The sequence below is a fragment of the Anolis sagrei genome, chromosome 9, assembly GCF_037176765.1.
Source record: "Anolis sagrei isolate rAnoSag1 chromosome 9, rAnoSag1.mat, whole genome shotgun sequence".
Classification (NCBI taxonomy): domain Eukaryota; kingdom Metazoa; phylum Chordata; class Lepidosauria; order Squamata; family Dactyloidae; genus Anolis; species Anolis sagrei.
Window position 1 is genome coordinate 1,589,980 of NC_090029.1, and position 60,948 is coordinate 1,650,927.

A 60,948-nucleotide genomic window follows, 5' to 3' on the forward strand; every position below is an offset into this window, starting at 1 on the left:
GGCTCTGGCGCACTGCAGAAGCACTGTGATAGGTCCAGACGCGCGGGGGACGGCCAAGCTTCCTCCCAGCTGTTTGCGCACCAGCCAATCATCTTCGAGCCAGGCGGGAAGCGGGAGATTTGAAACTCACAACTCTGTATTTTCTATAAAAATGGCTCTAGGTGAGCTCTCCTCTGCCTCTATGGGGAGGAAGGTGGGATAGAAATAAAGTCAATAAATAGTATAATATAATGATGAGGATGATGATGATGGATGTCTCCCCAGGTGAGCTCCCCTCCGTTCCTCTTCGAGGTCCTTCTCTGGGCTCCCATCGATGATGTGCGAAGCACCGCCAGGGTGGAGGAGGGCTGCGTCTCCTTCACTCTCTACAAACAGGAGCCCTGCCTTTGGGAGTCCCTTTTCATGGAGGGAGGTGAGATCCTGAGCCTTTCATTTCATTTATGCATTTGGCCCTAAAGGGCGTTCCAGAGATAGGGGGCCACCACTGAGAAGGCCCTCTCTCTCGTCCCCACCAACCGCACTTGAGACGGTAATGGGACCGAGAGGAGGGCCTCCCCGGAAGATCTTACAGCTCGTGCCAGTTCATAGAAGGAGATGCGATTGCGGAGATAGGCGGGGCTCGAACCTTTTCGGGCTTTATAGGTCATGACCTGCACCTTGAATTTGGCTCAGCAACTTATCGGCAGCCAATAAAGCTGTTTTAATAGGGGTGTTGTATGATCCCTATAGTTCAGCTGCCCCCTGTTGCAGCAGTTCAAACTTCCAGGCCATCTTCAAGGGCAGCCCCACGTAGAGTGCATTGCAGTAGTCCAGTTTGGATGTAACCAAGGCGTGGACCACCCTGGTCAAGTCAGACTTCACGAGGTATGGTCGCAGCTGGCGTACATGTTTGAAAGGCCCTCCCGGCCACCGCTGACACCTAGAATCCTAGAATCCTTGAGTTGGATGAGACCTCCTGGGCCATCATCCAGTCCAACCCCATTCTGCCAAGAATCAGGAATATTGCATTCAAATCACCCCTGACAGATGGCCACCCAGCCTCTGTTTCAAAGCTTCCCAAGAAGGAGCCTCCACCACACTCCAGGGCAGAGAGTTCCACTGCTAAACAGCTCTCACAGTCAGCAAGTTCTTCCTCATGTTCAGATGGAATCTCTTCTCTTGGAGTTTGAAGCCATTCCTCCATTGCGTCCTAGTCTCCAGGGAAGCAGAAAACAAGCTTGCTCCCTCCTCCTCCCTGTGGCTTCCTCTCACATATTTATCCATGGCTATCATACCTCCTCTCAGCCTTCTCTTCTTCAGGCTAAACATGCCCAGCTCCTTAAGCCGCTCCTCATAGGGCTTGTTCTCCAGACCCTGGATCATTTGAGTCGCCCTCCTCTGGACACATTCCAGCTTGTCAATATCTCTCTTGAATTGTGGTGCCCAGAATTGGACACTATATTCCAGGTAACGTGGTCTAACCAAGGCGGAATAGAGCATGGGGAGCAGGACTTCCCTGGATTCTAGACACTATAGAGGCCAAAATCCCATTGGCTTTTTTTGCCGCCACATCACAAAGTGACAGCGTTGAGTCCAGGAGGACTCCCAAGCTACGGGCTTGCACCCTCAGGGGGAGTGTAATGCCATCAATCACAGATTGCCACCCAATACCCCGGTCGGCCCCGCGATTGACCAGGAGGACCTCTGTCTTGTCTGGATTAAGCTTCAACCTGTTAGCCCTCATCCAGTCCATCACAGCCGTCAGATACTGGTTCAGGGTCTGGGAGGCTTCCTTGGATTCGGTGGAAATGAGTAGTAGAGTTGGGTGTCATCTGCGTACAGATGGCACCCAACTCCAAAACTCCGGATAACCTCACCCAGCAGATATTGAGATGAATGAGGTCTAGAATGGAAGCTTGCGGGACCCCATAGGTCAAAGGCTATGGGTCCGAGCAGGTATCCCCCAGCTTCACCAACTGGGAACGACCCTCCAGGAAGGAGCGGAGCCACTGCAGTGCAATGCCCCAAGACCCATGGTCAATGGTATCGAACGCCGCTGAGATATCCAGGAGAACCAACAGGGACGCACTCCCCCTGTCCAGCTCTCTTCGGAGGTCATCCACCAAGGCGACCAAAGCCGTCTCAGTACCATGGCCAGGTCTAAAACCAGACTGTGATGGATCTAGATAGTCGGTGTCATCCAGGAATCCCTGGAGTTGGGAGGCAACCACCCGCTCTAGAACCTTGCCCAAGAAAGGGAGGTTAGAAATATTGATGCTATTTATTTGTTGTATTGTCGAAGGCATTCATGGCTGGAATCACTGGGTTGTTGAAGTTTTTTTCGGGCTATATGGCCGTGGTCTAGAGGCATTCCCTCCTGACGTTTCGCCTGCATCTATGGCAAGCATCCTCAGAGGTAGTGAGGTCTCTTGGAACTAGGAAAAAGGGTTTATATATCTGCGGAATGACCAGGGTGGGACAAAGCTGCGCCCGTACCTTGGGAAGTCTGACTTGGCCACGGTAGTACACGCTCTGGTCACATTCCGCCTTGACTACTGCAACGCTCTCTACGTGGGGCTGCCCTTGAAGACGGCCCGGAAGCTCCAGCTAGTCCAGCGCGCGGCAGCCATGTTACTAACAGGAGCGGGACGCAGGGAGCATACAACGCCCTTGTTGTACCAGCTCCACTGGCTGCCGATCTGCTACCGGGCCCAATTCAAGGTGCTGGTGTTGGCTTACAAAGCCCTAAACGGTTCTGGCCCAAAATACCTGTCTGACCGCATCTCGGCCTATGAACCCTCGAGGACTTTGAGATCGTCCGGGGAGGCCCTTCTCTCGATCCCGCCTGCCTCACAGGCATGCCTGGCGGGGACTAGGGATAGGGCCTTCTTGGTGGTGGCCCCCCGGCTGTGGAACACCCTCCCTGTGGACATCAGACTAGCGCCCTCCCTTATGACATTCCGCAAGAGACTAAAGACGTGGTTGTTTGAGAAGGCATTTGACTAAGTGCTACAACAATTGGCAATGATGATTGGAACAGAACATGGATAACGAGATTGGATTGTGATTCAATGATGAGACGTCGCGAATGATTTAGTGTAATAGTATTATTGATAGTGATGTTGTTTATTGTTGTGTGATATTGCTTATGTTGTAAATTGTACCTGGTTTTATATGTTGTACACCGCCGTGAGTCGCCCTAGGGCTGAGAACGGCGGTCTACAAGTGCAGTAAATAAATAAATAAATAAGGACTCTTGTCTGCTGGAGCTAGGTGTGAATGTTTCAACTGACCACCTTGATTAGGACATCTAATCACCTCTCAACAAAAGTTTGCTCCAGGCACTGTCAGACCATTATATGCGAATCAAGGTGGTCAGTTGAAACATTCACCCCTAGCTCCAGCAGACAAGAGTCCTTTGTCCCACCCTGGTCATTCCACAGATATATCAACCCTTTTTCCTAGTTCCAAGAGACCTCACTACCTCTGTGGATGCTTGCCATGGATGCAGGCGAAACATCAGGAGAGAATGCCTCTAGAACATGGCCATATAGCCCAAAAAAACCTACAACAACCTATTTATTTGTTGTTTAGATTTATTTTGTTTTTTACTTTGGCATTGAATGTATGCAACTTTTCTTCTGGAAACCGCCTTGAGTCGCCCAGGGGAGATAGGGCGGGTTATAAATAATAATTATTATAATTATTATGATTATTCCTTGCTCCTTCCCAGGGGACAAAGCGGAGCGGCAGAGGGTCCGGGAAGCAGCGGTGCGCAAGGCCCAGGAAGAGGCTGCGACCGAGGCCGAAGCCAAAGCGACACGGAAGAGGGAGCGGGGCCACTTCACCCTGGATGCCACGATGAAGGTGAGCCAAGCTCCAGTGTAGATGCACCCTCTTCTTCTTCTGTCACTGATCCCCTTCCATCCATCTCCACGCAGTCTCTGATCCCCCTTCGCAGAGACCTTTTGTCATTGGGCAGCTTATCTGAATATTACTCTATGGGACAACATTTGAGAAACGTCTTGTTCCTGGTTTGAAAGTGTCATTTTCTGTTTGATCGTGCGGTCCTGACTTTGAACGTTTTGGAAAATGCCATTCATAACCTTTTGGGGGAAAACGCCTTTTGGAGGTCATAATTTTTAGTAAAGCAGGACCTTTCAGAGAAGAGCCAAAAACCCTTTAATAATAATAATAATAATAATAATAATAATAATAATAATCTATATAAATAAAAATGTCATGTTTGTTTGTGGGATTAACAGATCTCAAAAACCACTGGACGAACTGACACCAGATTTGGACACAAGAACTTCTCAGGCCAATGAGTGACCATCACTCATAAAAACACTGAAAAACACAGCAGAAGGGACTTTAAAAGCCAAAAAAAACAAAAAATACAAAAAACAAAAAATACATGCACAAAACCATATATATATACACACACATACACACCACATACATATGCATATACACACACAAAACATACACAGAAAGGAGGAAGGAAGAAGGAAGGAAAGAAGGAGAGAAGGAAAGAAAGAAAGAAAGAAAGAAAGAAAGAAAGAAAGAAAGGTATAGATGGAAGGAAGGAAGGAGAGAAGAAGGGAAAGAAGGAAGGAAGGAGAGAAGGAAGGAAAAAACAAGGGTAGAGAAGGAAGGAAGGAGAGAAGGAGGGAGAGAAAGGGGGAAGGAGAGAAGGAAAGAAAGAAGGATAGAGAAAGAAGGAGGGAAGGAGAGAAGGAAGGAAAGAAAGAAAGAAGTGTAGAGAAGGAAGGAGGGAAGGCAAGAAGGAAGGAAAAAACAAGGGTAGAGAAGGAGGGAGAGAAAGAGGGAAGGAGAGAAGGAAAGAAAGAAGGATAGAGAAAGAAGGAGGGAAGGAGAGAAAGAAGGAAAAAGAAAGAAGGGTAGAGAAGGAAGGAGGGAAGGCGAGAAGGAAGGAAAAAACAAGGGTAGAGAAGGAGGGAGAGAAAGAGGGAAGGAGAGAAGGAAAGAAAGAAGGGTAGAGAAAGAAGGAGAGAAGGAAGGAAAGAAAGAAAGAAAGAAGGGTAGAGAAGGAAGGAGGGAAGGAAAGAAGGAAGGAAAAAAACAAGGGTAGAGAAGGAAGGAAGGAGAGAAGGAGGGAGAGAAAGAGGGAAGGAGAGAAGGAAAGAAAGAAGGGTAGAGAAAGGAGGGAAGGAGATAAAGAAGGAAAGAAAGGAGGGTAGAGAAGTAAGGAGAGAAGGAAGGAAAGAAAGAAGGGTAGAGAAGGAAGGAAGGAGATAAAGAAGGAAAAAAAGAAGGGTAGAGAAGGAAGGAAAGAGGGGGAGAAAGCGGGAAAGAGAGAAGGAAAGAAAGAAAGGTAGAGAAGGAGGGAAAGGAAAAGAGGGAAGGAAAGAAAGAGGAAGGAGAGAAAGAAAGGAGAGAAAGAAGGAGGGAAGGTTGGCCACAGCAACACGTGGTGGGTACAGCTAGTAGTAATAATATAATAATAATAATAATAATAATAATAATAATAATAATAAGCTTTATTTATATCCCTCGCCCTTTTCCCGAAGGGACTTGAGGCGGCTTACAGCAAAAACAACCAAATACATGATATAACAAATAAATGGTATAACACAGACAATAATCACATATCAATTAATAGTACAAAATAGCACAATATTGTAAACACAAATAAACAGTTTAAATACTATTTAGCCCTCTAAAAACTCTCTCTCTGTGTATGTGTGTGTGTGTGTGTATATATGCCGTGTACAAAAGCCAAGGGGGGCGCGGCAGTCACTTGAAGGGTAGCATCCGCATATGCTGCCAGGCTGTCTGTCTTCTTCATGAAGAAACTAAAATAAACCTTGTGTTTTGATCTTTTTTTGGGACTGTCTCCTTCCTTACGTGCTCCCGTGACATAGACCTAAGAAGACCCAATTTAGGGTCTCTAACAGTTTGATGTGTTCATTTTGTGTAACTTTTTCAAGCTTGTGATCCCATCAATTCTTTGTCACAGGCATATGGTATTTGTGGCACAAGTTGTTGTTGTTGTTGTTGTTGTTATGTGTTTCTGTGAGTCAGTTCATCACCAAAATATACATGGATGGTGATGATGACGATGATGACAACGATAGGCTGGTGAGGTGAGGGAGAGAGACTATTTCCTCTTTTAAAAAAACCTCTTTGCTGCCTTACACTGATTCAGTTTCTTCTTTTATATTGGCTGGGACTTTCTGTGTGCTGTTAAACCTTTGTACTTTATATCGCAGGCAATGAAACACTCTTGTGTATAACAAAGTAACACAGTTTATTTATAACTTCTGGCTCCAACGCTTGTGGTTACATTTGTGTTTTGTTGCAATCTTGAGGCTTACAGTCAGTATCATTAACTTTTCTGAATAAACTATCTGTTGGGGTTCAGCCTTTGTGGGAGCCTGACCCTCAGCCTCCATGTGAACCTGAACCTAATTCTTTGATTGTATTTCCTGATGCAACTGAACAGACTACTGAACATGTATTTTCCCCTGATGGTTTGGAAACTGTTGATTCTGAGGGCAGTGGCTGGGAAAGTGAAACTACACATCCTGATGAGAATGTTTCAGAATCAAGCGGTGATAATTCTCCAGAGGAGCTAACACCTGCCTTTTTTAATGACGATAGAAGAGTTTGGAAAAACAGGAGTGAATCACAGAGCCTGCGAAGGTCAAGTAGAAAAGGAAAAGGAGGCTTCCAAGCCTGGAGGCATGTCTTGAAACAGTTTCTTTAGTTTTAAGTGTCTCTCCCCAGGCTGTCTCGTTAGATCAAGCATCGTTTAGACTGAGGCATTACCTTGGCAGATTTCCCGGTTCCCATGGCCTGCATTCCCAGAGGCTTCTAGTTTCCAAGTACGGTTTAGTGCTAACAGGTTCCAGGTTTTTATAGTGTTACTTTTGGAATTTTGATCTAGTTCAGAGATATTCCTGACTGCTGAGTTTTACTGTGGCATTTTGACTTTGCATTTTCCTCTATTTTGTAACCATTTTTCATCAATAAAAAAGGATTATCAAGTGTGGTGGATTTAATCTCATGGTCTCGTTTCCTGATCTGGGTTGCAACACTATCAATGTTTCAAATTCACAAACATGTTACTTGCTTCACACACTCTTGGCTGAATTATATTCTGAACTAAGGCAACACTAGCCTTCTTTATGTTCCTTAAAACTCGAGCTCTATTTAACTAACTCTCTCTATATCAGAAGTCTTTAACACATCTTCATAACTGCTCTGCTCTCCCCAACTGTCATTTTGGCCTAGCAGCCTTTTCAGATCCTGGGCCTACACTAATCTGCATATGACCAATCGGCTTCACATATTCAAATGAATCCCATCTCTGCTGTTGCTACCCTGTCTGTACCTATTCTTCCCTATCTACCATATGTAAACATAGAGCTATACATCAAAACTTTAACATAGAGTAGCAATTTCACTACAGCTGGTAATAAATATATAATCCTTGTCTTTCCAAACAGCTGGAAGAAGCAGAGAGGAAAAGAATAGAAGATTGCAAAGAAGAGGAGCGAAGGAAAGCCAATGCGGAGATCGAGAGGTGGAAGAGGCAGAAGGAGAGGCCAAAGGAGGCAAAAGAAGAGCAGAAGGCGCATCATGAAAAGAGAAAGAATCCAGAGACAGGGAAATCCAACTCTTCCAATAGGAACAAAACAGACAGAGGTAGAAATGGCTTCTCACTCCATGACTGTAACCAAAATGGGCTTTCTCTTTTCCTTTTAAAAAAAAGCTTCCTATTAAGATATATATTTTGGTTATGAACTGACTAACAGAAAAACCAAGTAATAATGATAATAATAATAAAAATAATTGAGGGCAAAATAGACAAAGAAAAAACATGGCTGTGGCTCACAAATGGAACTCTGAAAAAGGAGACAAAGGAGGGCCTGATTCTGGCAGCCCAAGAACAAGCCATTCGAACCAAGGCCATCCGAGCCAGGATTGAAAAGTCGGCGACAGATCCCAAGTGTAGACTCTGCAAGGAAACAAATGAAACAATAGATCCCATCCTGAGCTGCTGCAAGAAGATTGCACAGACAGACTACAAGCAGAGGCACAACACAGTTGCTCAGATGATTCATTGGAACCTATGCCACAAAGACCATCTGCCTGCGACAAAGAACTGGTGGGACCTCAAGCCAGAGAAAGTTATGGAAAACGGACACGTCAAGCTACTCCAGGACTTCCAAATTCAGACTGACAATAGTTTTGGAGCACAAGACTCCTGACCTCACGATTGTAGGGAAAAACAAAGTATGGATTGTGGATGTTTCAATCCCAGGCGACAGCAGGATTGAAGAGAAATAACTGGAAAAGCTGACATGATATGAGGATTTAAAGATCAAACTGCAAAGTCTCTGGCACAAGCCAGTCAAGGGGGTCCCAGTGTTGATTGGCACACTGGTGCAGTGCCTCAAGACCTTGGCCTGCACTTAAAAACAATTGGCACTGACAAGATTGCCACCTGCCAGGTGCAAAAGGCCACCCTACTGGGATCTGCACGCATTATTCGCTGACACATCACGGAGTCCTAGACACTTGGGAAGTGTCCGACGTGTGATCCAATACAACAGCCAGCAGAGTGATCTTGTTTGCTGTGGACACATCTTGTTGTGTTTCAAGTAATAATAATAATAATAATAATAATAATAATAATAATAGTAATAATGATGATGATGATTGGCACACTGGGTGCAGTGCCTAAAGACCTTGGCCTGCACTTGAAAACAATTGGCGCTGACAAAATTGCCAGCTGCAAAAGGCCACCCTGCTCGGATCTGCACGCATTATTTGCCCATACATCACATGGTCCTAGACACTTGGGACGTGTCCGACGTGTGATCCAATACAACAGCCAGCAGAGTGATCTTGTTTGCTGTGGACTCATCTTGTTGTGTTTCAAATAATAATAATAATAATAATAATATAATAATAATAATAATAATAGTAATGATGATAATGATTATAATTGGCACACTGGGTGCAGTGCCTAATGACCTTGGCCTGCACTTAAAAACAATTGCGCTGACAAAATTGCCACCTGTCAGTTGCAAAAGGTTACCTGCTCGGATCTGCACGCATTATTTGCCCATACATCACATGGTCCTAGACACTTGGGACGTGTCCGACGTGTGATCCAATACAACAGCCAGCAGAGTGATCTTGTTTGCTGTGGACTCATCTTGTTGTGTTTCAAATAATAATAATAATAATAATAATAATAATAATAATAATAATATAATAATAATAATAATAGTAATGATGATAATGATTATAATTGGCACACTGGGTGCAGTGCCTAATGACCTTGGCCTGCACTTAAAAACAATTGCGCTGACAAAATTGCCACCTGTCAGTTGCAAAAGGTTACCTGCTCGGATCTGCACGCATTATTTGCCCATACATCACATGGTCCTAGACACTTGGGACGTGTCCGACGTGTGATCCAATACAACAGCCAGCAGAGTGATCTTGTTTGCTGTGGACTCATCTTGTTGTGTTTCAAATAATAATAATAATAATAATAATATAATAATAATAATAATAATAGTAATGATGATAATGATTATAATTGGCACACTGGGTGCAGTGCCTAATGACCTTGGCCTGCACTTAAAAACAATTGCGCTGACAAAATTGCCACCTGTCAGTTGCAAAAGGTTACCTGCTCGGATCTGCACGCATTATTTGCCCATACATCACATGGTCCTAGACACTTGGGACGTGTCCGACGTGTGATCCAATACAACAGCCAGCAGAGTGATCTTGTTTGCTGTGGACTCATCTTGTTGTGTTTCAAATAATAATAATAATAATAATAATAATAATAATAATAATAATAATATAATAATAATAATAATAGTAATGATGATAATGATTATAATTGGCACACTGGGTGCAGTGCCTAATGACCTTGGCCTGCACTTAAAAACAATTGCGCTGACAAAATTGCCACCTGTCAGTTGCAAAAGGTTACCTGCTCGGATCTGCACGCATTATTTGCCCATACATCACATGGTCCTAGACACTTGGGACGTGTCCGACGTGTGATCCAATACAACAGCCAGCAGAGTGATCTTGTTTGCTGTGGACTCATCTTGTTGTGTTTCAAATAATAATAATAATAATAATAATATAATAATAATAATAATAATAGTAATGATGATAATGATTATAATTGGCACACTGGGTGCAGTGCCTAATGACCTTGGCCTGCACTTAAAAACAATTGCGCTGACAAAATTGCCACCTGTCAGTTGCAAAAGGTTACCTGCTCGGATCTGCACGCATTATTTGCCCATACATCACATGGTCCTAGACACTTGGGACGTGTCCGACGTGTGATCCAATACAACAGCCAGCAGAGTGATCTTGTTTGCTGTGGACTCATCTTGTTGTGTTTCAAATAATAATAATAATAATAATAATATAATAATAATAATAATAATAGTAATGATGATAATGATTATAATTGGCACACTGGGTGCAGTGCCTAATGACCTTGGCCTGCACTTAAAAACAATTGCGCTGACAAAATTGCCACCTGTCAGTTGCAAAAGGTTACCTGCTCGGATCTGCACGCATTATTTGCCCATACATCACATGGTCCTAGACACTTGGGACGTGTCCGACGTGTGATCCAATACAACAGCCAGCAGAGTGATCTTGTTTGCTGTGGACTCATCTTGTTGTGTTTCAAATAATAATAATAATAATAATAATAATAATAATAATAATAATAATATAATAATAATAATAATAGTAATGATGATAATGATTATAATTGGCACACTGGGTGCAGTGCCTAATGACCTTGGCCTGCACTTAAAAACAATTGCGCTGACAAAATTGCCACCTGTCAGTTGCAAAAGGTTACCTGCTCGGATCTGCACGCATTATTTGCCCATACATCACATGGTCCTAGACACTTGGGACGTGTCCGACGTGTGATCCAATACAACAGCCAGCAGAGTGATCTTGTTTGCTGTGGACTCATCTTGTTGTGTTTCAAATAATAATAATAATAATAATATAATAATAATAATAATAGTAATGATGATAATGATTATAATTGGCACACTGGGTGCAGTGCCTAATGACCTTGGCCTGCACTTAAAAACAATTGCGCTGACAAAATTGCCACCTGTCAGTTGCAAAAGGTTACCTGCTCGGATCTGCACGCATTATTTGCCCATACATCACATGGTCCTAGACACTTGGGACGTGTCCGACGTGTGATCCAATACAACAGCCAGCAGAGTGATCTTGTTTGCTGTGGACTCATCTTGTTGTGTTTCAAATAATAATAATAATAATAATAATATAATAATAATAATAATAATAGTAATGATGATAATGATTATAATTGGCACACTGGGTGCAGTGCCTAATGACCTTGGCCTGCACTTAAAAACAATTGCGCTGACAAAATTGCCACCTGTCAGTTGCAAAAGGTTACCTGCTCGGATCTGCACGCATTATTTGCCCATACATCACATGGTCCTAGACACTTGGGACGTGTCCGACGTGTGATCCAATACAACAGCCAGCAGAGTGATCTTGTTTGCTGTGGACTCATCTTGTTGTGTTTCAAATAATAATAATAATAATAATAATAATAATAATAATAATAATAATATAATAATAATAATAATAGTAATGATGATAATGATTATAATTGGCACACTGGGTGCAGTGCCTAATGACCTTGGCCTGCACTTAAAAACAATTGCGCTGACAAAATTGCCACCTGTCAGTTGCAAAAGGTTACCTGCTCGGATCTGCACGCATTATTTGCCCATACATCACATGGTCCTAGACACTTGGGACGTGTCCGACGTGTGATCCAATACAACAGCCAGCAGAGTGATCTTGTTTGCTGTGGACTCATCTTGTTGTGTTTCCAATAATCATAATCATAATCATAATACTTACCCGCCTCTCCTCATGGCTCTCTTTTCCACCTCTTTTCCCCGCAGGAAGGAACTCAGTAAACATGTTTTTGGACAAGCTAAAGGCAGAGGACCTGCCTGCCCCGCGTCCAGCCGGGAGCATTGAGGTCGCCTTCACCCCTCGGGCCTTCCCCACAGCCAGCAGGGAGTCCCGGGCCCCCGAAGAGGAGGAGGTCAGCAGGCAGGGGACAGGGCGATTCCAGGGATGCATGTAGGACAAGCACAATCAAAGCAACCCCACAGGTGGCCATCCGGCTTCAACAATAATAATAATTGTAGGTTTTACCGGGCTATATGGCCATGATCTAGAAGCATTCTCTCCTGACGTTTCGCCTGCATCTATGGCAAGCATCCTCAGAGGTAGTGAGGTCTATTGGAACTAGGAAAATTGGGTTTATATATCTGTGGAATGACCAGGGTGGGACAAAGGACTCTTGTCTGCTGAAGCGAGGTGTGAATGTTTCAACTGATCACCTTGATTAGCATTTGATGGCCTGGCAGTGCCTGGGGCAATCTTTTGTTGAGAGGTGATTAGATGTCCTTCTTTGTTTCCTCTCTGTTGTTGTGCTGTTGTAATTTTAGAGTTTTTTTTAATACTGGTAGCCAGATTGTGTTCATTTTCATGGTTTCCTCCTTTCTGTTGAAATTGCCCACATGCTTCTTGTGTATTTCAATGGCTTCTCTGTGTAGCCTGACATGATGGTTGTGAGAGTGGTCCAGCATTTCTGTGTTCTCAAATCAAATGCTGTGTCCAGGTTGGTTCATCAGGTGCTCTGCTATGGCTGACTTCTCTGGTTGAAGGAGTCTGCAGAGCCTGAGTCTAGACCATAGCCATATAGCCTGAAAAAAACCTACAACCACCCAGTGATTCTGGCCATGAAAGCCTTCGACAATACGATAATAATAATAATGATGATGATAATAATAATAATCGAGTTGGAAGAGACCACATGGCCCGTCTATTCCAACACCCTTCTGCCTTCATGCAGGAAAAGCACAATCAAAGCATCCCTGGCAGATGGCCATCCAGTTTCAATAATAATAATAATAATAATTATTATTATTATTAATTAATTAATTAACTTCATCTATTCCAACCCCTTTTGCCATGCAGGAAAAGTATGATCAAAACAACCCGGACAGATGGCCATCCAGCCATAATAATAATAATAATAATTTTTTCTCGTGTCAGGAGTGACTCCTAGTGTGAGAGAATTGGCCGTTTGCAAGGACGTTGCCCAGGGGACGCCTGGATGATTTGATGTTTTTATCATCCTTTTGGGAGGCTTCTCTCATGTCCCCGCATGAAGAGCTGGAGCTGATAGAGGGAGCTCATCTGCCTCTCCCCGGATTCGAACCTGCGACCTGTCGGTCTTCAGTCCTGCTGGCACAGGGGTTCAACCCACTGCGTCACTGGGGGCTCCTAATAATAATAATAATAATAATAATAATAATAATAATAATAATAGAGTAGGAAGAGACTGCATCGGCCATGTACTCCAACCCCCTTTTGCCATGCAAGAAAAAGCGCAATCAAAGCATCCCCGACAGAGTGCCTTCCAGCCTGTCATAGAATCATAGATTTGGAAGGGATCCTCAAAGGCCATCCAGTCCAACCCCCTTCTGCCAGGAAGGACAACATCAAAGTCCTCCCAGCAGATGGCCACCCAGCCTGTCATCGAGCCATAGACTCCTATAGTAGGGCCATCTATTCCAGCCACCTTTTACCATGCAAGAAAAAGCACAATCAAATGACCGAAATGACCATTGCATCTCCCTCTCGTTTGTTCATTTATTTCCAGTGGCTGCGCAAACAAGCAGAGGCCCGCCGCATGATTGACGCCGCCGCTGCAGAGATTGAGGATTTACGAGAAGAGGAGAAGGACCCCGACTGGCTGAAAGACAAGGGAAAGTGAGTTCCTACGTCTCAGGTGGGAATGGCCTTGCTTTGGTTCGGAGGCAATAATAACTATGGGCCGCTCTATGTGCTTTGGCTGGCGGCCGAGCCTTCTGTTTACGCAGCTTTTCTGTGTTTAGCAAAATGTTTGCAACAGGAAACTACCTGGCGGCGGTCAATGCCTACAACCTGGCGATTCGCATCAACAGCCGGATCCCGGCCTTGTACCTGAACAGAGCTGCCTGCCACCTGAGGCTGAGGAACCTGCACAAGGCCATCGAAGACGCCTCCAAGGTACGGGCTATTGATGTCTTCTCTAACAGATATTTTAAAGCAGGCGTGGGCCAACTTCAGCCCTCTCTCCAGGGCTGAGAGCCGTTCAGCAGTGGAACTCTCTGCCCCAGAGTGTGGTGGAGGCTCCTTCTTTGGAAGCTTTGAAACAGAGGCTGGTTGGCCATCTGTCAGGGGTGATTTGAAAGCAATATTCCTGCTTCTTGGCAGAATGGGGTTGGACTGGATGGCCCACAAGGTCTCTTCCCACTCTAGGATTCTATGATTCTATGATTCTATGATTTTGGACTTCAATTCCCACAATTCCTAACAGCCAGTAAGCTGTTAGGAATTGTGTGAATTGAAGTCCAAAATATCTGGAGGGAGGGGCGAAGTTTGTTTGTTCGTTTGTTTATATCCTGCTTTATCTCTCAATTAAAAACATTACAACTTAAAATACACAAATATACAATAATAAAATAGTATATCATTATATATTATTATATATATAATGTAGCTTCAAACTACAAGAGAGGAGATTCCATCTGAACATGGGGAAGAACTTCCTGACTGTGAGAGCCGTTCAGCAGTGGAACTCTCTGCCACGGAGTGTGGTAGAGGCTCCTTCTTTGGAAGCTTTGAAACAGAGGCTGGATGGCCATCTGTCAGGGGTGATTTGAATGCAATATTCCTGCTTCTTGGCAGAATGGGGTTGGACTGGATGGCCCATGAGGTCTCTTCCCACTCTAGGATTCTGTGCTTTTATTCTATGATTCTAAGAACTTCCTGACTGTGAGAGCCGTTCAGCAGTGGAACTCTCTGCCCCGGAGTGTGGTGGAGGCTCCTTCTTTGGAAGCTTTTAAACAGAGGCTGGATGGCCATCTGTCGGGGGTGCTTTGAATGCAATATTCCTGCTTCTTGGCAGAGTGGGATTGGACTGGATGGCCCACGAGGTCTCTTCCAACTCTAGGATTCTATATTATCAGTAGTACCATATTTAATATATTCGTATTATTATATTACAATCTATATCTATAAAAATGCTCTGTGCGTCATGAGTACCTTAAAAACAAAAGAACCAATGAACGAAATCACACCAAATTTGGCAACAAAACGTCTCACAACACAAGGAGTGACTATCACTCAAAAAATTACGATTTTGTATTTGGGAGTTGTAGTTGCTGGGATTTATAGTTCACCTACAATCAAAGAGCATTCTGAACTCCATCAACGATGGAATTGAACCAAACTTGGCACACAGAACTCCCATGAACAACAGAAAATACTGGGAGGGTTTGGTGGGCATTGACCTTGAGTTTGGGAGTTGTAGTTCACTTACATCCAGAGAGCATGATGGACTGAAACAATTATGAATATGGACCAAACTTGGCTCAATATGCCCAAATGTGAACATGGTGGAGTTTGCGGAAAATAGACCTTGTAGTTGCTGGGATTCACAGTTCACCTACAATCAAAGAGTATTCTGAACTCCACCAACAATAGAATTGGGCCAAACTTGGCACACAGAACCCCCATGACCAACAGAAAATACTGTGTTTTCTGATGTCTTTGGTAACCCCTTTGAACCCCCTTGCGACCCTTCCAGGGGTCGCGACCCCCAGGTTGAGAAACGCTGCCCTATCGCCTCCTTGTTTTTCCTTTTTCTACTGACATAAGAAAATAAACCCTTTTGTTGTTTTTAATGTCCCTGGCAAGCCTGGGCTTGTTTTATGCTTTAGCCTTGTGGACCTTTTCCCTAAGAAACTTGCAGTTTCTTAAGTCACTCCTGACACGACAAAAACATTATATATATTAGCATTATTGCATTACAATGTTATAATTTCTATATATTATTATATTGTATATATTGAGGGGCTCCCAAGTGATGTTGAAGTTGGCCCATGCCTGTTCTAAAGCCTTGAGGCACAAGAACAAGCAGGAAATTATTATTATTATTATTATTATTATTATTATTCCCAAGGCTTTGGATTTATTGACTCCTCCCGTCCCTGACAACGCAAAGGCCAGGGCAAAGGCTCATGTCCGGCGTGGGACGGCCTTCTGCGAACTGGAATTGTATGCTGAAGGTAAGGGGAATGTTACATTTCTCTTATGATTTTTTAAAAAATTATTTATTTATTTCCATCCTGCTTTTCTCCAGCGTCGGGACTCAAAGCGGCGAAAAACATACACAAAAGGAAAGACATTGTGTATTATTTATTTATTTCAAGCATTTGTACTCCGTCCTTCTCACCCCCGAGGGGGAACTCAGGGTGGCTTTACAATAGGCAATCGTTAGATGCCGAACATCAAATTAACAATCATAATTAAACAACAGTTAAAACAGTTATAAACAAGGGACACGTCTTTACCCGGCCATGAAAGCCTTCGACAATACATATTTCTTTTGTTTTCCATGCTTTCGCTAGCGTCATCCTTGCGGCTGCTATTAGATAAAAAAAGTATCTTATCCTTATCCTGTGTAGTTTTATCTTTTTTTTTGATCCATATAACAATTACAGTCCCCTCCAAATATTACATTTTGTTGGTGATAGTTCTCTATTTGATCTAGCACGTCTTCATAAAATTCTTGCTGTTTTACATTTGGTGCGTATACATTTACTAATACCTATTTATCGGAAGTTACGTACGGAAGTTTGAGACTGCTCAAACTTCCGTACAGTGGCCCTTATTTCTCATCATGCCAGGAAGGTAATGCTCAAGATCCTGCAAGGAAGACTCCAGCCAGACATGGAGCGAGAGTTGCCAGATGTTCAAGCTGGGTTTAGAAAAGGCAGAGGAACCAGAGACCAGATTGCCAATATCCGGATGCTGGAGAATGGAGAAAGGCAGGGAGTTCCAGAAAAACATCTATTTCTGCTTCATTGACTATTGGAAAGCCTTTGACTGTGTGGATCATAACAAATTGTGGCAAGTCCTTGGTGGGATGGGCATCCCAAGCCACCTTGTCTCTCTCCTGAGGAATCTATACGAGAACCAGGGAGCAACAGTCAGAACTGACCACGGAACAACAGACTGGTTCAAGATTGGGAAAGGCGTCTGGCAAGGCTGCATACTCTCACCCAACCTCTTTAGCGTGTATGCAGAACACATCATGCGAAGACATGCGGGGCTGGATGAGTGCAAAGCTGGGGTGAAAATGGCTGGAAGAAACATTAACAACCTCAGATATGCAGATGACACCACTCTGGTGGCCGAAAGCGAGGAGGAGCTGAGGAGCCTTCTAATCAAGGTGAAAGAAGAAAGCGCAAAAGCCGGGTTGCAGCTAAACGTCAAAAAAACCAAGATGATGGCCACAAGAATGATTGACAACTGGGAAATAGAGGGAGAAAATGTGGAGGCCGTGACAGACTTTGTATTTCTAGGTGCAAAGATTAATGCAGATGCAGACTGTGGCCAGGAAATCAGAAGACGCTTCCTTCTTGGGAGGAGAGCAATGTCCAATCTCGATAAAATAGTAAAGAGTAGAGACATCAGACTGGCAACCAAGATCCATTGCCTAGTCCAAGCCATGGTCTTCCCTGTAGTCACCTACGGAGGTGAGAGCTGGACCTGAGGGAAGGCTGAGCGAAGGAAGATCGAGGCTTTTGAGCTGTAGTGTTGGAGGAAAGTTCTGAGAGTGCCTTGGACTGCGAGAAGATCCAACCAGTCCATCCTCCAGGAAATAAAGCCTGGATGCTCATTGGAGGGAAGGAGACGAGAGACAAAGTTGAAGAACTTTGGCTACATCATGAGGAGACAGCAAAGCCTAGAGAAGACAATTATGCTGGGGAAAGTAGAAGGTAAAAGGAAGAGGGGCCGACCAAGGGCAAGGTGGATGGATGGCATCCTTGAAGTGACTGGACTGACCTTGAAGGAGCTGGGGGTGGTGACGGCCGACAGGGAGCTCTGGCGTGGGCTGGTCCGTGAGGTCACGAAGAGTCGGAGGCGACTGAACGAATGAACAACAAATTTATCCTCCCCTATTTCACCATACATTATTATATATCAACCTTCCTCATCTTTCAATACCTTGTTTATGACAAAATTACATTTCTTTGCAATTATTATAGCTACACCTCTTGATTTTGATGACCCAAAGGATTTTTCATAGCTCCTTATCCAACTTGATTTTAATTCATTCAAACCCGGTTTATTCTGGTGTGTTTCCTGTAAGAAGATAACATCCGTTGTGTCCTTCTTCAGTAGGGCTTCAATCCGCCTTGTCTTAGTTACCTTTCCTAGACCTATAGTGTTAAGTGTTGAAATTCTTAATTTATTGGACATCATTTCCACTTCCATTTCAAAACTTTTTTGTGGCTTGATCCATTGTGAACACTAGTCCCTTGTAAAACTATTGCAAAATGTGCTGCAGGATGTCCCTCTTGCAAAGACAAACATTTCCCATATTTTTGTGATCGAACCAATTAGGAATTGACATTTATAACGCAGGAACAAAATAATAGTGTTACAAAGTGTTATTGTTAGTGTTTCGTAGTGTTGTTGTTAGTGTTACATACTGTTGTTGTTGTTCTTAGTCTTATTCTGTGGTGTTATCATGCCAAATCTTCCTACAGTGTGTAACCACCACCTAGGGCAGTGATGGGCAACTTTTTGAGCTTGGTGTGTCAAAATTTGCCAAAAACCTGAGCATAACTTGGGTGGGGTGTCAACTTTGAGAAAAAAAAACACACATATTTTTGCAATATTTATAGTTTAAATAAGAAAAATGTCTATTCCATGCTGAGTTATGGAGTGAACAATGCTCAAAGGTGCATATGTTAAATGTGTAGAGCCTTTTACAAATTTAAGGATGGAATTAGATTGGCTCTTGTAAGGTGTACTTCTCTGTATGCGGCCGCATGTGGCCACGTGTCATCAAAAATAGCCATGTGTGTCAGTGCTGAAACACGTGTCATAGGTTCACCATCACGGACCTTTCCCCTCCTTTTATTATTGTGCCAAGAAGAGTGTAGCCATTTCTGGTCTTCCTTTAGGATTCCCGCTTGGAAAATCAGTAGCATTGGGCACATTGTACAAAGTAAAGATGCTTAGAAGTCAATGCCCATTCTGCTTTCACAATAAAGTAGAATGTGCCGTATCATTACAATAGGTGTGTGCTGCCTTTCCCCTAGGCCTCCAAGATTATATTGCTGCACTCAAAATCGAACCTTCCAATAAAAATCTGGAAGAAGATGCTGAAAGGATTCGACACATAATTCAAGGGCAGGAGTGATTCTGGGGAAGAGCCATGCTGACTTAGGGCCCTTCGCCCCGTTATCAGTGGTCCCTCTGGCACTCCGGAGGAGAGGAAGAGCTGTGCCTGAGTTCCAGAAAGCTTTCTCTGTAGAAAATAATTCCATTTTTTTAAATGTAATACTTTTTCTCAATAAACAAAGTAAAGGAAATTCTCAGGAAGAGCTTGCATTTGTTTAAAAACTCTCAGCGGTATTGCATCTCTTCAATTGGACATCTCTGTCGGTCTGTCTCTCTGTATCTATTTATCTGTCTCCCTACAAAAGCTACAAAACAGGAGCTTCTTTGTTGAGTTCCAGGGCCAGAGAAGTAGATGGCGGAGACAGAAGAACGGCCTGCCTCAGGGGAGCGTGCTTGCTCCATCCATGTCCAACATCTACACAAATGACCAGCCACTACCAGAAGGGACAGAGATCATCTATGCTGATGATCGTGCCATCACTGCTCAAGCAGGAAGCTTCGAGATGGTAGAACAGAAGCATTCCGAAGCTCTAGGTGCTCTTGCTGCCTATTACAGGGAAAACCAACTGATTCCTAATCATATATCATATATATATAATCTCACAAAGGACGACCACCTCACCCGCCTCATAGGAAACCTGCTACAAAACAGGAGCTTTTTTGTTGAGTTCCAGGGCCAGAGAAGCAGATGGCGGAAACAGAAGAACGGCCTGCCTCAGGGGAGCGTGCTTGCTCCATCCATGTCCAACATCTACACAAATGACCAGCCACTGCCAGAAGGGACAGAGAGCTTCATCTATGCTGATGATCGTGCCATCACCGCTCAAGCAGGGAGCTTTGAGACGGTGTAACAGAAGCTCTCCGAAGCTCTAGGTGCTCTTACTGCCTATTACAGGGAAAGGCAGCTGATCCCCAACCCATCTAAAACACAGACATGTGCCTTTCATCTCAAGAACAGACAAGCATCCCGAGCTCTGAGGATGATTACCTGGGAAGGAATCTCACGGGAGCATTGCAGCACACCCGAATCCCTGGGAGGAGTCACTCTGGACCGTGCTCTGACCTACAAGAAGCACTGCCTGAACATCAAGCAAAAAGTGGGTGCTAGAAACAATATCATACAAAAGCTGACTGGCACAACCTGGAGATCGCAATCAGACACAGTGAAGACATCTGACCTTGCACTATGCAGCTTATGATACTGTGAACCACTGCCTCCTCCTGAGAAAAATGTCTAATCTCACAAAGGAAGACCACCTCACCCGCCTCATAGGAAAACTGCTACAAAACAGGAGCTTTTTTGTTGAGTTCCAGGGCCAGAGAAGCAGATGGCGGAAACAGAAGAACGGCCTGCCTCAGGGGAGCGTGCTTGCGCCATCCATGTTCAACATCTACACAAATGACCAGCCACTGCCAGAAGGGACAGAGAGCTTCATCTATGCTGATGATCGTGCCATCACCGCTCAAGCAGGGAGCTTTGAGATGGTTGAACAGAAGCTCTCTGAAGCTCTAGGTGCCCTTACTGCCTATTACAGGGAAAACCAGCTGATCCCCAACCCATCTAAAACACAGACATGTGCCTTTCATCTCAAGAACAGACAAGCATCCTGAGCTCTGAGGATTATTACCTGGGAAGGAAGGAATCCCACTGGAGCATTGCAGCGCACAAGTACCTGGGAGGAGTCACTCTGGACCGTGCTCTGACTTACAAGAAGCTCTGCCTGAATATCAAGCAAAAAGTGGGTGCTAGAAACAATATTATACGAAAGCTGACTGGCACAACCTGGGGATCACAACCAGACACAGTGAAGGCATGTGCCCTTGCGCTGTGCTACTCTGCTGCTGAGTATGCATGCCCAGTGTGGAACACATCTCACCACGCTAAAACAGTGAATGTGGCTCTTAATGAGACATGCTGCATTATCACGGGGTGTCTGCGCCCTACACCACAGGAGAAATTACACTGCTTAGCCGGTATTGCACCACCTGACATCCGCCGGGAAGTGGCAGCCAATAGTGAAAGGACCAAGGCAGAGACATCTCCAGCTCATCCCTACTTTGGGTATCAGCCAGCATGTCAACGATAGTTTTCTAAGATCTACAGAGACACTAGCTGGAACACCTCAGCAAGCAAGAGTCCAAAAGTGGCAGGCTCAAACCCAGAACTGATACCAGATGAGAGACTCCCCCCTGGGCACACAGAAGAAGACGGGGCGACTTGGAAGGCGCTGAACAGACTGCGCTCTGGCACCACGAGATGCAGAGCCAACCTCAAGAAATGGGGCCACAGAGTGGAATCCTGGACATGCGAGTGCGGAGAAGACCCAACCACTGACCCCCTGCTGCAATGCACCCTGAGCCCTGCCACATGATGCACAAGGGAGGACCTCCTTGCGGCAACACCAGAAGCACTCCAAGGGGACAGAGACTGGTCAAAGGACATTTAATCTACTACCAAGCTTGCGAATTTTGTATTTTGTCTGTTTGTTTTGTTCTGTTAGAAATGTAATACAATTCACTGGTTGCCCTGACACAACAAATAAATAAATCAACCGTAAGATGCCATTGATCTTAAGGCGCACCGTAATTTCCGTACCGCGACCAACAACACATGATGCACCTTTGAAGGTATTTTATTGGGCCAAGGGGGACCCCTGGGACTCTTAGGTCACATGGTGTTGACGAGGTCTTTGTGGTCGATGACCCTGCTCTTATCGACCCCGGTGTTGATGCCGTTGAGCTGGCTGCGCCCGCAGGCCGACTGGTAGACGGTGAAGGAGTTGTCGCGGGGCCAGAAGCGGCAGGGCGCCATCGGGGAGGTGGGGGGCACCGCCCCGTAGTCTCCGGAGGTCGTCTGGTAGAGCAGGAGGCGGGGCTTCCCCAGCAAGGGGGGGGCCCCGGTAGTCAGGCCCTTGGGGTCCAGGCCACAGGTGACCACCGGGTTCCCAGGATTGGCGCACAGGAACGACCCTGCTGCGGGGGTCTCTTCCGAAGACATGCCCAGTCCCTGCCGGAAAGGAAGGAAGACAGACAGAATTATCTATATATATAAGATCCTTAAGGTCATAATTAGGCGGTCAAAAACGGCTAAACCACCGGACGAAATCGCACCACATTTGGCCTGCTAATACCTCTTCCCCCAAGTTATGACCAACAACCCTGAGAAAGCCCACCAGACCGATGTAAGCACTCACGCTTGGGGAGGGCATGGGAGTGCGGGGGTTGCCGAGGGCAACTAAAACAACACGAAACGGGAGGGAGAGAAAGAGGGAAAGAAGGAGGGAAGGAGAGAAAAAAGGAAAGAAAGAAAGATAGAGAAGAAAGGAGGGAGATAAAGAGGGAAAGAAGGAGGGAAGGAAAGAAAGAAAGCAGGGTAGAGAAGGAAGGAAGGGGAGAGGAGGGAAAGAAGGAGAGAAGGAAAGAAAGAAAGGTAGAAAAGAAAGGAGGGAGAGAAAGAGGGAAAGAAGGAGGGAAGGAGAGAAAAAAGGAAAGAAAGAAAGATAGAGAAGAAAGGAGGGAGATAAAGAGGGAAAGAAGGAGGGAAGGAAAGAAAGAAAGCAGGGTAGAGAAGGAAGGAAGGGGAGAGGAGGGAAAGAAGGAGAGAAGGAAAGAAAGAAAGGTAGAAAAGAAAGGAGGGAGAGAAAGGGAAAGAAGGAGGGAAGGAAAGAAAGAAAGCAGGGTAGAGAAGGAAGGAAGGGGAGAGGAGGGAAAGAAGGAGAGAAGGAAAAAAGGAAGAGAGAGGAGGAGGGAAAGAAGGCGAGAAGGAAAGAAAGAAAGGTAGAGAAGAAAGGAGGGAGAGAAAGGGAAAGAAGGAGGGAAGGAAAGAAAGAAAGCAGGGTAGAGAAGGAAGGAAGGGGAGAGGAGGGAAAGAAGGAGAGAAGGAAAGAAAGGAAAGAAGATAGAGAAGGAAGGAAAGAGGAGGGAAAGAAGGAGAGAAGGAAAGAAAGAAAGGTATAGAAAGGAGGGAGAGAAAGAGGGAAAGAAGGAGAGAAGGAAAGAAAGAAAGCAGGGTAGAGAAGGAAGGAAGGGGAGAGGAGGGAGAGAAGGAAAGAAAGAAAGATAGAGAAGGAAGGAAAGAGAGGAGGAGGGAAAGAAGGAGAGAAGGAAAGAAAGAAAGGTAGAGAAGAAAGGAGGGAGAGAAAGAGGGAAAGGAGGGAAGGAAAGAAAGAAAAGGTAGAGAAGGAAGGAAGGGGAGAGGAGGGAAAGAAGGAGAGAAGGAAAGAAAGAAAGGTAGAGAAGGAAGGAAAGAGAGAAGGAAATAAAAAAGTGAAAGAAGGAAGGAGAGAAGGAACGAAAGAGGGAAGGAAGGAAGAAAGGAAGGAAGGAAGGAAGGAAGGAGACAAGGAAGGATGAAACCAAACAGCAAAGGAAGCGAGAAAAGAAACAGGTACAGAAGGAAGAAAGAAGAAGAGAAAGAAAAAGAGGGAAAGAAGGAAAGAGGGAGGGAAGAAAGGAGAGAGGAGAAAGAGGGAGGGAAGGTTTGCCACAGCAACGTGTGGCGGGTACAGCTAGTTATATAAATAAAAATGTAATGTTCATTGGTGGGATTAACGGAACTCAAAAACCACTGGACGAATTGACACCAAATTTGGACACAAGACACCTCTCAGGCCAACGAGTGACCATCACCCATAAAAACACAGGAAAACACAGCAGAAGGGACTTAAAAAGGAAGCCAAAAAACAAAAATTACATTACAACGCATGCACAAAACCACATATATAGGCGAACACACATATATACACACATATATGCACTCTCACACACAAAAAACATACACAGAAAAGAGGGAAGGAAAGAGGGAGAGGAGGAGGGGAGAGAAAGAAGGAAAGAAAAAGGGTAGAGAAGGAAGGAGAGAAGGAGGGAGAGAAAGAAGGAGGGAAGGAGAGAAGGAAAGAAAGAAGGGTAGAGAAGAAAGGAGAGAAGGAGGGAGAGAAAGGAGGGAAGGGGAGAAGGAAGGAAAGAAAGACGGTAGAGAAGGAGAGGAGGGGGAGAAAGGAGAGAAGGAAGGAAAGAAGGATAGAGAAGGAAGGAAGTCAAGAAGGAGGGAGAGAAAGAGGGAAAGAAGAGAAAGAAGGAGGGAAGGAGAGAAGGAAAGAAAGAAGGGTAGAGAAGGAGGGAGAGAAAGAAGGAGAAAAGGAAGGAAAGAAAGGGGTAGAGAAGAAAGGAGAGAAGGAGGGAGAGAAAGAAGGAGGGAAGGAGAGAAGGAAGGAAAGAAAGAAGGGTAGAGAAGGAAGTAAGTCAAGGAGGGAGAGAAAGAGGCAAAGAAGAGAAAGAAGGAGGGAAGGAGAGAAGGAAAGAAAGAAGGATAGAGAAGGAAGGAAGTCAAGAAGGAGGGAGGGAAAGAAGAGAAAGAAGGAGGGAAGGAGAGAAGGAAAGAAAGAAGAGTAGAGAAGGAAGGAAAGAAGGAGAGAAGGAAAGAAAGAAGGGTAGAGAAGGAGGGAGAGAAAGAAGGAGGGAAGGAGAGAAGGAAAGAAAGAAGGGAGAGAAAGAGGGAAAGAAGAGAAAGAAGGAGGGAAGGAGAGAAGGAAGGAAATAAAGAAGGGTAGAGAAGGAAGAGAAGGATGGAGAGAAAGAGGGAAAGAAGGAGGGCAGGAGAGAAGGAAGGAAGGAGAGAAGGAAATAAGTGAAAGAGGGAAGGATGGAGAGAAAGAGGGAAAGAAGGAGGGCAGGAGAGAAGGAAGGAAGGAGAGAAGGAAATAAGTGAAAGAGGGAAGGATGGAGAGAAAGAGGGAAAGAAGGAGGGAAGGAAGGAAAGAAAGAAGGGTAGAGAAGGAAGGAAGGAGAGAAGAAGGGAGAGAAAGAGGGAAAGAAGAGAAAGAAGGAGGGAAGGAGAGAAGGAAGGAAATAAAGAAGGGTAGAGAAGGAAGAGAAGGATGGAGAGAAAGAGGGAAAGAAGGAGGGCACGAGAGAAGGAAGGAAGGAGAGAAGGAAATAAGTGAAAGAGGGAAGGATGGAGAGAAAGAGGGAAAGAAGGAGGGAAGGAAAGGTAGAGAAGGAAGGAAGGAGAGAAGGAAATACACTTCGACAATACACTATTATTATTAGTAGTAGTAGTATAATTATTATTCTGGCCAGCTCTGGTGAGAAATAAGAATAACAACTTCAAAGACTGAATGTAGGGATGGCAGTGATGCCCAAGCTGTGGCCTTCCTTCCTTCCTTCCTTGTGTTTTGGACTCCAACTCCCAGAAGGCTCTGTTGTTTGGGCCCATAGGTGGGGCTTCTGGGTAATGGAGTCCAAAGCGCCAGGAAGGTTTCCCGGATGTTTGCTATGGGCTCGCCTCCTTTGGACGCTGCTGCTTCCTCTTTCCTCTTCTCGGCGTCGCCTTGGCAACCGCCTCCCTTGCCCTTGGCCCCGCCCCAAGGACGCGTCACCGGCGCGTGTCTTTGTTGACGTAGGTCTCCTTTGGCCCCGCCTCCCCCGCCCGCCGCCTTGTGGGCGCTGTAGTCCCCGCGCGGCTCTCTCTCCGCGGCGCCCACCGGAGGCGCGACTACGTCTCCCAGCCTGCCCCGGGCTCCGCTTCGGCGGGGAGTGCGCAGGCGCAGCAGAGGCCGGCTCGGGCTTGTTTGGGGAAGCAGAGGCGGAGGAAGGAGACAGGCAGGTAGGCCCGACTCAGGCCTAACTCGATTGGCCAACCCTGATTCACTCTCTCTGGGTTTGTGTGTGTGTGTCATATGGCATCTGTAATTAAGAGTCTGTGAAGAAAAGGAATTGTATATTATTATTATTATTATTATTATTATTATTGTTAATATGAATCCCTTTGAGGAGAGAAATGGCATATTATTATTATTATTATTATTATTAATATGAGTCTCTTTGAGGAGAGAAATTGTATAATAATAATAATAATAATAATAATGATAATAAATGTTTTTAGCATTGTTAGCAACTTTGAGTCTCTTTGGGGTATTAGTAATAAGAAAAATAAGAATTTATTATTATTATTATGGGGCAATGCTGACAGGGGACAGAGAAAAGGATGTCCAAAGAACTTCTAACTGTGCTAAGACACAAAAGAAACATGCACAAGAAGTGGAAAAGGGGAGAAATCACCAAAGAAGAATTCAAACAAATAGCCAACACCTGTAGGGAAAAGGTCCGCAAGACTATTAAGATTATTAATATGAGTCTCTTTGAGGAGAGAAATTGTATATTATTATTATTATTATTATTAATATGAGTCCCTTTGAGGAGAGAAATGGGATATGAATAATAGAATTTTAGCATCTGAGCCTCTATGAAGAAAAGAAATTGTATATTATTATTAATATTATTGTTAATATGAGTCTCTATGAAGAAAAAAATGGTATATTATAATAATAATAATGAGTCTCTTCATAGAGACTCATATTAATAATAATAATAATAATAATAATATACAATTTCTTTTCTTCATAGAGACTCATATTAACAATAATATTAATAATATACAATAATTGTGTATTATTATTGTATATTATTATTGTATATTATGCTGGTTGCTTCTGTGGCTTAAATCTAGACATAGTTTTCTAAGATATACAGAGACACTCGCTGGAACACCCCAGCAAGCGAGAGTCCAAAAGTGGCAGGCTCAAACTCAGCACCTCAACCAATGGCTGATACCAAATGAGAGACTCCCTCCTGGGCACACTTGGAAGGCGCTGAACAGACTGCGCTCTGGCACCACGAGATGCAGAGCCAACCTTCAGAAATGGGGCTACAAAGTAGAATCCTCGACATGCGAGTGCGGAGAAGAACAAACCACTGACCACCTGCTGCAATGCAACCTGAGCCCTGCCACATGATGCACAAGGGAGGACCTTCTTGCAGCAACACCGGAAGCACTCCAAGTGGCCAGATACTGGTCAAAGGACATTTAACCAACTACCAAACTCACAAGTTGTGTATTTTTCTGTTTGTTTGCTTTGTTCTGTTAGACTGGTTGTTCTGACATGACAAATAAATTGTATATTATTATTATTGTTAATATGAGTCCCTTTGCGGAGAGAAATTGTATATTATTATTATTATTATTGTTGTTGTTGTTGTTGTTGTTAATATGAGTCTCTATGAAGAAAAGAAATTGTATATTATTATTGTTATTGTTAATATGAGTCTCTTTGAGGAGAGAAATGGTATATAAATAATAGAATTTTAGCATCGTTGAGTCTCTATGAAGAAAAGAAATTGTATATGATTATTATTATTAATATGAGTCCCTTTGAGGAGAGAAATGGTATATTATTATTATTATTAATAATAATATGAGTCTGTTTGAGGAGAGAAATGGTATATAAATAATAGAATTTTAGCATCTTTGAGTCTCTATGAAGAAAAGAAATTGTATTTTATTATTATTATTAATATGAGTCCCTTTGAGGAGAGAAATGGTATATTATTATTATTATTATTATTATTATTAATATGAGTCTGTTTGAGGAGAGAAATGGTATATAAATAATAGAATTTCAGCATCTTTGAGTCTCTATGAAGAAAAGAAATTGTATATTATTATTATTATTATTATTAATATTAATATGAGTCTCTTTGAGGAGAGAAATGGTATATTAATAATAATAACAATAATAATAATAATATGAGTTATTGAGGAGAGAAATGGTATATGAATAATAGAATTTTAGCATCTTTGAGTCTCTATGAAGAAAAGAAATTGTATATTATTATTATTATTAAAATTATGCTGGTTGCTTCTGTGGCGAGAGAATCAACCGTCTACGAAGGCGCTGGCTGCTGGAGCTGATGAAAAACTGCACTGCATCCTGTCAGATCCCCAAAATCTGCCGCCCATGTGCCAGTCTGTGACTAGGGGCTTCCAGATTTCACAGTCCTGCCCCCGTCGCCACTTGCTGATCTCCATGGGACTTTGGGTTTGTTTTTATTTTCTTTGGAAGACGCCTGTGCGTGGTTTTTTTTAATGTGTGGAGGTCAGTGCACAACTGATCAACACACAGTCTTCACAGAGTGAGGTTCCACTGGTGATGTAGTTTGACACAATGACCGTGGCTTCTCAGTCTGTTCCAGCCTTCTCCCGCCTTCACAGCTGTTGTAACATGTAACATGTACCATGTTATCCTCCACCTGCTCCACCATTGAGGTCTTTGAGTCTTTGGACTGTGCTTGGTCTCGAACCTCCCCCGCGACCGCTCCTGGGAGTGCACGACTTCGGTTGTTGTGCCTACAGGTTAATACACACAAGCCCCCTCACCACGACAAGGTGACAGTCCATCGAGGGGGGCAAGCTATTCAACCTCAGCAGACTGAAAGCCAAAACCAAGGTTACAACAACATCTGTTATAGAACTCCAGTATGCTGATGACAATGTTGTCTGTGTGCATTCAGAAGAAGATCTACAAGCCACTCTAAACACCTTCACAGAAGCATACAAGAAGCTCGGCCTGTCATTGAACATCGAGAAAACCAAGGTGCTGTCCAGCAGTCGCCAGCCAATCCCTCTCCAATGCCAGAAATACAGCTTAATGGTGTAACATTAGAAAATGTTGACCATTTCCGCTCCCTTGGCAGCCACCTCTCCACCAAAGTCAACATCGACACAGAAGACGGGGCGACTTGGAAGGCGCTGAACAGACTGCGCTCTGGCACCACGAGATGCAGAGCCAACCTCAAGAAATGGGGCCACAAAGTGGAATCCACGACATGCGAGTGTGGAGAAGAGCCAACCACTGACCACCTGCTGCAATGCACCCTGAGCCCTGCCACATGATGCATGATGGAGGACCTCCTTGCGGCCACACCAGAGGCACTCCAAGGGGACAGAGACTGGTCAAAGGACATTTAATCAACTACCAAGCTTGCAAATTTTGTTTTGTGTCTGTTTGTTTGTTTTGTTCTGTTAGAAATGTAATACAATCGTCTGGTTGCCCCTGACACGATAAATAAATAAATAAACATCATCATAATTTTATTTATTTTATTTTTATTCGAACTTCTATGCGGCCACTCCCCTGGGGCTCGGAGCGGCTTACAAGAATGGCTAAAAATCTAACACAATTTAAAAACTATGTAAAACAATTTAAAAACAGCAATATACCCTGCTTTATCCCTCCTGAAGGAGACTCAAAGTGGAAATTATTATTATTATTATTATTATTATTATTATTATTATTATTATTATTGGGAGGCTATGGTATATAATTTATTTATTTGACCAGTGATATGACCATTTCAAAATAGAACATGAATAAAAAAACAAGGCAAAAGGTGGGGTAGTTATGGAACATGGCCATACAGACCGAAAAACTCACAGCAACCCAGAGATTCCAGCCATGAAAGCCTTCTACAACACATTATTATTATTACTACTACTACTACTACTACTACTATTATATTTATTTATACCGGGCTCAAAGCGGCTTAACATTTAAAGCATCAGCATACCAATATCAATATGCAAACATTAAAACAGAATTAAATATAAACAGTATTATTATTATTATTAAACTTTATCTGTACCCCGTGAAGCACTGAGCTGCTGAGCTTGTTGATCGAAAGGTCGCAGGTTTGATTCCGGGGAGCGGCGTGAGCTTCCGCTGTCAGCCCTAGCTTCTGCCAACCTAGCAGTTCGAAAACATGCAAATGTGAGTAGATCAATAGGTACCGCTCCGGCGGGAAGGTAAGGGCGCTCCATGCAGTCATGCCGGCCACATGACCTTGGAGGTGTCTACGGACAACGCTGGCTCTTCGGCTTAGAAATGGAGATGAGCACCACACCCCAGAGTCAGACACGACTGGACTTAATGTCAGGGGACGACCTTTACCTTTACCATCTCCCCAAGAGACTCGGTGCGGCTTACATGAGGCCGAGCCCATAATACCGTGATGGTGAACCTATGACATGTGTGTCAGCACTGACACGCGTGGCTATTTTTGATGACACGCAGACACATGTGGCCACATACAGAGAAATACACCTTATAAGAGGCAATCTAATTCCATCCTTAAATCTGTAAAAGGCTCCACAAATTTAACATCTGCACGTTCGAGCATTGTTCACTCCATAACTCAGCATGGAATATACTTTTTTCTTATTTAAACTATAAATATTGCAAAATTATGTTGACACCCCACCCAAGATATGCTCAGGTTTTTGGCAAATTTTGACACACCGAGATCAAAAGGTTGCCCATCAGTGCCATAATACAACAATAGAACATAGCAACAGTAATACAACAATAAATAAAAACTCATAAACAGAAAATAGCAATAAAAATAAAAATTAATTTTTAATTTTAATTTTTAAGTATTAAAAATTTCACAGATTAAAAACCCATTAAAATATATTCAAAGTTAAAATGGCTATTATTACTGTTACTTATGGGCCAGTCCACCATTCAGCAATGGATAGAAGGGATCTGTTCTAGCTGGACTCATCTCCAGAATGCCAGCCGATAATAACATAGCTATGGTGATATTATTATTATTATTATTATTATTATTATTGAACGAGAGCTGCTTCCTCATGCGCTGCCTCTCCTTGTGTCTTTCCAGCTCTCGGCTTTGGAAAATGGCAGAGAATTCCAGCGACAGCGATTCCTCGTGTGGTTGGACCGTCATCAACCATGAGGTCTGATCCTTGTGTTTGGTCCTTGCCTCTTCCTTCCTTCCTTCTGTGTCTCTTCATAGATTTACACTGTGTCGCACTTTAATTTTTGTTCCTGGGTTCTTAATGTCATTTCCTAAATTGGTTCTGTCATACAAATATGGGAAAAGTTTATGAAACTGCACAAACTTTGTCTGTGCGGGAGGGACATTGCACGTCTTGCGATGGTTTTACAGTGAATATTTCACGGAGTCTCAACGAATTCAACCTAGTTTGTGGCACAAAAACAAAGTTTCTGGAGTAGAACAACTACTTTCAAAGCCAGGACCACACCATGAAACAGAAATGACACTTTCAAACCGAGAACAGGACATTTTTCAAACTTTACTACAATCTTTACTACATCTTCTGGCTTCAGGAAAGGCAAACGCTGCACATCGCAAGTGCTAAACCTGACTCAGCACATAGAAGATGGCTTTGAAAGGCAGCAGATTATAGGAGGTGTCTTTATAGACCTATCCGCGGCTTATTATGTTGGTGGGCAGGAAAAGAGATTGAAAGATAGAATCATAGAATCATAGAATCAAAGAGTTGGAAGAGACCTCATGGGCCATCCAGTCCAACCCCATTCTGCCAAGAAGCAGGAATATTGCATTCAAATCACCCCTGACAGATGGCCATCCAGCCTCTGCTTAAAAGCTTCCAAAGAAGGAGCCTCCACCACACTCCGGGGCAGAGAGTTCCACTGCTGAACGGCTCTCACAGTCAGGAAGTTCTTCCTAATGTTCAGATGGAATCTCCTCTCTTGTAGTTTGAAGCTATTGCTCCGCGTCCTAGTCTTCAAGGAAGCAGCAAACAAGCTTGCTCCCTCCTCCCTGTGGCTTCCTCTCACATATTTATACATGCTATCATGTCTCCTCTCAGCCTTCTCTTCTTCAGGCTAAACATGCCCAGTTCCCTAAGCCGCTCCTCATAGGGCTTGTTCTCCAGTCCCTTGATCATTTTAGTCGCCCTCCTCTGGACACATTCCAGCTTGTCAATATCTCTCTTGAATTGTGGTGCCCAGAATTGGACACAATATACCAGGTGTGGTCTAACCAAAGCGGAATAGAGGGGTAGCATTACTTCCTTAGATCTAGACACTATGCTCCTATTGATGCAGGCCAGAATCCCATTGGCCTTTTTTGCTGCCACATCACATTGTTGGCTCATGTTCACCTTCCTCCCCACGAGGACTCCAAGATCTTTTTCACACGTACTGCTCTCGAGCCAGGCGTCACCCATTCTGTATCTTTGCATTTCATTTTTTCTGCCAAAGTGGAGTATCTTGCATTTGTCACTGTTGAACTTCATTTTGTTAGTTTTGGCCCATCTCTCTAATCTGTCAAGATAGTTTTGAATTCTGCTCCTGTCCTCTGGACTATTGGCTATCCCTCCCAATTTGGTGTCATCTGCAAACTTGATGATCATGCCTTCTAGCCCTTCATCTAAGTCATTAATAAAGATGGGCTCAAAGCCAACCTTCAAAACTCTGGCATAGACACTGAGAAGCCCTGGCCTGTGAGTGTTCCAGCTGGAGGTCAGCTGTGACCAGCAGTGCTGCAGAATTTGAAGAGGCACGAATGGAGGGCGAAAGAGAGAAATGTGCCAAGAGGAAGGCGCGTCAAGCCAACCCCGACTGGGACCGCCTTCCACCTGGAAACCGATGCCTTCACTGTGGGAGAAGATGTAGGTCAAGAAAAGGGCTCCACAGCCACCTACGGGCCCACCCTGGAGGATTATCCTACTCGGACAACGAGGGATCGCCTAAGTAAGACTTAGTGTCAGGGGAAACCTTTACGTTTACCTAATGGCTGTATAAGTACTCAGTTCTTGTGGGTTTTTTCGGGCTATATGGCCATGTTCTAGAGGCATTTCTCCTGACGTTTCGCCTGCATCTATGGCAGGCTTCCTCAGAGGAAGCCTGCCATAGATGCAGGCGAAACGTCAGGAGAAATGCCTCTAGAACATGGCCATATAGCCCGAAAAAAACCCACAAGAACTGAGTGATTCCGGCCATGAAAGCCTTCGACAATACATTGTATAAGTACTCATTAGCTTGGTCCATCTTTTATATCAATCATTGCTGTGGCCTGGTCTGTGTATATTTGTTTTGTGTGTGTTTATATGTGTTTATGTGTGTGTATATATTTGGTATATATGTGTGTTTGTGTATATATATGTGTGTATATATTTGTGTGTTTATATATGTACAGGCATATTGTGTATACATGCATATTTGTGTGTATATGTGTGTATGTATGTGTATATAAATATGTCTGTGCATGTGTATGTATGTATATATATGTGTATATATTTGTGTGTTTATATGTGTACATGCATATTGTGTATATGCTTATCTATATAGAATCATAGAATTGAAGAGTTGGAAGAGACCTCCTGGGCCATCATCCAGTCCAACCCCATTCTGCCAAAAAGCAGGAATATTGCATTCAAATCACCCCTGACAGATGGCCATCCAGCCTCTGTTTAGAAGCTTCCAAAGAAGGAACCTCCACCACACATATGCATATTCGTGTGTATGTATGTGTGTGCGCATGTGTCTATGTATGTGTGCATGTGTATATGTATAAGTGTATATTTGTGTGTGTTTGTGCATATATATACTGTGTGTGTATGAATGTGTGCATGTGTATATGTATATGAGTGTATGTGTGTATGTATATTGTGTATTTTGGGTTTTTTTAAGTCTGTTCTGCTGGGGTTGTGTGTGTGTGTGTGTGTTTAGGGGTGATGGACACTTGTTAGGTGTGTGGTGTCCAAATTTGGTGTCAATTCGTCCAGTGGTTTTTGAGTTGTGTTAATCCCACAAACGAACATGACATTTTTATTTATATAGATATATATATATCTATTTTTATTATTTATTTATATTTTATTATCTATCTATCTATCTATGGAGCCCCCGGTGGCGCAGTGGGTTAAAGCACTGAGCTGCTGAGCTTGTTGATCGAAAGGTCGCAGGTTCGATTCCGGGGAGCGGCGTGAGCTTCCGCTGTCAGCCCTAGCTTCTGCCAACCTAACAGTTCGAAAACATGCAAATGTGAGTAGATCAATAGGGAAGGTAAGGGCGCTCCATGCATTCATGCCGGCCACATGACCTTGGAGGTGTCTACGGACAACGCTGGCTCTTCGGCTTAGAAATGGAGATGAGCACCACACCCCAGAGTCAGACATGATTGGACTTAATGTCAGGGGACTACCTTTACCTTTTTATATATATCTATATACATACATACATCATTATTTATTATTATTCTCTGCCATTCCTTGCCTTGCTGTGCCTCCTCTTATTCTGTTTGGTGGCGAGGATGGGCTTTCTGTTTCCTGGTTGGACTGAATGCTGTAGCATAACCGGTTGAGTTTGGTTTTATTGCCTGCAGCATTGAGTGTCCCTGTTAATATTTACTCGGCATCCTGGATGGATGGATGAATACATAAATGGATTTTATTGTAATGGTCACAGACCAGGAATACAAAGTATTAAAACATTACAATCAGAGGTAATTTAAAAAAAAATACATTAAGGTCAATGATTCAAAACATTAAAAGCAGAACGTCCCCAACGTGAGGTCGTCTGGATGGGCTCTAATAAAAAATCTGTGGGTGTGGGCACTAAGTGCGAGAGTAAAAGGCCCGAAGTCACGCATGGCTCTCATCTAGGGCGGCAAGGCATTCCATAAGGCAGGGGCAGAAATAGAGAAACCTCATCTGATCCTTTCCAAGGACACTTCTCTCGGACCTGGTATATGGAGTAAGTCACGTTGGGCTGGTCATTGCGACCTCCGATGATGGGAGAAGGAGAGGCGGTCCCTAAGGTACGATGGACCCTGGCCGTAAAGAGTTTTGAAGGTCAGAACTAGCATCTTCTACAGGCCATGGGACTCAGTTGGAAGCCAATGTCAATGTTGCAGCACTGAAGGTGTTCTATGGCATTTCATGGGCGTTCTTGTGAGTAGCCTGGCTGCCGCATTCTGAACAATACGGAGCTTTCGGGTCGTAGACATCGGAAAGCCAACATACAGGGTGTTGCAATAGTCCAGCCTAGACGTGACCGTGGCATGGATGACAGTTGCCAGAGCCTCGTCCGACAGGTAGGGTGCCCGTTGCCTCGCTTGTCATAGATGGGAAAAGGCCTGTTTCCTGGCAGCAGCAACCTGAGCTTCCTTTGTCAGCTGTGAATCCAGGATGACACCCAAGCTCTTAACAGTGGTCGATGGAGATAGGGCGGCACCATCGAAGGTGGGTAATGGAGGAGTCAGACCTGACAGAGAATCTCAGTCTTCGCCGGGTTCACCTTCAGTCTGCTAGCACGTACCCAGTTCGACAGAGCCTCCAGACATAGGGTGAAATTGTCTGGAATTGACGTTGGCCCAACTGGAATTTCCGAGCCATTTCCAAGGGCAGCCCCACGTAGATTGCATTACAGTAATCCAGTCTAGAGGTGACTAAGGCATGGACCACCTTGGCTAGATCCACCTTCATGAGGTATGGTCGAAGTTGGCGCACGAGTCTCAATTGTGCAAAGGCCCTCCCGGATACCGCCAACGCCTGAGCCTCAAGCGTGAGCGATGAATCCAAGAGGACACCCAGACTGCGGACCTGTGGCTTCAGGGGGAGTGCAACCCCGTCCAGCACAGGTAGGGCGACTAAAATGATCAAGGGTCTGGAGAACAAGCCCTATGAGGAGCGGCTTGGGGAGCTGGGCATGTTTAGCCTGAAGAAGAGAAGGCTGAGAGGAGATATGATGAGGGCCATGTATAAATATGTGAGGGGAAGCCACAGGGAGGAGGGTGCAGATCAAGGGTCTGGAGAACAAGCCCTATGAGGAGCGGCTTAAGGAGCTGGGCATGTTTAGCCTGGAGAAGAGAAGGCTGAGAGGAGATATGATAGCCATGTATAAATATGTGAGAGGAAGCCACAGGGAGGAGGAGGGAGCAAGCTTGTTTTCTGCTTCCCTGGAGACTAGGACGCAATGGAACAATGGCTTCAAACTACAAGAGAGGAGATTCCATCTGAACATGAGGAAGAACTTCCTGACTGTGAGAGCCGTTCAGCAGTGGAACTCTCTGCCATGGAGTGTGGTGGAGGCTCCTTCTTTGGAAGCTTTTAAGCAGAGGCTGGATGGCCATTTGTCAGGGGTGCTTTGAATGCAATTTTCCTGCTTCTTGGCAGAATGGGGTTGGACTGGATGGCCCAGGAGGTCTCTTCCAACTCTTTGATTCTATGATTCTATACGCCGATCCAGTTTACAATTGACCAGGAGGACCTCTGTCTTGTCGGGATTGATCTTCAGCTTGTTCCTCCTCATGCAGACAGCCACAGTGGTCAGACACTCATCCAGCACCCGAGAGGCTTCCTTGGAGTTGGGTGGAAATGAGTAGTAGAGTTGTGTGTCATCTGCGTAGAGATGGCACCCAACTCCAAAACTCCGGATGACCTCTCCCAGCGGTTTCATGTAGATGTTAAAAAGCATGGGAGACAGAATGGAGCCTTGCGGGACCCCACAGGTCAAAGGCCAGGGGTCCAAGCAGGCATCTCCCAGCTTCACCATCTGGGAACGACCCTCCAGGAAGGACCGGAGCCATGACAGAACCGTGCCTCCAAGGCCCATCCCGGAGAGTCGTCTCAGAAGGATACCATGGTTGATGGTATCGAAAACCGCTGAGATGTCCAAGAGAACCAACAGAGTCACACTCCCCCTGTCCAGCTCCCTGCGGAGATCATCCACCAAGGTGACCAAAGCTGTCTCAGTACCGTGACCAGGCCTGAAGCCAGACTGTGACTGGTCCAGGTAATTGATGTCATCAAGGAAACCCTGGAGCTGAGAGGTGACCACCCGCGCCAACACCTTGCCCAAGAAAGGGAGGCTGGAGATTGGTCTATAGTTGTTCAAGACCGTGGAGTCAAGGGAGGTCTTTTTCAGGAGTGGTCGAACCACAGCCTGTTTTAGTCAAGATGGAATTTATTTTATTATTTATTTAAAAGTTTTCTATACCCATCTTATCACCTCCAGGAGGGACTCAGATCCGGTTCGCAACACGTGTTCATATACAAAAATACAAACCACACAATGCATTATCATTACACGTTAAAAACATATTACAATACAACATCGTCATCATCACAATCACACAGCCAGGTCATCAAAAACATTCCTGGTCATAATTCACAGTTAACTCATTCTTCACCACAATTCAAGAGAGATATTGACTCTAAGCTGGAATGTGTCCAGAGGAGGGCGACTAAAATGATCAAGGGTCTGGAGAACAAGCCCTATGAGGAGAGGCTTAAGGAGCTGGGCATGTTTAGCCTGAAGAAGAGAAGGATGAGAGGAGATATGATGAGAGCCACGTATAAATATGTGAGAGGAAGCCACAGGGAGGAGGGAGCAGATCAAGGGTCTGGAGAACAAGCCCTATGAGGAGCGGCTTAGGGAACTGGGCATGTTTAGCCTGAAGAAGGCTGAGAGGAGATATGATAGCCATGTATAAATATGTGAGAGGAAGCCACCGGGAGGAGGAGGGAGCAAGCTTCCTTTCTGCTTCCCTGGAGACTAGGACGCAGAACAATGGCTTCAAACTACAAGAGAGGAGATTCCATCTGAACATGAGGAAGAACTTCCTGACTGTGAGAGCCGTTCAGCAGTGGAACTCTCTGCCCCGGAGTGTGGTGGAGGCTCCTTCTTTGGAAGCTTTTAAGCAGAGGCTGGATGGCCATTTGTCAGGGGTGATTTGAATGCAATATTCCTGCTTCTTGGCAGAATGGGGTTGGACTGGATGGCCCATGAGGTCTCTTCCAACTCTATGATTCTATGATTCTATGACCCTTCCATGTGGACCAGAGTTGACGCAGTTGTCAAAGGCCGCATTCCATAGTCAAGTCTTTGTTAATTTCCTGAATGTCAGGAGGGAGGGAGCCGTTCTAATCTCCTGTGGGAGGGAGTTCCAAAGCCGGGGAGCCACCATCGAGAAGGCCCTGTCTCTCATTCCCACCAGTGGTGGGATCGAGAGCAGCCCCCCCCCCCCCCCCCGGAAGATCTTAAAAACCTTGATGGAAAAATCCCCTGGTCCAGCGATGCAATGTGAAGGCACATTGGGTGCTTTTGGTTGTGGCTGTGATGCCATTCTCTCCATCTCCATGTCTCTTTCCACAGGGATCTGACATTGAGGCCTTGGTCTCCGAAGGCGAAGGACTATGTGTCTCCGCAGAGCCAGAGCCGGAGGAGCTGCCGCCGCTCCTGCAGGAAAGTGACCAGCAAGAACAGCCGGCCCTGGACTTGCAAGGTCAGCTCAGGAAGAGGGAGACCCCTTTCCCCATTTCCCCAACTGCCCACTCAACAGACCCCCATAGAGGCTCCAGGAGCAGGGGCTTCTTGTTGGAATCAAATGCTCACCTTTCCCAAAATGACGCTGCACATGAGAATCTGGTCATACGGCTGTCAACTTGGTGCTGAGCATAAGCCAGAGGGGAACCAACTGCTAGGAATTGTAGGACTTGAAGTCCAAAAGTTGGCCCATGCCTGCTCTATAGCATTGAACCAAAGAAATCCATGTGGATTCATTCTAAAGCAGTGTTTCTCAACCTTCCTAATGCCGTGACCCCTTAATACAGGTCCTCATGTTGTGGTGACCCCCAACCATAATCCTAACATTATGAATCACCATGTAAATAATGATCTGCAGGATGTATTTTCATTCACTGGCGCAAATTTGGCACAAATACCCAGTATGCCCAAATTTGAATACTGGTGGGGTTGGGGGTGTGTGATTGAGTTTGTCATTTGGGAGTTGTCGTTGCTGGGATTTGTAGTTCACCTGCAATCAAAGAGCATTCTGAACTCCACCAACGATGGAATTGAACCAGGTGGGATTGATTTTGTCATTTGGGAGTTGTTGTTGCTGGGATTTGTAGTTCACCTGCAATCAAAGAGCATTCTGAACTCCACCAACAATGGAATTGAACCAAACTTGGCACACAGAACTCCCATGATCAACAGAAACCACTAGAAGGGTTTAGTGGGCATTGACCTTGAGTTTGGGAGTTGTAGTTCGCCTACATGTAGAGAGCACTGTGGGCTCAAACAATGATGAATCTGGACCAAACTTGACACAAGCATGCAGTACGCCCAAATGTGAAAACTGATGGGGTTTGGGGAAAATAGACTTTGACATTTGGGAGTTGTACTTACTGGGATTTGTAGTTCACCTACAATCAAGGAGCGTTCCGAACCCCACCAATGATAGAATTGGGCCAAAGTTCCCACACAGAACCCCCATGACTGACAGAAAATACTGTGTTTTTGATGGTCTTTGGCAACCCCTTTGACAGCCCCTCACAACCCCCTCAGGGGTCCCGACCCCCAGGTTGAGAAACACTGTTCCAAAGCGTAGGTGCACCCCAAAGCTTTTTGCCAGTGCACATTTCATTCAGCAGTGAATCATTTGGTAGCAGGGGTTTTGAAAATGGAGATGCACATGAGATTTAAGTACATACGTGTGCTTTTTGTCCTTTGTCCCCCCTCCCCCCCCCCCCCCACCGCCTCGCATTATCCAGATCAGGATGCAAACAGGCACAAATTGGGGGGTGATTGTGTCATATTTGCCATCTTTTATGTGTTCAACTTTGTTTCCCGCAGCTGAATTTGGCCAAGGCGACGTGTCCACAGTGGCCGACCAGAGCCCCTTGGAGACCACCAAGGACGCCCAGGAGGAGGTCAGTGGAAAAGAACCCCGTTTATCATAGAAAAGCAAGGAAGAGGGTTGAGGAGGAGGATGGAGAAGGATGGAGAGTAGCAGCCCCCCTTTCCCAGTTTTGCTCTGGCTGCGAATATCTATATATATATATAAATGCTCTGTTCGTTTTGAGTGGCATCATAACTCAAAAATAGCTGGACTAATTGCCAACAAATTTGGCCACAAGACACCTACTAACCCAAGGAGTGATCATCACTCGGAAATTTTGTCATTTAGGAGTTGTAGTTCTTGGGATTTATAGTTCACCTACAATCAAAGAGTATTCTGAACTCCACCAACGATGGAATTGAACCAAACTTGGCACACAGTTCTCCCATGATCAACAGAAAACGCTAGAAGGGTTTGGTGGGCATTGACCATGAGTTTGGGAGTTGTAGTTCACCTACACCCAGAGAACACTGTGGACTCAAAAACGAAGGATCTAGACCATACTTGGTAAGAATACTCCATATGCCCAAATATGAACACAGATGGAGTTTTGGGGAGATAGGCCTTGATGTTAGGGAGTTGTAGTTACTGGATTTATAGTTCACCTACAATCAAAGAGCATTCTGAACTCCACCAACAATGGAATTGAACCAAACTTGGCACACAGAACTCCTATGATCAACAGAAAACACTAGAAGAGTTTGGTGGGCATCGACCTTGAGTTTGGGAGTTGTAGTTCACCTACATCCAGAGAACACTGTGGACTCGAAACAATGAAGGATCTAGACCATACTTGGTAAGAATACTCCATATGCCCAAATATGAACACAGATGGAGTTTGGGGGAAATAGGCCTTGACGTTAGGGAGTTGTAGTTACTGGATTTATAGTTCACCTACAATCAAAGAGCATGCTGAATCCCTCCAATGATAAGTAGGTGTCTTGTGGCCAAAATTGGCAGCAATTTGTCCAGTGGTTTTTGAGTTATGTTAACCCCACAAAAGAACATTACATTTTTATTTATATAGAATCATAGAATCATAGAATCAAAGAGTTGGAAAAGACCTCATGGGCCATCCAGTCCAACCCCCTTCTGCCAAGAAGCAGGAATATTGCATTCAAATCACCCCGGACAGATGGCCATCCAGCCTCTGCTTAAAAGCTTCCAAAGAAGGAGCCTCCACCACACTCCCTCCGGGGCAGAGAGTTCCACTGCTGAACGGCTCTCACAGTCAGGAAGTTCTTCCTCATGTTCAGATGGAATCTCCTCTCTTGTAGTTTGACGACATTAATAGATTCATAGAATCCTAGAATCCAAGAGTTGGAAGAGACCTCCTGGGCCATCATCCAGTCCAGCCCCATTCTGCCAAGAAGCAGGAATATTGCATTCAAATCACCCCTGACAGATGGCCATCCAGCCTCTGTTTCAAAGCTTCCCAAGAAGGAGCCTCCACCACACTCCCTCCGGGGCAGAGAGTTCCACTGCTGAACGGCTCTCACAGTCAGGAAGTTCTTCCTCATGTTCAGATGGAATCTCCTCTCTTGTAGTTTGAAGCCATTCTTCCCTTGTGTCCTAGTCTCCAAGGAAGCAGAAAACAAGCTTGCTCCCTCCTCCTTCCTGTGGCTTCCTCTCACATATTTATACATGGCTATCATATCTCCTCTCAGCCTTCTCTCTCATATAGATGATTCTATGGCTCAGGGCAGGTTACCGAAGAATGAAATGCCACAAACACTGCAGAAACACCCCATACGCATTATGAAAACGTCCCTCTGTGAAAGCGCCCTCTTCCTTGTTGACATCCTTTCCGGTCTCGATTCCCCAGGGCGATCTCCACTTGCCGCTTTCTCTTTGTGAGTGCCTTGTCTCCCTGGCTCTTCTTTCCCAGGGTGCAAAGGGGCCCTTGCCGGAGGACGGGGCCTGCCTGGGGGCCCTGAGCGACGACTCGGACATTGTGACGCTGGAGGCCCCCAAAGCGGAGGAAGGCCTTGGGAGCCAAAGCGAGGCCCCGGAAGCGCCTGCGGATGACGGGCCCACGGCCACCGACATGGGCTCCGACATGGGCTCCTCCTTCAGCAGCCAGTACACCTTCTGCCAGCCGGAGGCAGGTGAGCAGGGGCCTCGGGGCCACTTCCCGGGGAGACGGGCTTTTGGAAAGGCTTGACCTACTGGAAAAGACAGCCATAAGGGTTATGGATGCCTTTTGGAAAGGATGACATCAGAAGATTACCGCATATACTCAAGTATAAGCCGACCTGAATATAAGCCGAGGTATCTAATTTTACCCCCCAAAAACGGGAAAACGTACTGACTCAAGTATAAGCCGAGGGTGGGAAATGCAGCAGGTACTGGTCAGTTTCAAACAATATACTACTAATAGTACAATATAATAATATATAATATTAATATATAATATTAATATTGTGCTGTGATAATAAAATAATATATACATATAATATTATAATGTAATACAATATAATAATATTGTACAATATAATATTATAATGTAATACAGTATAATAATATGCAACACTAATATTCTTTTATGCTAATAATATAATATATTATACATACATATAATAATAATATAATGTAATACAATATACTACTAATAATATAATATAATAATATGTAATATTAATATTGTGCTATGATAATAAAATAATATATATACATATAATATTATAATGTAATACAATATAATAATATATAACACTAATATTGTGCTATGCTAATAATATAATATTATATATATATATATAATAATATAATGTAATACAATATACTAATAATACAATAATATATGTTTATATTGTGCTAATGTAATACAATATAATATACAACACTAATATTCTTTCATGCTAATAATATAATATATATACATATAATAATCATATAATGTAATACAATATACTACTAATAATATAATATAATAATATGTAATATTAATATTGTGCTATGATAATAAAATAATATATATACATATAATATTATAATGTAATACAATATAATAATATATAACACTAATATTGTGCTATGCTAATAATATAATATTATATATATATATATAATAATATAATGTAATACAATATACTAATAATACAATAATATATGTTTATATTGTGCTAATGTAATACAATATAATATACAACACTAATATTCTTTCATGCTAATAATATAATATATATACATATAATAATCATATAATGTAATACAATATACTACTAATAATATAACATAATAATATATAATATTAATATTGTGCTATGATAATAAAATAATATATATACATATAATATTATAATGTAATACAATATAATAATATGTAACACTAATATTCTTCTATGCTAATAATATAATACATTATATATCTATATAAATAAAAATGTAATGTTCGTGGGATTAACATAACTTAAAAACCACTGGACGAATTGACACCGAATTTGGACACAAGACACCTCTCAGGCCAATGAGTGACCATCACTCATAAAAACACTGGAAAACACAGCAAAAGGAACTTAAAAATCCAAAAAACAAAAAATATATTACAGCGCATGCACAAAACCACATATATAGATGCAAACACACACATATACACAAATATATACACACACAAACACATATACACTGACTGGGCCATAGCAATGTGTGGCTGTGGACAGCTAGTATATACATATGTGATACAATATAATACTAATAATAATACAATATAATAATATATAACAGTAATATTGTGCTATGCTAATAATATATCATATAGACATATAATAATATAACATAATACAATATACTACTAATAATACAATATAATAATATATAATACTAATATTGTGCTATTCTAATAATATAATATATCATATAGTAACATAATAATGTAATGTAATACAATATATACACATAGCAATAATATAATATAATACAATATACTGATAATAATAGAATATAATGTAATACAATATATACATATAATAATATAATGTAATAAAATATACTAATAATAATACAATATAATAATATATGATACTAATATTGTGCTATGCTAATAATATATCATATAGACATATAATAATATAACATAATACAATATACTACTAATAATACAATATAATAATATATGATACTAATATTGTGCTATGCTAATAATATATCATATAGGCATATAATAATATAATACAATATACTACTAATAATACAATATAATAATATATAATACTAATATTGTACTATTCTAATAATATAATATATCATATAGACATACACTTTGAAATTTCCAAATATAAAAACATTGAGGCCAAATCTATATCTATAAATCTGTGGCGTCCAACAGGACAGCAAAACTCAAAACCCCCCCCCAACGAAAATTAACCAAAATTCCCATGCACCTACCTCAACCCACAAGGTACAAACATATCGAATCAAAATACTGAACAACACAACAACACACTCACAAAAGGACAAAACAACTGAGCATGCGCAATGGCGCAAAGTCCCCGGCGCGCGCGCGCACATGGCCAAACAGCCAACGCACCCTCCGCACCTCCCTCCCTCGCCCTGCCCAGCACGATCACGCCACAACACGTCACCTCACACACACACGCCACACCATGCCCCCTCACTCCCCCGCGCGACACACACAACACGCAACACCACGCTCCGTCACTCCCCCACGCCACACACACACCACACCACACCCCCTCACTCCTCCGCGCCACACACCACGCCCCCTCACTCCCCCACACCACACACACACACACACACGCAACACCACACCCCCTCACTCCCCCACACCACGCCCCCTCACTCCCCCGCACCACACACACACACACGCAACACCACACCCCCTCACTCCCCCGCACCACACACACACACACATGCAACACCACGCCCCAATCTTACCTCTTCCTTCTTCTTTCCCAATCTTACCTCCTCCCCCTCCTTCTTCTTCCTCTCCAAACCCCGCCCCCTCCAAACCCCACCCCGCCCATTCCCATAGAGAAAGGGAGGGAAGGAAAGAAGGAAAGAGAGAAGGAAGGAAAAAAAGAGATAGCAGAAGAGAAAGAAAAAGGGGGGAGGAAGGAAAGAGATGGAGAAGGAAGAAGAGAAGGAAAGACGGGAAGGAAGGAAAGAAGGAAGAAAGAGAAAGAGAGATAAAGAAAAAGGGGGAAGAAGGAAAGTAAGAGAAAGAAGGAAGAAGAAAAGGAAAGAAAAGGAAAGATGGAAGGAAAGATAAGAGAGACAGCAGAAGAGAAAGAAAAAGGGGAAAGGAAGGAAAGAGGTAGAGAAGGAAGAAATGAGAGAAAGAGGGAGGGAAAGAAAAAGGGGGAAGGAAGGAAAGAAGGAAAGAAACAAGGGAATGAAGGAAGGAAAGAGGGAGTGAAGGAAGGGGGAAGATGTAGAGAAAGAGGGAGGGAGGGAAGGAAAGAAGGAAAGAGAGAAGGGAGAAAAGAGAGAGGAAGAGAAAGAAAAAGGGGGAAGGGAAGGAAAGAGATAGAGAAGGAAGAGGAGAAGGAAAGGTGGGAAGGAAGGAAGGAAGGAAGGAAGGATGGAAGGAGAGAAAAAGAGGGAAGGTTGACCACAGCAAAGGAAAGAAAAATAAAAGGAAGGAAAGGCAGGAAAGAAGAAAAAAAAGGAAGGAGAAAATAAAATAAAAAATGAAAGAAGGAAGGAAACATGGAGGGAAGAAAGGAGGCAAAAGAAGAAAGGGGGAGGGAATGAAGGAAAGAGAGAAGGATGAAACCAAGGAGCGAAAGAAGGAAAGAAAGAAAGAAAGAGGTAGAGAAGGAAGAAAGGGGGAGAATAAGGGGGAAGGAATAGGTAGGGACCTCTCTTTCATAATACTCCAGATATCTACCTCTACTTTGAAAAGATTTACTATAGGCCACAGCAACGCATGGCAGGGTACAGCTATTAAATATAAATGGGATTTTAAGAAACCCGAAGAGGGCTGTTAATAAAAGAGGAGAGGGTCACATCTTTTCCTTCTGTGTTTCCTATCTATAAAAGCCAGTTGGCTGGAGGTGCTGCAGAGGATCCCCTCCCGTGTGAGCGGATGGGGTAAGCAGCGGAGGGCCAAAAGTTTGCATCTTTGTGTGGGGGAGACTGGGCCAGACTGGTTTGGGTTGTGGTCGGAGGCCTGCCGTGTGATGCTTTGCCTTCTGGCCCATTCTCCCGGAGGAGTGCTTGAAGCGATGCTCATGGACTTGTGGGTTGACTTCTGTCTTCATACCTATCTGCTGTGGATTGCCTTTTTAACATTGTGAGCTTTGTATCAAGGGACAGAAGCGGGCCTTGCATGAACCGGGAGGCGCATGGAGTGTTTTGGGGTCAAGGACCAGCAGAAGGGGTCAAGGGCTCGTCTGCATCATGATGTGTCCCATTTATAGGGAAGGAACGGATGGACGGATAGATGACGCTGTTGGGAGATTCAAACTGCAGATCCCAAACCAACGCTGAACACGAAATTGGGAGCAGCAAGTCACACAGCACCCAAAACATGAACGCACACCAACACCTTGCCTTCTGCAAGGACCCCTCACCCCTGAACCCACTTTTATTTTGAAGATCAAAAGTTGGGCTACTTTATGTGTTGGAGCTCCTGGTGGCACTGAGCTGCGGAGCGTGCTGACCAAAAGGTCACAGGTTCAAATCCAGGGAGCAGGGTGAGCTCCTGCTGTTAGCCCCAGCTTCTGCCAGCCTATTTATTTATTTATTTATTTAAAAGTTTTCTATGCCGATCTTCTCACCTCCAGGAGGGACTCAGATCCGGTTCACAACATGTGTTTATGTACAAAAATACATGTGTTTATATACAAAAAAAGTGGGTTCAGGGGTGAGGGGTCCTTGCAGAAGGCAAGGTGTTGGTGTGCGTTCATGTTTTGGGTCCTGTGTGATCTGCTGCTGCCAGCCTAGCAGTTTGAAAACGTGCAAGTGTGACTAGGTACCTATTGATCTAATATTGTGCTATTCTAATAATATAATATATTATATATACATATAATAATATAACGTAAAACAATATACTACTAATAGTACAATATAAAAATATATAATATTAATATTGTGCTATGATAATAAAATAATATATATACATACAATATTATAATGTAATACAATATAATATGTAACACTAATATTGTGCTATGCTAATAATATAATATATATACAGATAATAATAATATAATGTAAAACAATATACTACTAATAATACAATATATTAATATATAATATTAATATTGTGCTATGATAATAAAATAATATATATACATATAATATTATAATGTAATACAATATAATAATATGGAACACTAATATTCTTCTATGCTAATAATATATTATATATACATATAATAATATAATGTAAAACAATATACTACTAATAGTACAATATAATAATACATAATATTAATATTGTGCTGTGATAATAAAATAATCTATATACATAAAATATAATAATGTAATACAATATAATAATATGGAACACTAATATTCTTCTATGCTAATAATATAATATATTATATATACATATAATAATAATATAATATAAAACAATATACTATTAATAGTGCAATATAATAATATATAATATTAATATTGTGCTATGATAATAAAGTTATATACATATAATATTATAATGTAATACAATATAATAATATGTAACACTAATATTCTTCCATGCTAATAATATAATATATATATACATATAATAATATAATGTAAAACAATATAATACTAATAGTGCAATATAATAATATATAAATATTGAGCTATGATAATAAAATAATATATATACATATAATATTATAATGTAATACAATATAATAATATGTAACACTAATATTCTTCTATGCTAATAATATAATATATAATATTAATATTGTGCTATGATAATAAAATAATTTATATACATATAATATTATAATGTAATACAATATAATAATATGTAACACTAATATTGTGCTATGCTAATAATATAATATAATATATTATATATACATATAATAATATGTAAAACAATATACTACTAATAGTACAATATAATAATATATAATATTAATATTGAGCTATGATAATAAAATAATATATATACATATAATAATATAATGTAATACAATATAATAATATGTAACACTAATATTCTTCTAAGCTAATAATGTAATATCTATATAAATAAAAATGTAATGTTCGTTAGATCAATAGGTACCTACTCACACTTGCATGTTTTCAAACTGCTAGGCTGGGAGAAGATGGGGCTAACAGCAGCAGCTCACCCTGCTCCCTGGATTTGAACCTGCATGCAAGTGTGAGTAGATGCGAGTGTGAGTAGATCAATAGGTACCTAAGATCCTCCGGGTACCTAAGATCCTCAGTGGTTGTGAGGTCTGATGTCTTCACTATGTCTGGTTGTGATCCCCAGGTTGTGCCAGCCACTTTAATACTACATAGAGGTCTGAGCTGAGAAACTCGGCTCCAGGTTGAAGGAATCCCTGACGGACGGGGGTCCTTCTGCTTGCCTTCCAGCCTTCCCCCCTCCCCCTCCCCCTCCGCAGGAGTCCAGCAGCGACGAGGGTGGCCCACGCTCCAGCCCTGCCTTGAGGCGTCGCCGGGCCAAAAAGAGGCCCCTCTCCACTTCGGAGTCGGAGGACACCGCTGCGCCGTTGCCGCCACCGCTTTGCGAACCGGAAGTGGAGCCGCAGCCCCCCTCCCGCAGGACCCCCTTCGTTGGAGGCAGCGGCCTCAACCGGTGCATCCTCCTGGCCCTCCTGGTGGCCGTCAGCATGGGCTTCGGGCACTTCTACGGTGAGTCCCGGCCCCGGTCAGTCCTTTCCTCCCTGGGCCCTTCCACACCGCCATATAACCCAGAATACCTAGGCCAGTGCTTCTCAACGTGGGGGTCAGGACCCCTGGAGGGGTCGCAAGGGGGTGTCAGAGGGGTCACCAAAGACCACCAGAAAACACAGTATTTTCTGTTAGTCATTGAGGTTCTGTGTGCCAAGTTTGATTCATTTCCATCGTTGGTGGAGTTCAGAATGCTCTTTGATTGTAGGTGAACTATACATCCCAGCAACTACAACTCCCAAATGTCAAGGTCTATTTCCCCCAAACTCTACTAGTGTTTACATTTGGGCATACTGAGAATTCGTGCCAAGTTTGAGTCAGTTCTATCGTTGGTCGAGTTCAGAATGCTCTTTGATTGTAGGTGAACTATAAATCCCAGCAACTACAACTCCCAAATGTCAAGATCTATTTCCCTCAAACTCTACTAGTGTTTACATTTGGGCATACTGAGAATTCGTGCCAAGTTTGATTCAGTTCCATCGTTGGTGGAGTTCAGAATGCTCTTTGATTGTAGGTGAACTATACATCCCAGCAACTACAACTCCCAAATGTCAAGGTCTATTTCCCCCAAACTCTACTAGTGTTTACATTTGGGCATACTGAGAATTCGTGCCAAGTTTGATTCAGTTCCATCGTTGGTGGAGTTCAGAATGCTCTTTGATTGTAGGTGAACTATACATCCCAGCAACTACAACTCCCAAATGTCAAGGTCTATTTCCCCCAAACTCTACTAGTGTTTACATTTGGGCATACTGAGAATTCGTGCCAAGTTTGAGTCAGTTCTATCGTTGGTCGAGTTCAGAATGCTCTTTGATTGTAGGTGAACTATAAATCCCAGCAACTACAACTCCCGAATGTCAAGATCTATTTCCCTCAAACTCTACTAGTGTTTACATTTGGGCATACTGAGAATTCGTGCCAAGTTTGATTCAGTTCCATCGTTGGTGGAGTTCAGAATGCTCTTTGATTGTAGGTGACCTATAAATCCCAGCAGCTACAACTCCCAAATGTCAAGGTCTATTTCCCCCAAACTCTACTAGTGTTTACATTTGGGCATACTGAGAATTCATGCCAAGTTTGAGTCATTTCCATCGTTGGTCGAGTTCAGAATGCTCTTTGATTGTAGGTGAACTATACATCCCAGCAACTACAACTCCCAAATGTCTAGGTCTATTTCCCCCAAACTCTACTAGTGTTTACATTTGGGCATACTGAGAATTCATGCCAAGTTTGAGTCATTTCCATCGTTGGTCGAGTTCAGAATGCTCTTTGATTGTAGGTGAACTATACATCCCAGCAACTACAACTCCCAAATGTCTAGGTCTATTTCCCCCAAACTCTACTAGTGTTTACATTTGGGTATACTGAGAATTCGTGTCAAGTTTGATTCAGTTCCATCGTTGGTGGGGTTCAGAATGCTCTGTGATTGTAGGTGAACTATAAATCCCAGCAACTACAACTCCCAAATGTCAAGGTCTATTTTCCCCAAACTCCACCAGAGTTGACATTTGGGCATACTGAGAATTTGTGCCAAGTTTGGTCCAGATCCATCATTGTTTGAGTCTACAGTTCTCTCTGGATGTAGGTAAACTACAACTCCCAAAACTCAAGGTCAGTGCCCACCAAACCCTTCCAGTATTTTCTGTTGGTGATGGGAGTTCTGTGTGCCAAGTTTGATTCAGTTCCATCGTTGGTGGAGTTCAGAATGCTCTTTGATTGTAGGTGAACTATAAATCCCAGCAACTACAACTCCCAAATGTCAAGGTCTATTTCCCCCAAAGTCTACTAGTGTTTACATTTGGGCATACTGAGAATTCATGCCAAGTTTGAGTCAGTTCCATCGTTGGTGGAGTTCAGAATGCTCTTTGATTGTAGGTGAACTATAAATTCCAGCAGCTATAACTCCCAAATGTCAAGGTCTATTTCCCTCAAACTCTACTAGTGTTTACATTTGGGCATACTGAGAATTCATGCCAAGTTTGGTCCAGATCCATCATTGCTTGAGTCTACAGTTCTCTCTGGATGTAGGTAAACTACAACTCCCAAAACTGAAGGTCAGTGCCCACCAAACCCTTCCAGTATTTTCTGTTCATCATGGGAATTCTGTGTGCCAAGTTTGATTCAGTTCCATAGTTGGTGAAGTTCAGAATGCTCTTTGACTGTAGGTGAACTATACATCCCAGCAACTACAACTCCCAAATGTCTAGGTCTATTTCCCCCAAACTCCACCAGTGTTCACATTTGGGCATATTGAGAATTTGTGCCAAGTTTGGTCGAGGTCCATCATTGTTTGAGTCTACAGTTCTCTCTGCATGTAGGTAAACTACAACTCCTAAAATTCAAGGTCAGTGCCCACCAATCCCTTCCAGTATTTTCTGCTGGTCATGGGAATTCTGTGTGCCAAGTTTGATTCAGTTCCATCGTTGGTGGAGTTCAGAATGCTCTGATTGTAGGTGAACTATAAATCCCAGCAACTACAACTCCCAAATGTCATGGTCTATTTTCCCCAAACTCTACTACTGTTTACATTTGGGCATACTGAGACTTCGGGCCAAGTTTGGTCCAGATCCATCATTGTTTGAGTCTACAGTTCTCTCTGGATGTAGGTAAACTACAAGTCCCAAAACTCAAGGTCAGTGCCCACCAAACCCTTCCAGTATTTTCTATTGGGAGTTGGGAGTTCTGTTTGCCAAGTTTGATTCAGTTCCATCATTGGTGGAGTTCAGAATGCTCTTTGATTGTAGGTGAACTATAAATCCCAGCAACTACAACTCCCAAATGTCAAGGTCCTGGCCCCCTCTTGTTCCATTTTGTCCGTTGGGGCCCGGAGGGGTGGAGTGGCCCTTTCTGCTGGAGTAGACCCTGGCCTCAGAGCAGGACTGACCCCTCTCCCTTCTTTTGCTCTTTAGGGATCCTTGAAGGTGAGTGGCCTGGCCTTTTTGTGTGGGTGGAGTGGCCCCCGGGCACTTGCCTGCACTGGGTGCATGTGTCTGCGTGTTGGCATGCGCATGCGCATGTGTGTACAAGTTTGGTTTTTGAGTGGTGGCAATAATAATAATAATAATAATAATAATAATAATAATATGAAATAATAATAATAATAAGTACAAAATAATAATAATATGAAATCCAGCATAGAGATCTCGTTTGCTGTGACATACTGTGCTTTTGTGTCAGTAAAATAATAATAATAATAATAATAATAATAATAATAATTGTTGTGATAGAGTCTGCTGGCAGTAATAATAATAATAATAATAATAATAATAATAATAATTGTTGTGATAGAGTCTGCTGGCAGTAATAATAATAATAATAATAATAATAATAATAATAATAATAATACACTTCTGCAGTCCGGTTCTAAATCTCAAAGATAACTGCTGTTGTTTATATATATATATATATATATACACACACACACACACACACACACACACATATATATAGGCCCTCCAATGACCATCCCTAACAAAATATAATGCCAGTATTAAATATTACTATATTATACTATACCTTTATATTGTAAAATTATTAGTAATATTACATGTAAATATATATATATATAATTATAATATATTATTAGTAATCTAAGGCTGGAACATCAAAAGGTCAGCGCCATCTGCTGTTCCGGTGATGTAAATAGCAGGCCAATTCAGATGTATTCTATCAATTCTAGGAATTACTTTGAATAAGTATGATTAAAGCATATATGAAGAAATCACACACGTCATCTTGATGAAGGACTAAAGGCAAATGGGAAAACAATACATAAAGGACCTCTGTTAATGATTATTTTGTGTAAATGTCAAGACATTTCTGCGCATGCCCGCACCAGTGGATTTCTGCGATAAATAATTGTAGCCTGTCTGACTTCCAGTGCGCTTCAGATATTGCTTTCTGAACGCCCTATCAACCTTGATAGTAAAACGCCTGAAATCAATTGCTGTCTCCGTCTCATTCCTATCTGATTGTGCTCTAAATGATCTCGGGTAATGTATGTTCCGCAACATAATAATACATTATTAGTAATAGTATTATATTGTATTACATTATAATATAATATTATATTGTATTGTATTATATTATATTATATTATATTATATTATATTATATTATATTATATTATATTATATTATATTATATTATATTATGAGGATAGCACAGGAGGCAAGGTGGAACTGTCTTCTGGGCCCCTCTCTCTTCACTCTGGCCCATATTGTACTATATCATTATACTGTAATATTATTAGTAATATTACATGTAATATAAATATAGAATTATAATATATCATTAGTAGTAGTATTATATTATATTACATTATAATAATATAATTATATATTGTATTATATTATATTATTATTATATTATATTATGAGGATAGCACAGGAGACAAGGTGGAACTGTCTTCTGGCCCCCTCTCTCTTCACTCTGGCCCGTATTGTACTATACCATTATATTGCAATATTACTAGTAATATTATTAGTAATAGTATTATATTGTATTACATTATTATATTATATTATAGTATATTATATTATATTATATTATATTATATTATATTATATTATATTATATAATGAGCATACCACAGGAGACAAGGTGGAACTGTCTTCTGGGCCCCTCTCTCTTCACTCTGGCCCATATTGTACTATACCATTATATTGCAATATTACTAGTAATATTATTAGTAATAGTATTATATTGTATTACATTATTATATTATATTATATTATATTATATTATATTATATTATATTATATTATGAGCATACCACAGGAGACAAGGTGGAACTGTCTTCTGGGCCCCTCTCTCTTCACTCTGGCCCATATTGTACTATACCATTATATTGCAATATTACTAGTAATATTATTAGTAATAGTATTATATTGTATTACATTATTATATTATATTATATTATATTATATTATATTATATTATGAGCATACCACAGGAGACAAGGTGGAACTGTCTTCTGGGCCCCTCTCTCTTCACTCTGGCCCATATTGTACTATACCATTATATTGCAATATTATTAGTAATATTAGATGTAATAATATATATAATTATAATATCGTATTATTAGTAATAGTATTATATTATATTATATTATATTATATTATATTATATTATATTATATTATGAGCATAGCACAGGAGACAAGGTGGAACTGTCTTCTGGCCCCCTCTCTCTTCACTCTGGCCCGTATTGTACTATACCATTATATTGCAATATTATTAGATATTACATGTAATATAAATATATAATAATATCATATTATTATTAGTAATATTATGTTGCATTACATTATAATATTATTATTAGATGTGAGAGTAGACTTGGGGCCCTTCCTTACAGCCATAGAACCCAAAACATTGGCGGGGGGGGGGGGGGGGGGCTCCCAACTGATGACACTGGAAGCAAGATGGAACTTTTCTCTTTGAAGGCACCATTCAGATCCAGAGCCGCCAGCAGCTGGTTGAGAAGACCCACTTGGACGAACTGAAGGACGTGAAGGAGGACCTGATCCACTGCCAGCAGGAGCAAGGAAGCCAAGCCGGATGCCAGGTAAAGGGAAGTCTGTGCCGGGGCTTGTGTTGGGGGCCCTCGGTCTCTGTACCGCCTTGCTGCTTGCCCTATAGATCTCTAGGAGGTGCTCCCCAATCTCTGCGGGGAGGTGCTCCCCGATCTCTCCTGGAGGTGGGGGGGGGGTGCTCCCCAATCTCTCCTGGAGGTGGGGGGGGGGTGCTCCCCGATCTCTGCGGGGAAGTGCTCCCCGATCTCCCCTGGAGGTGGTGGTGGGTGCTCCCCGATCTCTACGGGAGGTGCTCCCCGATCTCTCCTGGAGGTGGGGGGGGGGTGCTCCCCGATCTCTGCGGGGAAGTGCTCCCCGATCTCCCCTGGAGGTGGGGGGGTGCTCCCTGATCTCTCCTGGAGGTGTGTGGGGGGGTGCTCCCTGATCTCTGCGGGAGGTGCTCCCCGATCTCTCCTGGAGGTGGGGGAGGGGTGCTCCCCGATCTCTCCTGGAGGTGGTGGGGGTGCTCCCCGATCTCTGCGGGGAGGTGCTCCCCAATCTCTCCTGGAGGTGGTGGGGGGGTACTCCCCGATCTCTGTGGGGAGGTGCTCCCCGATCTCTCCTGGAGGTGGTGGTGGGGGTGCTCCCCGATCTCTCCTGGAGGTGGGGGGGGTGCTCCCCGATCTCTGCGGGGAGGTGCTCCCCGATCTCTCCTGGAGGTGGGGGGGTGCTCCCCAATCTCTGTGGGAAGGTGGAAGGGGCCACAGTGTGCCTCCATCTCTCCCTTCCGCCCTCCCTACCTCTTTGCAACCCCTTCCAGGGCCGGGCCACGGCCTCCCTCCCACCTCCTCCTCCTCCTCCTCCTGCTCTGCCCCTGCAGGAAGGCCTGGCCGCTTGCCTACGAGCCACCGAGGCCGAGAAGGCGGCCTTTGAGTCCCAGAAGCTGCTCCTGTCCTCGGAGAACCTCCGCTTGCGGGAGTCGCTGGAGAAGGAGGAGGCGGCCCTGGCCTCGCTGCAGGAAGAGCTGCGCAAGCTGCGGGAGCGGATCCGGCTGCTGGAGGAGGAGGAGGAAGAGGAAGAGGGGAAGCGCCCCGAGGCCGCTCCCTCCGAGACTCAGAGGCTGAAGGCGCACCTGGAAGAGGAGCAGCGCCGGGCGCAGGGCTTCGTGCGGCAGAAGGCGGCGCTGCTGGCCGAGGCCCAGATGCTGCGCCAGGAGCTGGACAAGGAGCGCCGGGCGGCCCTGGCTCTGCGCGAGGAAGTGGAGCGCATGAGCGCCGCCGAGACTCCGCAAAAAGAGCAGGACGCGGAGACGGAGCGGCTGAAGGGGAGGCTGGCCGAGCTGGAGAAGCGGCTGCGCTTTGAGGAGCAGCGCTCAGACCTGTGGGAGAAGCTCTACGTCGAAGCCAAGGGGCAAGCCCAACAGCAGCCCCAGCCGCCATTGGAGCCCAAGGACCGGCGCAATGCCAAGAAGAAGTCCCCGTCACCGCCGCCCAAGTCGTCCTTCTTCGGCTCCGTCAAGGAGACCTTTGACGCCATGAAGAACTCCACCAAGGCCTTTGTGCGGCACCACAAGGAGAAGATCAAGCGGGCCAAGGAGGCCGTCAAGGAGAACCTGAGGAGGTTTTCCGACTCGGTCAAGTCCACCTTCCGGCAGTTCAAGGACTCCACCAGGACCGACGCCGGCGCCGCCTCCGAGGGGAAGCGGAGGCACGGAGAGAAGCGGCGCGAGGCCCGCAAAGGCCGCCACCACGAGCCTCCGCAGCAACAACAGCAGAGGGCCCCCGGGGGCCACGGAGGCAAGAAGTGCCCCGGGAGCCCCAGCGGCGAGCGCAAGGGCCCCCTCCCGCCCCCCAAGGGTTGCCTGGGTATCTTCGACTGCGCCCGGCAGGAGTTTGCGGGGCTCTTTGACCGCGTCCTCGGCCCCATCCGGGCCGACGAGTTCCACCAGCTGATGCACAAGTTCCTGCAGCAGGAGGTGGGCGGCTTCCGCCACTGGAGAGAGTTGGAGGCCTTCCTGGGACGCTTCTTCCGCAACGGCGTCTTCATCCACGACCAGATGCTCTTTGCCGACTTTGTCAACGACGTCAAGGACTACCTGCAGGACATGGAGGAGTACCGCGGCGGCGCAGGAGCCTTCGGGGACCTGGACACCTACATCTACCAGTACTACTTCCACTACGAACCCGCTCCGGAGCACCACGGAGACAGGTCAGTGGGGCTGGGAAGGCAACCTTTCTAAAGCCGTGACCCCTAAATACCGTTAGTTCCTCATGTTAGGGTGACCCCCAACCGTAAAATTATTTTCATTATTTTCACTTTAGAACTGTAATTTCACAACTGTTATGAATCATAACGTAAATGTATTGCCGAAGGTTTTCATGGCCGGAATCACTGGGTTGTTGTAGGTTTTCCCAGGCTATATGGCCATGTTCTAGAGGCATTTTCTCCTGACGTTTCGCCTGCATCTATGGCAAGCATCCTGAGGATGCTTGCCATAGATGCAGGCGAAACATCAGGAGAAAATGCCCCTAGAACATGGCCATATAGCCCGGAAAAACCTACAACAACCCATAACGTAAATATCTGATATGCAGTTTGTATTTTAATTGTTACAAATTGCACCCAATTAAAGCATAGTGATTAATCACAAAAACAGTACGTTTGGGAGAGTATGGACAATGGATGATGGGATGTGCAGTACCTTCAACCGATTCAATTCTGACTTCCACAGACCACTGGCCGCAGAGGTTTGTGGGATCCCTCTGCACATTGCAGATATCTTATTTTGCGGTGTGGAAGGGCCCTTAAGGAGAGGGAGGGGGGTTCTTTCTATCCCTCTTTAGGCAGTAATTCCAGGAGCAGAGAATGGGAAATCTTCCTGTTTCTAGTCTGAACAAAACCTGGCTACCAGTATTTAAAAAACTCTCAAATTATAACTGTAAACACTCAAACACAGGGGAACTCCAGACAAGAAACAATCAGGGCCAGCTAACCACCTCTCAACAAAGGATTCTCCCTAAAAACGGCCAGGCTATGAAATGGTCATCAAGGTGGCCAATTGAAACATTCCTACCTACCTCCAACAGACAAGAGTTCTTTCTCCCCTAGAATCATAGAATCAAAGACCAAGAGACCTCCTGGGCCATCATCCAGTCCAACCCCATTCTGCCAAGAAGCAGGAATATTGCATTCAAATCACCCCTGACAGATGGCCACCCAACTTCTGTTTAAAAGCTCCCAAAGAAGGAGCCTCCACCACACTCCGGGGCAGAGAGTTTCACTGCTGAACGGCTCTCACACTCAGGAAGTTCTTCCTCATGTTCAGACGGAATCTCCTTTCTTGTAGTTTGAAGCCATTGTTTCGCATCCTAGTCTCCAGGGAAGCAGAAAGGAAGCTTGCTCCCTCCTCCTCCCTGTGGCTTCCTCTCACGTATTTATACATGGCTCTCATGTCTCCTCTCAGCCTTCTCTTCTTCAGGCTAAACATGCCCAGCTCCTTAAGCCGCTCCTCATAGGGCTTGTTCTCCAGACCCTTGATCTGCTCCCTCCTCCCTGTGGCTTCCTCTCACGTATTTATACATGGCTCTCATGTCTCCTCTCAGCCTTCTCTTCTTCAGGCTAAACATGCCCAGCTCCTTAAGCCGCTCCTCATAGGGCTTGTTCTCCAGACCCTTGATCTGCTCCCTCCTCCCTGTGGCTTCCTCTCACATATTTATACATGGCTCTCATGTCTCCTCTCAGCCTTCTCTTCTTCAGGCTAAACATGCCCAGCTCCTTAAGCCGCTCCTCATAGGGCTTGTTCTCCAGACCCTTGATCTGCTCCCTCCTCCCTGTGGCTTCCTCTCACATATTTATACATGGCCCTCATCATGTCTCCTCTCAGCCTTCTCTTCTTCAGGCTAAACATGCCCAGCTCCTTAAGCCGCTCCTCATAGGGCTTGTTCTCCAGACCCTTGATCTGCTCCCTCCTCCCTGTGGCTTCCTCTCACATATTTATACATGGCTATCATGTCTCCTCTCAGCCTTCTCTTCTTCAGGCTAAACATGCCCAGCTCCTTAAGCCGCTCCTCATAGGGCTTGTTCTCCAGACCCTTGATCTGCTCCCTCCTCCCTGTGGCTTCCTCTCACATATTTATACATGGCTATCATGTCTCCTCTCAGCAGTCTCTTCTTCAGGCTAAACATGCCCAGCTCCTTAAGCCGCTCCTCATAGGGCTTGTTCTCCAGACCCTTGATCTGCTCCCTCCTCCCTGTGGCTTCCTCTCACATATTTATACATGGCTATCATGTCTCCTCTCAGCAGTCTCTTCTTCAGGCTAAACATGCCCAGCTCCTTAAGCCGCTCCTCATAGGGCTTGTTCTCCAGACCCTTGATCTGCTCCCTCCTCCCTGTGGCTTCCTCTCACATATTTATACATGGCTATCATATCTCCTCTCAGCCGTCTCTTCTTCAGGCTAAACATGTCCTGCTCCTTAAGCCGCTCCTCATAGGGCTTGTTCTTCAGACCCTTGATCATTTTAGTCGCCCTCCTGTGGACACATTCCCACCCTGGATCTTCCACAATTTTCCTAGTTAAAGGTTTTCCTCTGACATGAAGTCCAGTCATGTCTGACTCTGGGGTGTGGTGCTTATCTGCATTTCGAAGTCGAAGAGTCGGCGTTGTCCGTAGACACCTCGAAGGTCATGTGGCCAGCATGACTGCATGGAGCACCGGGGCAGCCTCCCTTGGCTGGCTCACACTGCCCATCAGGCCTGACAGATAACATGAGCCAGCCAAGGGAGGAGCAGCCCCGCACGGCCTACTCGCACATAAAGCACCTCGTGAGGTGCTTTACGTGCGAGTAGGCAACGTGGAGCAGCTGCCCTTGGTTGGCTCACGCTGCCCATCGGGCCTGACGGATAGCGTGAGCCTCCTCCTCCGCAGGCCGGATAACTGCCCTTGGCGGGCTGGAAGTGGCCCGCGGGCCGTAGTTTTGGGACGCCTGCATTAAGTCATGATCCCATGTCCAAATTGTTGCTATATGTAAAGCCGCCTTGAGTCCTCTTCGGGGTAGAGAAAGATGGGATGCACACAGAGTAAATAAAGATCTGGTGTGTTTTAGAATGGCAGGTGAATCGTAATATATTTGTGTCAGTGGTGCCTCAATTACTGAAATGCGATCTGTCTTATGTTGGGGCGAGTGTCTTGAAGATGTGTTGTCCATTTTGTGAGTGACGGGTTTCTCTTCCCTTCCTTGGCCCCCGTTTTGCTCTCGCTTCAGCCACCCTGCCAAGAAGGCGCAGCAAGAGCGGAACTCCCCGAAGGCCCATCATCCCCATCATCATCATCCTCATCATCCCCAGCGCCAGAAGCGGGAGGGTAGCCGGTGGCAGAAAGAGGGGCGGCACACGGCGAACCTGGAGATCGAGGTGGGCCAGATGCCCTTCCATCCAAAATACTGAGCCACTCCTCTTCCTCCTCTGACGAGATTTACGAGAAGCCCCGCTGCCTTTGGGGGGAGAGAAGAGACGACACCAGAGGGGCCGAAGCCACCCTTGACCCTTCCTTTGACCACCAAGGAAACCCCCCTCCTCACTCCGGAGAAATGGGCACCACAGCAACTACGATGGCAATAATAAACAGGCCGGGTGAGCAGCCGCTTTTGTTTGTGTTTGTGTTCTCCGCTTCCCGGCCCTTCCGATGTAGACAAGCCAGGCATGGGCCAACTTCGGCCCTCCCTCCAGGTGTTTTGATTTGGGTTTTGAAACTATTGATGCTTTAATACAGCTTAAAACGTGTTAACATTTTGCATAGTAGCTTAGCTAAAACAACAACAAACAGGACTGGGTTGTTGTGAGTTTCCCGGGTTGTCCAGCCATGTTCCAGAAGCATTCTCTCCTGACATTTTGCCCACACCTATGGCAAGCATCCTCAGAGGTTGTGAGGTCTGCTGGAAACTAGGCAAATCAATCAATCTATCTATCTATCTATCTATCTATCTATCATCTATCTATATATAAATGCTCATGTCGTAATGAGTGGCTTAAAAACAAAAGAACCGCTGGGCCAATACCCACCAAATTTGGCAACAAAACTCCTCACCATACAAGGTATGACCATCAATAATAATAATAATAATAATAATAATAATAAAAAGAACTTACAAATCCTTAAAAAGGAGAAGATACCACTGTGCATGCGTACTGGGGGTGGGTGGGTTGCGCGCGCGCTCGCACACACAGGAGAGAGCTCCACGTGGCGGAGCCTGTGCCGGCAATGGCCTGGAGTCAGCCTTGGCTCTCTCCCTCCTCCTTCTCTCCCTTCCTTCTCTCTTCCCCCATTTTCTCCCTTCATGCCTTCCCTTCCTCCTCTCCTCCCTCCCTTTTTCCCTCATCTTTCCCCTCTTTCCTTCTCGCTTTCCTTTCCTCCCTCCCTTCTCTCATTCCTCCTTCCCTTTTTCCTCCGTCTTCAGCTCTCCCCTTGGGTGCCGCCATCAAGGGGCTCCAGTAAGCCCCACCCCTAATGGAGCAGAGTGTGCTGGGGACGAAGGAAGGAAGGAAGGAAGGAAGGAAGGAAGGGAAGGAAGGGAAGGGAAGGAAGGGAAGGAAGGGAAGGAAGGGAAGGAAAGGAAGGAAGGAAGGAAGGAAGGGAAGGAAGGGAAGGAAGGGAAGGAAGGGAAGGGAAGGGAAGGGAAGGAAGGGAAGGAAAGGAAGGAAGGAAGGAAGGAAGGAAGGAAGGAAGGAAGGAAGGAAGGAAGGAAGGAAGGAAGGAAGGGGCGAGCCCAGTTCAGTTCCAGGTGAGCTGGACATCCAAGCAGCTCCCAACGTCAAATTTCCCCCAATTTCCACCAGAATTCACCTTTGGGCATATTGAGGATTCCTCCCAAGTTTGATCCCGATCCATCTTTGTTTGGGTTCACAGTGCTCTCCGGATGAACAATTTCCTTTCTGTACTTCCCTTCCTTCTCCTTCCTTTCATTCT

At 44.2% G+C, this 60,948-nt stretch overlaps 3 protein-coding genes across 7 annotated transcripts in view; 2 read left to right on the forward strand and 1 right to left on the reverse strand.

Moving 5' to 3' along the window:
• The window catches only part of DNAAF4 (dynein axonemal assembly factor 4), a 21,652-nt gene extending 2,135 nt beyond the window's left edge, over nt 1–19,517 (forward strand). The window contains exons 2-9 of the mRNA XM_060755827.2: nt 265–412; nt 3,713–3,846; nt 7,455–7,653; nt 11,970–12,115; nt 13,745–13,854; nt 13,980–14,133; nt 16,091–16,196; nt 19,245–19,517. Of these exons, the coding sequence (XP_060611810.2) occupies nt 265–412; nt 3,713–3,846; nt 7,455–7,653; nt 11,970–12,115; nt 13,745–13,854; nt 13,980–14,133; nt 16,091–16,196; nt 19,245–19,345 (1,098 nt within the window). The 3' untranslated portion in view covers nt 19,346–19,517. The remainder of the gene's footprint in view (nt 1–264; nt 413–3,712; nt 3,847–7,454; nt 7,654–11,969; nt 12,116–13,744; nt 13,855–13,979; nt 14,134–16,090; nt 16,197–19,244) is intronic.
• A 2,426-nt stretch (nt 19,518–21,943) lies between these two features.
• On the reverse strand, nt 21,944–22,361 carry PIERCE2 (piercer of microtubule wall 2). The gene has a single exon (XM_060755914.2). The coding sequence runs from the start codon at nt 22,322–22,324 to the stop codon at nt 21,995–21,997; it is 330 nt and encodes a 109-aa protein (XP_060611897.2). The 5' UTR covers nt 22,325–22,361; the 3' UTR covers nt 21,944–21,994.
• Nucleotides 22,362–25,801: 3,440 nt separating this feature from the next.
• Nucleotides 25,802–59,622, forward strand: CCPG1 (cell cycle progression 1). 5 transcript variants are annotated; one of them, XM_067471206.1, is made up of 10 exons: nt 25,802–25,984; nt 30,841–30,916; nt 38,109–38,238; nt 39,591–39,667; nt 41,525–41,744; nt 45,640–45,690; nt 48,154–48,432; nt 53,918–54,039; nt 54,807–56,194; nt 59,249–59,622. In XM_067471206.1, exons 2-10 carry the CDS (start codon nt 30,857–30,859, stop codon nt 59,427–59,429), a joined length of 2,508 nt encoding a protein of 835 aa, XP_067327307.1. In that variant the 5' UTR covers nt 25,802–25,984; nt 30,841–30,856; the 3' UTR covers nt 59,430–59,622. The 5 variants fall into 5 exon arrangements, with proteins under 5 accessions (XP_067327307.1, XP_060611811.2, XP_060611813.2 ...); XM_060755828.2 differs by having other exon boundaries at nt 25,804–25,930; XM_060755830.2 differs by having other exon boundaries at nt 25,807–25,930; nt 54,867–56,194.
• Nucleotides 59,623–60,948: the final 1,326 nt, after the last annotated feature.

Coding starts and splice junctions, on each gene's coding strand:
- PIERCE2 (XM_060755914.2), bottom strand. CDS start 22,324: ATGTCTTCGGAAGAGACCCCCGCAGCAGGGTCGTTCCTGTGCGCCAAT.
- CCPG1 (XM_067471206.1), top strand. CDS start 30,857: ATGGCAGAGAATTCCAGCGACAGCGATTCCTCGTGTGGTTGGACCGTC. Junction 38,239..39,590: donor GCCGGCCCTGGACTTGCAAG/GTCAGCTCAGGA, acceptor TGTTTCCCGCAG/CTGAATTTGGCCAAGGCGAC. Junction 41,745..45,639: donor CTTCTGCCAGCCGGAGGCAG/GTGAGCAGGGGC, acceptor TATCTATAAAAG/CCAGTTGGCTGGAGGTGCTG.